Source organism: Hordeum vulgare, chromosome 3H (assembly GCF_904849725.1).
Source record: "Hordeum vulgare subsp. vulgare chromosome 3H, MorexV3_pseudomolecules_assembly, whole genome shotgun sequence".
NCBI lineage: Eukaryota > Viridiplantae > Streptophyta > Magnoliopsida > Poales > Poaceae > Hordeum > Hordeum vulgare.
In genome coordinates this window covers 488,030,863-488,102,784 of record NC_058520.1, presented here as the reverse complement: position 1 = coordinate 488,102,784, position 71,922 = coordinate 488,030,863, and the positions used below count along the sequence as shown (strand labels likewise).

The following is a 71,922-nucleotide window of genomic DNA, read 5'->3' as shown; positions in this document are numbered from 1 at the left end:
TTCCAGTAAAATCATAGAAATTGTGCACTGGACGTAAACGCTTTTGTTTTTGCACAAGGTCAATTCCACTATCATCCAAATCATAAAGGGTTTACTTGGCATGTAAACTAACTAAAACATAATAATTACAGTAGAAATAACCATGTCAACATAGTAAAAAATAAATTAAAACAAAAATAAGATAACTATTGAGTTGCCTCCCAACAAGCGCTATTATTTTATGCCCCTAGCTAGGCATAATGCATGTTATCGAGTGTTGTCATCTTTCATGTTTAGTACATACGTGGCCCTCATGATTGATTCATAAGGTGGTTTAATTATCTTTCTAGGTAAGTATTCCATCCTTTCTAATGGGAATTGGAGCCTTGTGTTTTCTTCCTTCATATCAATAATGGCACCCATAGTTCGTAAGAAAGTCCTACCAAGTATTATTGGACAAGACGGATTGCATACAATAACAAGAAATTTGAAATCTACACACACATAATTTCTATTATCAAGAATAAGCACATCATTCATTCTACCAAAAGGTTTCTTAATAGTGTAATCCGCAAGATGTAAGTTAAGGAAACATTCATGTATATCGGTGAGACCTAGCACATCACATGGAGATTTAGGAATAGTAGAAACACTAGCACCAAGGTCACACAAAGCATTACATTCATAATCTTTAAGCTTAATTTGAATAGTATATTCCCATTCATCATGCAATTTTCTAGCTATTGAAACCTCTAGTTCAAGTTTCTCCTCACGAGCTTTTACTATAGCTTCTACGATATGTTTAGTAAAACCCTTATTTTGTTCATAAAAATTGGTTGAGCTAATTATTGATTGCAACAATGAAATACATTCAACTAAAGAACAAATTTCATAATTAAAGTCCTGGTAATCCAAAATAGTGGGCACATCACTAGCTAAAGTTTTGACCTCTCCAAACCCACTTTTTTCATTTTTATCATTAAGATCATCACCCTCCGAATAAAAGGGACGCCTTCTAGCAAAAGTTGACTCATCTAGAGTCCCTTTATCATCAATTTTCAGATTAGTAAACAAATATTTAATAGAATAAATTCCAATCATTTTAAGATCTTCATCATGATTATGGTAAAACCCGGGTGGAAGAGCTTTTTCTAAGAATTCTCGCTTAGCACTCAATCTAGCGGTCCTATACTTACTTTCATTAATAGATATTTGAATTTATTTCATTTACTAACTAATATCATGTTTACGTGGAAAAACTTTACTTTTAAGAGTATCCACATCAAGTGTAATCATATCCATGTTTCTAGCAATATCGTCAACTTTATGTAGTTTTTCCTCTATCATAGTGTTGAAAATCTTTTGAGAACTAATAAATTATTTAATGGTGTTCTCAACATCAGAGGGTATCCTATTATTATTATAAAAAGAATTTCCATAGGAATGACCATAATTATTAGAGGAATTACCGGGATACGGTATAACATTGAAATTCCCCCTATAAGCATTGTTGTTGATATTATCTCGTGAGATAAAGTTCACATCAATAGCATCAGTATTTTGCTAAAGCAAAGTAGATAGTGGAAAATCATTGGGATCAACATGACCATTATTATTTGTAACCATATTCATAGGATCATCCATCTTATCACTCAAAGTATCAATTTATTCGACATAATTTACCTTATTACCAGTTGGAACTCTCTCGGTGTGTCATTTAGCATAATTTGTCATGATATTATACAGAAGTTCAGTAGATTCTCCCAATGTAACTTCCATGAATGTACCACTCGTAACAGAATCTAGAACATTTCTACACAAAATTTAGTCCCACATAGAAACTTTTTACTATCATCCATAAGCTTAGGCCATGAGTGGGGCAATTTCTAATCATCAAGTTCATTATCTCCCATGGTTGCGCAACATGTTCTTGCTCATGTTGTTTAAAATTCATAATTTGATTTTGGAGAGAAATAATCTTAGCAGGGGGGAAATATTTAGCAATAAAAGCATCCTTACACTTATCCCATGTTCCAATACTATTGCAAGGTAAGGATGATAACCATGCTTTAGCTTCATATCTTAGTCAGAAAGGGCATAATTTCAACTTAACCACATAATTATCCATATCATTTTTATTTTGCATATCACATAGTTCAACAAAGGTATTCATATGTAAAGGAGGATCCTCATTAGGACTTCCAGAAAATTCTTCTTTCATAACAACATTTAGCAATGCAACATTAATATCATAAAACTCCACATTAGTAGTGGGTGGTATAGGAGTACTATTAAAATCATTATTACCAGTATTTGAGAAATCGGAGAGTTTGGTATTTTCTTGAGACATAGCGACAAAGCAAGCAAACTAACAAGCAAACGAGGTAAACTAACAAAGATTTTTTTTGTGTTTTTTGAGATTTTTAAGCAAGCAAATATGAAGGCAAATAAAAAGTAGAACAAGCGAATGATAAATCGTGTGAAGAAACCTCATAAGGATTTGATGCTACTCCTCGACAACGGCGCCAGAAATTCTTTCTACTACTTGTAAACTGCGTTGGAATTTTCCTCGGAGAGGAGGGGACATGCAACATAGTACAGATATGTATTTCCCTCACTCAGAACCATGGTTATTGAACCGATAGGAGAATCACGCAAACCTTCTTTAGCAGCACCTACACACATAGAACCAAACACTTGCAGCCAACGTGGGTGTCGTGGTTTTTTCACGGTAGATGTCCTCGTGAAAGGACTTAGAGATGGAGCCATCACACCTTGGTGGCGACTCGAAGGGGGTGAGCGAAACCAAGACTCAGATTTACCCAGGTTCGGCCCCTCGTGAGGAGGTAAAATCCTACGTCCTGCTTTGTGTAGATTAATGGTGGTTTCGATTACAAGGGGGGCGTAACTCGCCTGACCTAGCTCTCGATTCTCTCTAACCCGCCTGACCTTTCCCTAGGACTCGCCTTTATATACAGGTCGAGGCCCTAGGGTTTACAAAGTCTTGCCATGCTATTCTTTGTGGCTTTCCTTATCTCTAAGTCACCGTGTCCTCCACGATCACGAGCTTTCTTGGTAATCCATCATCCGCACGACCTCTTGAACCGCCATCCAGCTTCTGGGCCAAGGGACGCACGTTGAATGGTAAGTCGCCCCTTTGGTGACCCGACCCACTAAGGGCGGGTTATCCGCACGTAATATCCCCAACATTAGGCCCCAGATTGTCTTAAATTCATTCACGTCAATAAACCTCCACCAATTTGGGGCGACTCTTACCATTTCTATCCTTCGACGAACGATAAGTCGCTACTTGTTGTAATTTGATCTGACCCGACGTGTAATCTTTGATGACATCACCTCATCCCCTTAATTTCGGGGCTTTCAGCACTGCAACCATCAACGGATCTTTTGTTCCATAATCACTTATCCCCAAAATCTAGGCGCCATCATCGCAATCTCTGACTTGTCGCCTAGATCTCCGCCTTGACAGCCTCGATTTCCGTTCCTGCCCTTTAAATAACAAGAGGAGAAATTGGGGCAGGAACCCCGTCAGCTACCTCCATCTCTTCCTCATCTTCCTCGCGCTCTTCCCCTTCGAGCACCAGCGCCCCGGCGTCGTCACCGGCTCCTGGAGCTCCTCCATCGACGGTGGTCTTCCGGGCGCCAAGAAGCACGAAGTACTGCGCTTTCGTCACCAGCACCGATCTCCTTTTCCCAGGTACACACATTCCCTTATTAGGGTTAAGCCGAGAATACCATGACCATCGCTTCCTGCGAGCTAGCTTCCGTGACGCGATGAACGTCTTTACCTGCCTTAGATCCATTTCATATTTTCACAATAGACTTTAGGCAGTAGAAAACTACGACCATTTTATCGCGTCTTTTTGTTAACTTAAGCCTTTATGTCGTAGATCCAATGTTGTCGCTGCTTTATGCTCATAACTTCCCACCATTATTTCGAATAATATCCCTTTATTTTGATCCATTCGTAGATCCATAGCTTACTGCATGTTTTTAGAAACATGTTTGCTCGTCTCTCGAGAATATCCCTAAGGAAAAAAGCACCCCTGAGAGTCGCTGTTTAGATCCAGCTTCATCACCATAGCTATGACCCCTCTATTTCCAATTTGAAGGGCGAGTTAAAATACTTCAAAGATACCTCCATGAATCCCCGAATAGCGGGTTATGATGTATGTCACCCATTATGTGAGTCCCCAAATCCTTTTCGAACATACCGTAGACCCATACCGGCGAGTTAGAATACTTCCTAGTTGTTACTGAATCGCCTTGTTCCCCTCTCTTTTGTAGTCATGGCCATTTCGAAGTGCAACTGGTTACTGACAAAAATCGATGGTGGCACCCTCGAGAAATTTGTTAAGGCGGGTCTTCTCGACAATAAGGAAACCATCGGTTGGAGAACCGCCCCGGGCGAGTTGACTCCCAACCCCGCCGCAGGAGAAGTAGTCATCTTTACCGATTATCTCGAACAAGGTTTTAAGCCGCCCGGGTCAAACTTCTTTCGAGACGTCCTGCATTTCCTTAATGTTCATCCTCAAGATCTGGGACCCAACTCCATCAGCAACCTGTGTCAGTTCCAAGTCTTTTGTGAGGTATACTTGCAGAGAGAGCCCATAGTTCCTTTATTTTGGAACTTATTCCATTTGAATCGCCAGACCGAGTTTACCAACGGTCCCAACCACGAGCTCGGAGGAGTCAACATTCAAAGACGCCGCGAACGTGGATTCCCATCAGTTCTTCTGCCCAGCCATCCTAAGGGCTTTGCCGAGTCATGGTTTTATTGCCGAGGCACCTCTCCACCCGGCGAAAACCCGCTTCCGAGTTTCAGAGCAGATCGCCTGCCAATGGACTTCAAACTTCCCGAGAAGCTCACAGAAGAAGAAGAGTCGGAGTTTATCCCCATTTTCTCCGAGTTAAAATCTTTGACCAACAACGGGCTCATCGGGATTGATCTATTCCGCTGCTAGATAGAGTGGAACATCCTTCCCTTGAGTCGCCGAGACGGGCTGATGTATGAATATGATGGTACGGTAGACCATCCGTAGTGCTTCAAACGCAAAAGACTCTCGGAGAGTGAAATTGTCAGAATCATCAAGAAACTAACCGGTGAGGCCTTGGAAGAATGTGCCAAGGTTGGGCTCAAGGCCTTCTGCCGCTCCAACCCGGTGCCGCTGATACGTCACCAACGTATCTATAATTTTTTATGGTTTCATGCTATTATCCTGTCAAACTTTGGATGTTTTGTATGCCTTTTATATCTTTTTGGGACTAACTTATTAACTCAGTGCCAAGTGCCAGTTCCTGTTTTTTTCGTGTTTTTCACCCCTTTCAAAGGAGGATTTTAAACGGAGTTCAAATGGAACGAAACCTCCAAAAAGATTTTTTCCGAAACAGAAGAAGATCGGGAAGCTTGAGAACCAAGGCAGGGGGCCACCAGGGACCCCACAAGCCCCCTAGCCGCGGCCAGGGGCGCCCGCACCTCCCAGGCTTGTGGGCTCCCCGGGCCACCTCTGCCCTAGGTCTTTCGCCTATATATTCCCTAAAACCCCAAAAAAATCAGGAGATCATCGAAAGTACTTTTCGGCCGCCGCAAGCTTCTGTCTCAGCAAGATCCCATCTGGGGCACGTTCTGGTGCCCTGCCGGAGGGGGGATTCGGATACGGAAGGCTTCTTCATTGATACGTCCATTTTGCATCATGTTTTCACGTTGATATTTATCGCTTCTTTGGCTGTTATTTCACTTCATGGTACAATTCTTATGTCTTTTCTCTCTTATTTTGCAAGGTTTACATGAAGAAGGAGAATGCCGGCAACTGGAATTCTGGCCTGAAAGTGGAGCAAAGTTGAGATACCTATTCTGCGCACTCCAAACGCCGTAAAAATCAATGAGGATTTTTTTCCAGATTTATAAAAAATATTGGGCCGAAGACGTGCCAGAGGGGCGCCACGGGTTGGCCACAAGCCTGCACGGCGCGGCCACCCCCCAGGCCGCTCCATGAGGGCTTGTGGGCAGCCTGCTGGCCCACTGGCCCCCCTCTTCTTCTATATGAAGGGTTTCGTCTGGAAAAAAATCAGGGAGGAGCTTTTTCGTGGTTTCGCCGCCGCCACGAGGCGGAACTTGAGCAGAACCAATCAAGAGCTCCGGCAGGACGATCCTGCCGGGGAAACTTCCCTCCCGGAGGGGGAAATCATCGCCATCGTCATCACCAACACTCCTCTCATCGGAGGGGACTCGTCACCATCAACATCTTCATCAGCACCATCTCATCTCCAAACCCTAGTTCATCACTTGTAACCAATCTCCGTCTCGCGACTCCAATTGGTACTTGTAAGGTTGCTAGTAGTGTTGATTACTCTTTGTAGTTGATGATAGTTGGATTATTTGGTGGAAGAGTTTATGTTCAGATCCTTGATGCTACTCATTACCTCTCTGGTCATGGATATGATTATGCTTTGTGAGTGGTTACTTTTGTTCCTGGGGACATGGGATAAGTCATGCTAATAGTAGTCATGTGAATTTGGTATTCGTCCGGTAATTTGATATGTTGTATGTTGTTTTTCCTCTGGTGGTGTTATGTGAATGTCGACTACATAACACGTCACCATTATTTGGGCCTAGAGGAAGGCATTGGGAAGTAGTAAGTAGATGATGGGTTGCTAGAGTGACAGAAGCTTAATCCCTAGTTTATGCGTTGCTTCGTAAGGGGCTGATTTGGATCCACTAGTTTAATGCTATGGTTAGACTTTGTCTTAATTCTTCTTTCGTAGTTGCGGATGCTTGCGAGGGGGGTTAATCATAAGTGGGATGCTTGTCCAAGTAAGGGCAGTACCCAAGCGCCGGTCCACCCACATATCAAACTATCAAAGTAACGAACGCGAATCATATGAACATGATGAAAACTAGCATGACAGAAATTCCCGTGTGTCCTCGGGAGCGTTTTTCCTCCTATAAGACTTTGTCCAAGCTTGTCCCTTGCTACAAAAGTGATTGGGCCACTTTGCTGCACCATTGCTACTTTTTTTACTTGTTGCTTGCTACGAATCATCTCACCACACAATCACTTGTTACCGACAATTTCAGTGCATGCAGATTTTAACTTGCTGAAAACCACTTGTCAGATCCTTCTGCTCCTCGTTGGGTTCGACACTCTTACTTATGGAAAGGACTACGATTGACCCCCTATACTTGTGGGTCATCAAGACTCTTTTCTGGCGCCGTTGCCGGGGAGTGAAGCGCCTTTGGTAAGTGGAACTTGGTAAGGAAACATTCATATAGTGTGCTGAAATTTTTTGTCACTTGTCACTATGGATACTAATCCTTTGAGGGGCTTGTTCGGGGTATCTTCACCACGAACGGAAGCACAAAGAGTTGCTCCTCAACCTTCTGCACCTACTGAAAATATTTGCTTTGAATTTCCTTCGGGTATGCTTGAGAAAATGGTGGCTAATCCTTTTACAGGAGATGGAACATCACATCCAGACTTGCATCTAATCTATGTAGATGAAGTTTGTGGTTTATTTAGGCTTGCAGGTTTGCCCAAGGATGAGGTCAAGAAGAGGGTCTTTCCTTTATCTTTGAAGGATAAGGTGTTGACATGGTATAGGCTATGTGATGACACTGGATCATGGGACTACAATCGGTTGAAATTGGAATTTCATCAAAAGTTTTATCCTATGCATTTAGTACATCGTGATCAGAATTATATTTATAATTTTTGGCCTCATGACAGAGAAAGCATCGCTCAAGCTTGGGGGAGGCTTAAATCAATGTTATATTTATGCCCCAATCATGAGCTCTCGAGAGAAATTATCATTCAGAACTTCTATGCTCGGCTTTCTCATGATGATCGCACCATGCTTGACACTTCTTGTACCGGTTCTTTTATGAAGAGAGATATTGACTTCAAATGGAATTTATTGGAGAGAATTAAACGCAACTCTGAAGATTGGGAGCTTGAATAAGGTAAGGAGTCAGGTATGAATTTCACGTTTGATTGTGTTAAATCCTTTGTTGAGACAAATACCTTTAGTGATTTTAGCGCTAAGTATGGACTTGACTCTGAGATAGTAGCTTCATTGTGTGAATCCTTTGCTGCTCATATTGATCTCCCCAAAGAGAAGTGGTTTAAATATCATCCTCCTTTAGAAGTCAATGTAGTTAAACCCACTCCAGTTGAAGAGAAAGTCATTGCCTATAATGATCATATCGTTCCCAGTGCTTACATTGAGAAACCACCTTTCCCTGTTAGGATAAAGGATCATTCTAAAGCTTCAACTGTTATACATCGAGGCTATATTGGAACACCTACACCCCGTGAGCAAATTAGAGTTGAACCTAGCATTGTTATTATCAAAGATCTTCTGTCTGACAATGTTGAGGGACATAATATTCACTTCTGTGAAGATGCTGCTAGAATTGCTAAACCTCACGTTAGAGACAAACATAGGCCTGTTGTTAGCATGCCTGTGGTTTCTGTTAAGATAGGAGATCATTGTTATCATGGCTTATGTGACGTGGGTGCTAGTGTTAGTGCAATACCTCAATCCTTATATGATGAAATCAAAGACGAGATTGCACCTGTTGAGATAGAACCTATTGATGTCACTATTCAGCTTGCCAATAGAGATATTATCTGCCCTGTGGGAATTGTTAGGGATGTTGAAGTCTTGTGTGGTAAAACGAAGTATCCTACTGATTTCCTTGTTCTTGCTACTGCACAAGATAGCTTTTGTCCCATCATATTTGGCAGACCCTTCCTCAATACTGTCAATGCTCATATTGATTGTGAGAAGAAAACTATCATTGTTGGCTTTGAAGGTGTGTCACATGAATTCAATTTCTCTAAGTTTGGTAGACAACCTCATGAAAAGGAGTTGCCTAGTAGGTATGAAATTATTGCCTTAGCCTCTATTGTCGTGCCTCCTACTGATCGCTTAGAGCAATACTTGCTTGAGCATGAAAATGATATGCATATGGATGAAAGGGATGAGATAGATAGAGTTGTCTTAGAACAATATCCTATCCTTAAGAATAACTTGCGTGTTGAACTGCTTGGGGATCCACCCCCACCAAAGGGTGATCCTGTGTTCGAGCTTAAACAGTTGCCTGATACTCTTAAGTATGCCTATCTTGATGAAAAGAGATATAACCTATTATAATTAGTGCTAGCCTCTCAGAGCATGAAGAAAAGAAGTTACTAAAAACTCTAAGGAAGCACTGTGCTGCTATTGGATATACTCTTGATGATCTTAAGGGCATTAGTCCTACTCTATGCCAGCACAAGATTAAAACTAATCCTGACTTCAAACCAGTTGCTGATCATCAAAGGAGACTAAATCCTAAGATGAAAGAAGTAGTGAGAAAAGAAATACTAAAGCTACTGGAAGTGGGTATCATCTATCATGTTGCTCATAGCGATTGGGTGAGTCCGGTGCATTGCGTCCCTAAGAAGGGAGGCACTACAGTTGTCCCTAATGATAAGGATGAATTGATCCCACAGAGGATTATTACTGGCTATAGGATGGTGATCGATTTTAGGAAATTGAATAAAGCCACTAGGAAAGATCATTACCCTTTGCCTTTGATCGACCAAATGCTAGAAAGGATGTCTAAACACACACACTTCTGCTTTCTGGACGGTTATTCTGGTTTCTCCCAAATACCAGTTGCACAATCTGATCAGGAGAAGAACACTTTCACCTCCTTTTTGGTACCTTTGCTTATAGACGTATGCCTTTTGGCCTATGTAATGCACCTGCCACCTTTCAAAGATGTATGATGGCTATATTCTCTGACTTTTGTGAAAAGATTGTCAAGGTTTTCATGGATGACTTCTCCGTTTACGTGTCTTCCTTTGACGATTGCCTAAGCAACCTTGATTGAGTCTTGCAGAGATGTAAAGACACCAATCTTGTCTTGAATTGGGAGAAGTGCCACTTTATGGTTAATGAAGGCATCATCTTAGGACATAAATTTTTTGAAAGAGGTATTGAAGTCGATAAGGCTAAAGTTGATGCAATCGAGAAAATGCCATACCCCAAAGATATCAAAGCTATAAGAAGTTTCCTTGGTCATGCTGGTTTCTATAGAAGATTCATTAAAGACTTCTCTAAGATTTCTAGGCCTCTTACCAATCTCTTGCAAAAGGATATTCCTTTTGTCTTTGACGATGATTGTGAGGAAGCCTTCGAAATACTTAAGAGGGCTTTGATAACTGCACCTATTGTTCAACCACCTGATTGGAACTTACCTTTTGAAATCATGTGTGATGCTAGTGATTATGTTGTTGGTGCTGTCCTAGGGCAAAGAGTTGATAAGAATTTGAATGTTATTCACTATGCTAGTAAAACTCTAGACAGTGCCCAAAGAAACTATGCCACTACGGAAAAGGAGTTTTTAGGAGTCGTGTTTGCATGTGAAAAGTTCAGGTCTTACATAGTTGATTCCAAAGTCACTATTCACACTGATCACGCTGCTATTAAGTACCTCATGGAGAAGAAATACGCTAAACCTAGACTTATCAGATGGGTTCTCTTGCTACAAGAATTTGATTTGCATGTTTTACGACAGAAAGGGTGCTGATAACCCAGTAGTAGATAACTTGTCTAGGTTGGAGAACGTTCTTGATGACCCACAATCTATTGATGACAGCATTCCCGATGAGCAATTGAATGTCATCAATGCTTCACGTAGTGCACCGTGGTACGCTGATTATGCAAACTATATCGTTGCCAAATATATACCACCTAGTTTCACGTACCAGCAAAAGAAGAAATTCTTCTTTGACTTGAGACACTACTTTTGGGATGATCCTCACCTTTATAAGGAAGGAGTAGATGGTGTTATTAGACGTTGTGTACCTGAACATGAACAGGGACAGATCCTACAGAAGTGTCACTCCGAGGCCTATGGAGGACACCATGCGGGAGATAGAACTGCACACAAGGTATTGCAATCAGGTTTCTATTGGCCCACTCTCTTCAAGGATGCCTGTAAGTTTGTCTTGTCTTGTGACGAATGTCAAAGAATAGGTAATATCAGTAAACGTCAAGAAATGCCTATGAACTATTCACTTGTCATTGAACCATTTGATGTCTGGGGCTTTGATTATATGGGACCTTTTCCAAAATCCAACGGGTATACTCATATCCTAGTTGGTGTTGATTACGTCACTAAGTGGGTAGAAGCTATCCCCACTAGTAGTGCTGAGCTTTCCGTAAAACGCTTACTAAGTACGATGTCAACCATAGAATTGTGTTTCCCTATCACCCTCAGTCCAGTGGTCAAGTAGAGCTAAGTAATAGAGAGATTAAACTGATTCTGCAAAAGACTGTCAATAGGTCTAGAAAGAATTGGTCTAAGAAGCTCGATGATGCATTATGGGCTTATAGAACTCCCAATAAGAATCCCATGGGCATGTCTCCGTACAAAATGGTGTATGGTAAAGCATGTCATTTACCTCTTGAGCTAGAGCATAAAGCTTATTGGGCAATCAAAGAGCTCAACTTTGATTTCAAACTTGCCGGTGAGAAGAGGTTATTTGATATTAGCTCGCTTGATGAGTGGAGAACTCAGGCATATGAGAATGCCAAGCTGTTCAAAGAAAAGGTTAAGAGTGAAAGTGCAGTCATGCCCTTAATCGTGTTTTGGTGTTGCTGACAACACACATATAGATAACTAATCACTAATCCCCTTTAAGCTGTTGTTAATGATCATGTGTTGATAAGGACAAGCTCATGTGCTAACAAGGACAAGATCAAGATAAGCATTCATGAGCACTACATGCTTGATTCTTGTGGATGTTCACATGGTTGACAAATGAAGATGAATACATAAGCTAGGCTTTCCACATTGTTTATGGAAGAGCTACTTGAAGACTTCATCATGTCTTGCTTTCAACTTGAGCCAAGAAGGAACAACAACATCAAGCTCAAGTGAAAGGGCTAACTCAAAGGTATCGGTTCCTTTGATGTTAGTGGTGCGGAGTGATGATCAGCGAATAAAAGCATACACTCAAGTATGGATCATCAGTACCCTTTTTATGATTTTTCAGTCTTTAGGGATCCCGCACTATTAAGAGGGGATCACAGGTTTTGCGATGAACTTGCTCAAACTACATCTCTACTTTTGTGCTCATACCACATCTCCACTGCTCGGCTTTGATCTCAAAAACAGAACCAATGCCTCAGACATCTGGCTTCCTCCGGATGTCCGAGGGCCGGACGCCCGACCACTTCGGAAATTCGGAACCTTATACCAGAGCCAAAGTCTCGGACTTCCGGCCTCCCCCTGTCGTCCGAGGGCGGGACGTCCGACCACTTTCGAAATCCGGTGCCCTTGAACAGAGCTGAACTCTCGGACATCCCACCTTCTCTTCGGTCGTCCGGTCCCTGTTCGTCTATACAGTGATTCCTGATATCTAGACAGTGGTTCCTGATATATATACATCCCTCGGACGACCAACCCCTGTCGGACGTCCGACCCCTTGTGGGCGTCCGGACATCCGAGAACTGCCGGACGTCCGACCACTGTCAGACTTAAGTGACCCCAACGGTCACTTTCCCCTCTCCACTATAAATACCCCCTTCCCACTTCGTGAGAGGGTGCCCAACACAGCCATATCCTCATAAGAACACATTTCTACCTCACACACATTGGCTCACACCAAATCTTAGATCCCAAGAGCATTTGTGAGCCCCTTTGAGAGTTGTTCCAATCAAAAGATAGGTCGTCTCCCTCTCCTCCTCTCAACCCAAGCTATTTGAGATTTGAGCAAGTTTTGAGCATTCCCCGTGATCTTGTTACTCTTGGAGGTTGTAGACTCCTAGGCGGTAGGTTGCATCATTGCATGAACATAATACTTTTTCCACTTTGTAATTTCCTGCATGTCCTTGTCGATCACACTGATGAAATGCTTAGTGTTGGTGTTCTCTTAGCACTTCATGGTCATATGAATGAGACAAATTTGTGCCATGGCCCTTGTGTCATGTACCTTGCTCTTATAATAGGATAACTTGTGCATGATCCTATGCACTCATGCGTTTGACCGTATTTTGGACCCACACTTATCATAGTAATCAAGTTAGAAGATTTACATCATACCATGTCCAAAATATGTTAGTTGAGAGGCCTTTGGTTGCTACACATGCGAGAATACTCCTTATCACCTCACCATCATGAGCAAGACAGAAAATGCTTAAGTGTCCCTGTCTCGAGGTAGCACTCGAACTTGGTGGTTAAACCCACCACACACTCCATTCTTCGAGCGTTGCGAAGGTATAGTCACTATATGAAATTCTGATTGGATGTTACCTCCGCTCTATTCACTTGAACCATCCTACCATCATGTTCAGCCCTGTCTGCCTCCCTCTCGGACGTTCGATCGTTGACAGATTCCGGACATCCGACGTCTGTCAATCGTCCGACCGCTGACGGCTTCCGGACGTCCGGCACCTATCGGTCGTCCGACGGCTGATGCTCTCCGGATGTCCGACGCCCGTCGGACGTTCGACACATCGGGAGCCTTTATAAATAGAGGGGTGCGGGCTGGGCCTTGCCCTAGCCCCCACGCACCCCCCTTTTTCACAGCCGCCTCCACAGCCAACGCCAGCTGCCTGAGGAGCTCGGCCCTGCGACCTCGCCGCCTCAGGGGCCCTGCCCTGCGATCTGCTTGTCCTTCTCCGCGGGATCCTTCTTACATCCCTCTCGATCTGCAGGTATCCTCTCGGTTTCCTTCGTGATTGGTTCCCCTCTCACTAGCTCATGTGTTCGTTCATATGGTCTTGACCAACGTTCCCCATTGGGTTTCCCATCATGTAGGCCTTTTTTTCATCATGCCCAAGATTAAGCACACTGCCCGGAAGAACTCTGTTGGCTCATCTGCTCGTGCCACTCCTGGCACAGGGTCGGATGACTCCGATGTACCACGCCGTCCCTTCAAACGGCTCGCCCGGCATCCTCCTCCACAGCCCCGCTCCTCGTCTGATGGCTCTGACTCCGAGGATGAGCTTGCAGCTGAGGAACGTGCTGAATACGTTGCCATTTGGAAGACTATGCCGAAGTCAGGAACTCGCAGGCCTCATATATGCCACCGCCTCCTCTTGAACAGCCCGAAGGTGATGCTCGTCGCATCTCCCTTGAACCTCCTCCTGCTTTAGGTCGTGAAGTCAAGGACTTCACCAAGGTTCCTAAGTCTTCCTACTTTACATTCCGCCGCGATGTTAACCAATTTTCTGTTGAACGTGACTCTATGGACTCACGTTTCCACACACACGTCCAAGCGGACATCTTTTCTACTGTCATCGTCCCTAAGGGTCTCTCAGTACATCATTATATTGATCTTGAGCATATTCGCACTCACCCGGCGAAATACCCGGGTGCCACTGAGCTCATTGAGTCATTGGGGCTCGCTGCCCCCTTTGCTTTTCGGTGCGATTTTAACAGTGCCGTTATTCATCAATTTTATGCCACGTGTTTCTTTGGCTCAAACAACACTGTTAGCTGGATGACTTCTGATGTTGAGTTCACAGCCTCTTATCCTGAGTTTGTTGCCGCACTCGGTTTCCCTGACTCCGGCACCAAAATCCATAAGGGTGATCCTAACCATGCACCTAAGCCCATTGAGGCGTGTGGCCTTCTCCTCAAACCACTTCGTGAACTTGATGCAGACGAACGGATGAAGGATCTTAACCAAGTATCCATCTGGCGCTCTCCCTTCTTTATCATATTTCAGTGTCTTATCTGCACCATCTATCCCAAGATGGGTGACGGGGGAACCTGCAGCGGCTACTGTATTGATATCATGTCACATTTACACGAGTTCCCCAAGCGCAAGATTAATGTGCCTCACTTTCTCTGGCATGAGATTCGGCTCGCTAGTCTTCAATACAAGCGAGCCTTCCCTCATGCCCCCTTCATCCAGACCTTTATTCACCATGTTGCTGAATTCACTGTTGTTCCCACTCACACACATCACAAGTGGGCCATTCCCAATCACATGGCGGATGACTATGCTCCTAAGAAAACCTCATCCACCCCACTCGCCGCACTGCTGCCCGGTCAGCAACCCCTTCATCCAGCTCAACTCCTCTCGGTCGCTTTGCCAAATTCATTGGCAAGGCACATTCTGCCATGATGAAGGCTTTCTCTTTCCAATGCGGTCAAACTCATGATGTGGTTTCTCGCCTCATCTCCTCCAATAATGCCTTCAAGGCTCGTCTGAGAGACTCGGGCGCCCTTGATGTGAGTGACGATGAGGATCTTCCTGCTGCTCCTCCTTCTGACTTTGGCTTCCCATCTGGCCCTGAGTGGGCTGACTTCCTTCACGAGGCTGGTGGCAGTGGCCTGCCTGATGATGATGATGTTGATGAGGGTGATATTTGAGTATGTGGTAGCATTGCCAGGTTCCTTCCTTTTTGGTCCTTGATGCCAAAGGGGGAGGACCTTATCTTATCTTAGCTTCGATTTTTGTTTCTCTCATAATGTATGGTATGATGTAGTATGTCGAACTTAATGATGTGTCATCATGTAACGATACTTATGGATGATGTGCTATGCCATCACTTATGGATGATGTATTGTTAAACTATTATGTAGTGATGAGATATCATGATATTATCGTTGTGTCATATGATGATGAGTTTTATGCTATCCTATTGATTCATATGATATGCTTTGATTCATATGATATGCTATGAATTATTGATTCATATGATATGCTATGTATTGTTGAACTATTATGGTGTAATGTTATATCATGCTATTATCTTCAAAGCACGCATTAAGGGGGAGCTCCCGCACTTACCTATTTTACTATGCATATAATCAGGGGGAGCTTCATAAGCATCGTAACAAATCTCTCCTAAGCCACACATGTTTATTACTATTTTTGAGAGCTATATGTATGTTGTCATCAACTACCAAAAAGGGGGAGATTGAAAGTGCAGTCATGCCCTTAATCGTGTTTTGGTGTTGCTGACAACACACATATAGATAACTAATCACTAATCACCTTTAAGTTGTTGTTAATGATCATGTGTTGATAAGGACAAGCTCATGTGCTAACAAGGACAAGATCAAGATAAGCATTCCTGAGCACTACATGCTTGATTCTTGTGCATGTTCACATGGTGGACAAATGAAGATGAATACATAAGATAGGCTTTCCACATTGTTTATGGAAGAGCTACTTGAAGACTTCATCATGTCTTGCTTTCAACTTGAGCCAAGAAGGAACAACAACATCAAGCTCAAGTGAAAGAGCTAACTCAAAGGTATCAGTTCCTTTGACGTTAGTGGTGCGGAGTGATGATCAGCGAATAAAAGTATACACTCAAGTATGGATCATCAGTACCTTTTTATGATTCTTGAGTCTTTAGGGATCCCGCACTATTAAGAGGGGATCACAGGTTTTGCGATGAACTTGCTCAAACTACATCTCTACTTTTGTGCTCATACCACATCTCCACTTCTCAGCTTTGATCTCAAAAACAGAACCAATGCCTCAGACATCCGCCTTCCTCCGGACGTCTGAGGGCCGGACGCCCGACCACTTAGGAAATCCGGAACCTTATACCAGAGCCAAAGTCTCGGACTTCTGGCCTCCCCCTGTCGTCCGAGGGCCGGACGTCCGACCACTTTCGGAATTCGGTGCCCTTGAACAGAGCTGAACTCTCGGACATCCGACCTTCTCTTCGGTCGTCCGGTCCCTGTTATTCTATACAGTGATTCCTGATATCTATACAGTGGTTCCTGATATATATACATCCCTCAGACGACCGACCCCTGTCGGACGTCCGACCCCTTGTGGGCGTCCGGACATCCGAGAACTGCCGGACGTCCGACCACTGTCAGACTTAAGTGACCCCAACGGTCACTTTCCCCTCTCCACTATAAATACCCCCTTCCCACTTCGTGAGAGGGTGCCCAACACAGCCATATCCTCATAAGAACACATTTCTACCTCACACACATTGGCTCACACCAAATCTTAGATCCCAAGAGCATTTGTGAGCCCCTTTGAGAGTTGTTCCAATCAAAAGATAGATCGTCTCCCTCTCCTCCTCTCAACCCAAGCTATTTGAGTTTTGAGCAAGTTTTGAGCATTCCCCGTGATCTTATTACTCTTGGAGGTTGGAGACTCCTAGGTGGTAGGAGTTCTTCCGAGAGGAATCAATCCGTGTGATTACCCCCGGAAAAGTTTGTGAGGGTTTGGAAGCCACCTCAAAGGCTTACCACTAGTGGTTGAGAAACGCCTTCGTGGTGTTATCTCAAAGGGAGAATAGGGTGAGCCTCCGTGGCGTTGGTGTGCCTTCGTGGTAACATCCACCTCTCTAACGGTGACTAGCTTCCCTCCAAGGAAGTGAACATCGGGATACATCTTTGTCTCAGTGACCTTGGTTATCCTTAACCCTAACTCCTTACTTGTGGTTTACTTGTGTTACTTGAGCATACATACATTGCATATTGTTTGTGCTCATTATATTGTGTTGGCTATTTCTTTGTACAAGATTAATCGTTCAAGCATACCATCTATATCCACATGTTCACACTTGCAGCTTTTGATATATCGTGTGCTATAGTGTGATCTAGTATCTTGTGTCGTTCACCTACTTGTCGTGTGATATAGCTCAAGTAAGTTTGTGTAACTTACTTGTGCTTGTTAGTAACCGTGTTGTGTCCATCTTGGTAGATCGTGTTGTTGGTGCACGTTGCGGTGCCTATTGCATTTAGGATTTGTGCTTGAAAAGTATCCTCTTAGTTTATTTCCGCATTAGGTTTAAGCCAAATCCGAAGAAGTTTTTAAATATCCTATTCACCCCCCCCCCTCTAGGCGTCATCGTGGTCCTTTCAAAGAGGTGGCATGATAAGAGGATACAAAAGCGTGAGTTCAATGTAGGTGATTATGTCTTGCTATATACCTCTCGTTTAAGATTCTTTGCATGCAAGCTTCTCTCTAAATGGGAAGGTCCCTATGTTGTTGAGGAAGTATATCGTTCCGGTGCTATCAAGATCAACAACACGGAAGGTAATTGTCCGAGAGTGGTAAATGGGCAGAGAATCAAGCATTATATCTCAGGTACTCCCATAAATGTTGAAAGCAATATTATCAATACCATAACTCTGGAAGAATACCTAAGGGATATTTATCAGCCTGTTTCAGACTCCGAAAACAAAGAGGTATGTGATTCGGTAACAAAACAGAGTCCAAAACTTTTCCAGTAGGAAATTTTCTCTGTTTTGGAATATTTGAAAAATACAAAAATTGGAAGTAGTTCAGAAAGTGCACGAGGAGGCGATAAGCCTGCACGGCGCGGGCCCACCCCCTAGCCGCGCCGTGAGGGCTTGTGGCCACCTCGTGCGCCTCCCGGACTCCGCTTTCGCGCGGAGTACTCCTTCTGGTCTCAAAAAAAATATTATATATACTCCCGTTTGGTCTGACCCCTGCATCACGCAGATTTCTTGTGTTTTTCGTTTCGAGCCTGATTTTGTTGCAGATCTAGATCGCTATGACTTCCCCAAAAGATCCGAAGGACAAGATCTTCGAGCAGGTCATCAATCCCTACCTCACGGGAGTGCTGCAACACCCTTAATCTATCGAGATGCGTGAGGGGATGTTGCACATCCGTGATGTTGAGGGGCCTAAGAAGACCGGAAGCGTGGAGACGAGGCTCGAAGCAATGGAGCAACAAGTCTTCAAGTGCCAAGGGATGGTGGAGCATGGACTCAACGCCAACCACATGATGATCACGAAGTTCACCAGCAAGCACAGGATTGATGCCAATGACATTGGGAAGCACCTCTCCAAGCTCTATGACAGGATTGATCAACTCCAGGCCCATATCTATGACCTGCAGAACCAAAACTGTGAGTATGAGTATAGATTTAAATCAATACGGTTGGCTGCAGATTTGAGGATTCTGGAAACTCGTTCATCTTTCCATGATGGAGCACCTATGCCTTCGAAGACGGAGGATCAAACTCATATTGCAACAACTCCACCTTCACCACCAAAGGAAGACAACTGAGCATTGGTATGGGCAATCCCCTTGGCTTGTGCCAAGCTTTGGGGAGTTGCCCCGGTATCGTATCACCATCACATCTTTTGCCTTTACCTTTGTTTTAGTTTGTTCCTTTTTTCAGTTTTCTCTTTCTCTAGTAGATTAAAAGTCTTAGTGTTTTAGTCTTGAGTTTTGCTTTGTGTCACCCCCGATGTATTCGAGCTCGTGAGCCATATAATAAAGAGTGTCTTAGTTGAAGGGCTTTGCCTCTTGCCATGATCAAAAGAGTGAGAATAGAACAAAAGCATGAAAGATCATGTAATGATCTTATGGGAAGTGATGGCTTCACATATAAAAAGAATGACGATTGAAACTTGTTGAGGGTAGGCAAACGTAGACCTTGGTCATTGTTGCAATTAATAGGAAGTGATAAAGAAGGAGAAGTTCACATATAAATATATCATCTCTGACACCATCTATGATTGTGAACACTCACTAAACTATTACATGCCTAGAAGTAGATGTTGGAAAAGAAGACAACGTAATGAATTGTGTTTGCTTGGCTTTGAACAATGTCATATAATTAGAGATCCCTTAGCATGTGACGATTGCTTCCACCTCATATTAGCCAAAACTCCCGCACCAAGTAGAGATACTACTTGTGCATCCATAAACCTTGAAACCAGTTTTGCCATGAGTGTCCACCATACCTACCTATGGATTGAATAAGATCCTTCAAGTAAGTTGTCATCGGTGCAAGCAATAAAAATTGCTCTCTAATATGTATGATCTATTAGTGTGTGGAAAATAAGATTTATACGAACCTGTGATGAGGAAGACATAAAAGTGACACACTACATAATAAATTTTTTATCACAGGAGGCAATATAAAGTGACGTTCCTCCGCACTAAGAGGACACGCATCCAAACCTCAAAAGCGCATGACAACCTCTGCTTTCCTCTGCGAAGGGCCTATCTTGTAACTTTACTTTTTGTCCCTGAAAGAGTCATGGCGATCTTCACCAATTCCTTATTTCGCCCTTATCTTGGCTAACATCATATGCTAGGGAAAGATCTATATTCATATGTCAACTTGGAGGTAAGCATTCATGAATTATTATTGTTGACATTACCCTTGAGGTAAGCAGTTGGGAGGCAAAACTGTAAGCCCCTATCTTTCTCTGTGTCCAGCTGAAACTTTGATCTCATGAGTACCACGTGAGTTGTAGCAATTGTAGAGAACGAAAGAATGATTGAGTATGTGGATTTTCTTTACAAGCTCTTATTTGACTCTTTCTGATGTTGTGATAAATTGCAATTGCTTCAATGACTAAAGGCTATCGGTTGTTACCTCTCGGTAAGGTTCTTGATCCATGCTTTACTTTGTGAAGGAGTTATCACTTTAGCATGAGAGATTATATGTTGGTATTGTTGTTCTGATCTTGATCATGATGCATGCATGTTCCTATCTTGTTTTGTCGACACCTCTCTCCCTAAACATGTGGACATATTTATTGAGCTAGGCTTTCGCTTGAGGACAAGCGAGGTCTAAGCTTGGGGGAGTTGATATGTCCATTTTGCATCATGTTTTCATGTTGATATTTATCGCTTCTTTGGCTGTTATTTCACTTCACGGTACAACTCTTATGTCTTTTCTCTCTTATCTTGCAAGGTTTACATGAAGAGGGAGAATGCCGACAACTGGAATTCTGGCCTGAAAGTGGAGCAAAGTTGAGATACCTATTCGGCGCAACTCCAAACACCGTAAAAATCAACGAGGTTTTTTTTCCGGATTTATAAAAAATACTGGGCCGAAGAAGTGCCAGAGGGGCGCCAGGGGTTGGCCACAAGCCTGCACGGCGTGGCCACCCCCCCAGGCCGCGCCATGAGGGCTTGTGGGCAGCCTGCTGGCCCACTGGCCCCCCTCTTCTTCTATATGAAGGGTTTCGTCTGAAAAAAATCAGGGAGGAGCTTTTTCATGGTTTCACCGCCGCCACGAGGCGGAACTTGAGCAGAACCAATCAAGAGCTCCGGCAGGACGATCCTGCCGGGAAAACTTCCCTCCCGGAGGGGGAAATCATCGCCATCGTCATCACCAACACTCCTCTCATCAAAGGGGACTCGTCACCATCAACATCTTCATCAGCACCATCTCATCTCCAAACCCTAGTGCATCACTTGTAACCAATCTCCGTCTCACGACTCCGATTGGTACTTGTAAGGTTGCTAGTAGTGTTGATTAATCTTTGTAGTTGATGCTAGTTGGATTATTTGGTGGAAGACTTTATGTTCAGATCCTTGATGCTACTCATTACCTCTCTGGTCATGGATATGATTATGCTTTGTGATTTGTTACTTTTGTTCCTGAGGACATGGGATAAGTCATGTTAATAGTAGTCATGTGAATTTGGTATTCGTTTGGTAATTTGATATGTTGTATGTTGTTTTCCTCTAGTGGTGTTATGTGAACGTCGACTACATAACATTTCACCATTATTTGGTCCTAGAGGAAGGCATTGGGAAGTAGTAAGTAGATGATGGGTTGCTAGAGTGACAGAAGCTTAAACCCTAGTTTATGCATTGCTTCGTAAGGGGCTGATTTGGATCCACTAGTTTAATGTTATGGTTAGACTTTGTCTTAATTCTTCTTTCGTAGTTGCGGATGCTTGCGAGAGGGGTTAATCATAAGTGGGATGCTTGTCCAAATAATGGCAGTACCCAAGCACCGGTCCACCCACATATCAAACTATCAAAGTAACGAACGCGAATCATATGAACATGATGAAAACTAGCATGATAGAAATTCCCATGTGTCCTCGGGAGCATTTTTCCTCCTATAAAAATTTGTCCAGGCTTGTCCCTTGCTACAAAAGGGATTGGGCCACTTTGCTGCACCTTTTCTACTTTTGTTACTTGTTGCTTGCTACGAATCATCTCACCACACAATCACTTGCTACCGACAATTTCAGTGCCTGCAAATTTTACCTTGCTGAAAACCACTTGTCAGATCATTCTACTCCTCATTGGGTTCGACACTCTTACTTATCAAAAGGACTACGATTCATCCCCTATACTTGTGGGTCATCATTCATCAACACCATGACCTCTCTGATGATGCGTGAGTAGTTCACCACAAACCTACGGGTCCATAGCTAGTAGCTAGATGGCTTCTTCTCTCTCTTGGATCTTCAATACAAAGTTATCCATGATCTTCATGGAGATCTATTCGATGTAATCTTCTTTTGCGGTGTGTTTGTCGAGATCCGATGAATTGTGGATTTATGATCAGATTATCTATGAATCTTATCTGAGTTTCTTCTGATCTCTCTTATGCATGATTTCATATCCTTGTAATTCTCTTCGAGTTGTGGGTTTTGTTTGGCCAGCTTGATCTATGATTCTTACAATGGGAGAAGTGCTTGGTTTTGGGTTCATACCGTGCGGTGACCTCACCCAGTGACAGAAAGGGTAGCGAGGCACGCATCGTGTTGTTGCCATCAAGGGTAAAAAGATGGGGTTTTCATCATTGGTTTGAGTTTATCCCTCTACATCATGTCATCTTGCTTAAGGCGTTACTCTGTTCGTCATGAACTCAATACACTAGATGCATGCTGGATAGCGGTCGATGTGTGGAGTAATAGTAGTAGAGGCAGAAAGTATCGGTCTACTTGTCTCGGATGTGATGCCTATATGTATGATCATTGCCTTAGATATCGTCATGACTTTGCGCGGTTCTATCAATTGCTCGACAGTAATTTGTTCACCCACCGTATTATTTCCTATTTTGAGAGAAGCCTCTAGTGAACGCTATCGCCCTCGGGTCTACTTCACATCATATTTTCAGCCTTACACTTTTACTCTGTTGCACTTTTCGCCTTCAGATCTCACTTTGCAATCAATCTTGAAGGGATTGACAACCCCTTTATAGCGTTGGGTACAAGCTCTTTTGTGTTTGTGGAGGTACTCTGGACTTGACGAGATTCTCCTACTGGATTGATACCTTGGTTCTCAAACTGAGGGAAATACTTACTGCTCCTGTGCTGCATCACCCTTTCCTCTTCAAGGGAAAAACCAACGCAAGACAAGTCTCCGTCAACGTGCCAATTTCTGGCGTGTTGTCTATTCCCGTAGAAGAAGAATTTATGGCGCCGTTGCCGGGGAGGATCAAGTCAAGAACTCATCCAAGTAAGTGTCGCAAACTCATCTCTTGCATTTACCTTTTTTGCCTCTCGTTTTCCTCTCCCCCACTTCTGAAAAGCAAAAATTTACAAATTTTTTTTTGCCTTTTTCGTTTGCCTTCTTCATTTGCCCTTTTCTCTCGCTTGCTCTTTGTTCGCTTGTGTGCTTGCTTGCTTGCTGAAGTCACCATGATTGAAAACACAAAACTTTGTGACTTCTCGAATACTAATAATAATGACTTTATTAGTACTCCGATTACTCCCTCCACTAGTGCGGAATCATACGAAATCAATGCCGCTTTGCTGAATCTTGTTATGAAAGAGCAATTCTCCGGCCTTCCTAATGAAGATGTCACATCCCATCTTAATACCTTCATTGAGCTTTGCGATATGCAAAAGAAGAAAGATGTGGATAATGATGTGATTAAATTAAAGTTTTTTTCCTTTCTCATTGCAAGATCGAGCAAAAACTTGGTTTTTGTCTTTTCCTAAAAATAGTATTGATTCTTGGAATAAGTGCAAAGATGCTTACATATCCAAGTATTTTCCATCGGCTAAGATTATCTCTCTCCGTAATGATATCATGAATTTTAAGCAACTTGACCATGAACATGTTGCACAATCTTGGGAGAGGATGAAATTGATGATTAGAAATTGTCCCGCTCATGGCTTGAGTCTTTCGATGATTATACAAATCTTCTACGCTGGCTTGAATTTCGCTTCTAGAAACATCTTGGACTCCGCCTCAGGTGGAACGTTCATCGAAATCACGTTAGGAGAAGCCACAAAACTCCTAGATAATATCATGACAAACTACTCTCAGTGGCACACTGAAAGGTCACCTACTAGTAAGAAGGTACACGCTATAGAAGAAACTAACTCGTTGAGTGCTAAGATGGATGAGTTAATGAATTTGGTTGCTAGTAGAAGTGCTCCTTTAGATCCTAATGATATGCCCTTGTCTTCCTTGATTGAGAGTAGCAACGCTAGCTTGGACGTTAATTTTGTTGGTAGGAATAATTTTGGCAACAACAATGCTTTTAGAGGAAACTATGTTCCTAGGCCTTTTCCTAGTAACTCCTCTAATAACTTTGGCAAGCCCTACAACAATACTCATGGAAATTACAATAGATTACCCTCTGATCTAGAGAGTAATATCAAAGAGTTTATTAACTCTCAAAAGATTTTCAATGCGTCCATAGAGGAAAAACTACTCAAAATTGATGATTTGGCTAGGAGCGTTGATAGAATGTCTAGTGATATTGATGCTTTGAAAGTTAGATGTGCTCCTCCCAATATCAATACGGATGAAACTTTGAAAGCTATGCGTGTTTCAGTGAGTGAGAGCAAAGAAAGAACCGCCCAAATTCGTGCTAGACATGAATGGCTTAAAAAGGCGTGTTCTCGTGATAAGAATCACGAAGATCTTAAAGTGCTTGGTGTGACTCCCATTGAATCTTCGTTTTCTTGTGTCAAACCTAATTATGATGGGGATGTATATGAATCCACCTTGGTTGAAAAATGCCCCAATGATTCGGAGTCCATCTATCTTGATGCTAAAAGCATTGTAAGTGGAGTAGAAGATATTAAAACTTTGAGTAGTAATGAAATTAATACTTTGGATTTCAAGGAATTCAATTATGATAGTTGCTCCTTGATTGAATGCATTTCCTTGATGCAATCCATGCTAAACTCTCCACACGCTTATAGCCAAAACAAGGCCTTTACCAATCATATCGTTGAAGCTTTGATAAAATCTCTTGAAGAGAAACTTGAATTGGAAGTCTCTATCCCTAGAAAGCTTCACGATGAGTGGGAACCAAGGTTCGGGCCATCATTTGAAAGATGGGCCAGGTCTTGAAAAAATCTTCGACCTATAGCCCCCAAGGGTCGGGTCATTTTTTGAAAGATGAGCCGGGTCTTGAAAAAATCTTCAACCTGTAGCCCCCAAGGGTCGGGTCATCTTTTGAAAGATGAGTCGAGTGTTGAAAAAATCTTCAACCTGTAGCCCCCAAGGGCCGGGTCATCTTTTGAAAGATGAGCTGGGTCTTGAATATGGTATGATTTTGAAGAAAAACATACATTAGTCCCCAAGTATCAGGAGTATTGCTTACAATAATGCTGAAACTTGTCTCCCCAAATTTGATGTCCAGGAGTCTGTGACCGAGACTGAGTCGGCTTTAGCTGACTTAAGGAAAAAAATGTGGCTGAACAACAAGATTCCCAGTCCGAGTTGGAAAGGATATATCGCTTAATTCAGGCTGAGCTAGAGAAGATGAAAGTTGACCAGCAAAAACTTGAGAAGAAAGCCAAAGCTGACCAAGCCGCCATTCTGAAGCGTGCTGAGCAAGCTGAGGAAAAATTGGAAGCCGCCCAGCAAGAGCTTTCCGGCTTAAAGAAACATATTTCCAATATGACTGTAGCTGTGTATGGTAAGCGTTTAACCCTTGACTATTGAATAATTAACCTGGTATAAAAAATTGGCAAATATTGATGTGCCCTTTGCAGGTGCACGAGCCGCCAATCTTCCAGACGACTGCATGTTGAAGTTAAAAGCTATATATACCTTCGCTGAGCAGCAATACACCACGGGCGTGCTGACGATTAAGGCGGTGATGGGCAGCAAGGAGCCAGTCAGAACCATCAAGCACATGCTTGGCTTTCTGTCCACATTGCCTCCTCAAATAGAGGGACTGAAAAGGTCAGCCGCCCGGAAGGGGATCCTGAACACCCTGAGTCGGTGCTTAGCCTATGCCCCGGAGCTCAAACCAGAAGAAATAGCGGCCGGCTACCCCGAGCTGAAGGATGACGGGTCAGAATTCACCGAGGTGGACTATCACCGAGTTATCATAGAATCTCGCTATGCGGTGACTCAACTGGCAGCCAGCTTGGATTTGAGCAAATACCAAGCCGCCTATGATGAGAAGAAAAAGAAGGTGACGCCTCCCTCATATGAAACCGCTAGCTTGGTTCCTCGCCGACCCAAGAATCCTTTTGATCTTGACATGGACCTATCTCTCTTCCTTGATGATGAAGACGAGTTCGTTGCCCTGTCCAAGTGTAATTGGAAACTGGGCGACTTATGAATCGAAGGCGGGGAGAGCTCAAGGCAAGGTGACTCGGCGGCGGCCTGATTCGTCCATGGATCCTTTCTTCACTAGGGGATGACACCCATTTTGACCATGCGAGCCATGTAATAGATTTGTTAGTGTTTGTGGAAAAACAATCAGTCAGTAGTACCTTTTGATGGAACCACTTTTATTCCTTGAATATATGCATGACTCGCCTGCAATTTTGATGAACCAGGGAATATCATAATTTGACAAACAAGTTTTCACCTTATGTGTAAGGAAAAAACATCAGCCGACTTAGTGAGTGCATGGCAAAGAATAGACCAACCCCTTGGATTATGTCAAAAAATAGATCAGCCCCCGGGTTACGGCAAATAATGGTTAAAAAGTGAGCCGGGGCGAGTTATAATCAAAAGCCGACTCAAATATATTATGGAACCTTATGGTCTTGCCATCAAGAAAGAAATTTTTATCGACTCAGTGAGTTACAATAGGATAAGACGAGTTTGCAAAACTCTAGTGTTACCCTTACAAAGCTTTTTACGAAAAGCCTTGTTGTTTTAGACCGGCTAATCAGGCGCGAGTCAAGCTTCCGTGAAGCAGGTTCAATGAACCAATGGTTTCTCTATTTCCCATGTGTGAGTCTGGCCGATACCTTTTATGTTTTAACCAAGGCGAGTTCAGGGTCCAAATAACGGATTGACTCGCCCTAAGTACATAGGTCCATGTGGCGACTTGTTCAACACATAGTCTAGTATAACCATTTGTAATGCGGTAATTTTTCGCTAGCCAAGAGGGTATTCAGGCTGAACTCAATGAGTGGAAGCCCCCAAGTGACCTATGATTCAGGAAGAAACCAGGCATAGGATCACATAAGCGTATACGCTCTTACTGCGAAACGACTTGGGGACTAGTAGACCCCAAGTAAGCCGGCTTAATTCTCAAAACCACATAAGGCGCCTATGTTTGAACTGTGCAACGTGGCAACTTTGGTCCTCTTTGGCTTTATCAAAGCCCAGTTTTGAAGTAAATGCAGCATGGCGACTTACGCTCTTTGACTTTGATAGTGTCCATGTTTGGGAGACTTATAGAACAATAAAGACTCATGCTTTCAAAAGATGAAACGGCAAGGGACCCCGAAATTCGTGGGTGCCGGCTTTATTGCTTTCATAATTCATGGATTACAATTTTCCGAAAACTGGTAAAGAAAAAAGGGGGGAGCTCATGGCTCTAAGTGTAGTAAGGGTGCAGATGGGCTATGTTCCAGGGGCGAGTTGTCTCAACCTGTGTAGTCGACCGATCTGGGCGAAGATCCACCAAGTAGTATGAGCCATTCCGAAGATTCTTACTGATGACAAATGGTCCTTCCCACTGAGGTGATAGCTTGTGCATACCAGTATGATCTTGAATCAAACGGAGCACCAAGTCGCCTTCTTGGAAAGCCCGGCTCTTGACCCGGCGACTATGGTAACATCGCAAGTCCTGTTGGTAAATCACCGATCGTGATGCGGCCAAGTCATGTTCCTCCTCCAAGGCGTCCAGCGAGTCTTGTCACGCCATCTCGTTGTCCTGTTGCACGTAGGCAGCAACTCGTGGGGAATCGTGTTTGATTCACTTGGTAACACCGCTTCTGCTCCGTAGACCAGAAAGAAAGGAGTAAAACATGTGGAGTGGTTTGGAGTTGTCCTGATACTCCATAGTATTGACGGCAACTCCTCCACCCAACATCCTGGAGTGCGCTCCAAAGGTACCATGAGCCGAGGCTTAATCCTCCGCAATATTTCCTGATTCACCCTCTCCGCCTGTCCATTAGATTGGGGATGTGCAACCACGGAAACATCAAGCCGGATATGCTCTTGTGAACAAAACTCTTGCATTTCACCTTTGGATAAATTAGTACCATTGTCATTAATGATACTATGAGGATATCCGAATCTGAAAATCAGCTTCTTCAAGAATTTGACGGTCGTATCTGCATCACAACTGCTAACAAGTTCCGCCTCCACCCACTTGGTAAATTTGTCAACTGCCACCAATAGGTGAGTCTTTTTATTGGAAGACATTTTGAAAGGGCCAACCATATCAAGCCCCCAGACTGCGAACGGCCAAGTGATAGGTATCATCCGCAATTCCTGAGCCGGCACGTGCATCTGGCGTCCAAATTTTTGACAGCCATCACATCGGCGAACGATCTCCTCTGCGTCTGCATGAGACGTAAGCCAATAGAGATAATGTCTGAAGGCCTTAGAAACCAAGGATCGGGGCCCATCATGATGACCGCAGTCGCCCGCGTGAATCTCATTGAGGATCATACATCCTTCTTCAGAAGAGACGCATCTTTGAAATACCCCTGAGGTGCTTTGTTTGCGTAACTCGCCATTGTGTATGACCATGGATTTACACCGATGAACGATTTGGCGAGCTAACAACTCGTCGGCAGGTAACTCGCCTTTGGTGAGATATGCCATGTAAGGAGTCGCCTAATCTGGAGTAGCGTGAAGAGCCGCCACGAGTTGAGACTCGGGATCCGGTACCGCTAAATCTTCCTCTGAAGGCAGTTTTACCGAGGGGTTATGCAATACATCCAAAAAGACAATGGGAGGAACTGGCTTACATGTGAACCAAGACGGGAAAGAGCGTCCGCTGCTTTGTTAAGACGCCGGTCGATGTGATCCACTTGATAACCATTGAAGTGACCTGCTACATCTGACACAGCTCGTCTGTAAGCCGCCATCAAAGGGTCTCGTGAATCCCGGGTGCTAGAAACCTGCTGCGCCACCATATCTGAATCGCCCAGACACCTGACTCGCATGAGATTCATCTCTTTGGCGAGTCGCAAACCATGGAGCAAGGCTTCATATTCTGCTGCATTGTTGGTACATGGGAACATGAGCCGAAGGACATAGCAAAACTTGTCACCTTGAGGCGAAGTTATCACCACACCAGCCCCCGAGCCTTCCAACTGTCTAGACCCGTCGAAATAGATGGTCCAATAAGTAAGATCGGGTCTTTCCTCCGGGATTTGTAACTCGGTCCAATCATTGATGAAATCCACGAGTGCTTGAGATTTAATGGTCATCCGAGGCGTATACCGTACATGATGAGATTCGAGCTCAATGCCCACTTAGCAATCCGTCCAGTGGCCTCTCGATTCTGTATGATGTCGCCGAGAGGGGCAGAACTGATGACCGTGATCGGGTGTTCCTGGAAGTAATGCTTCAGCTTTCGACTCGCCATGAACACCCCAAAAACCAGCTTTTGCCAATGTGGGTAACGTTGCTTGGAGAGGGTGAGGACCTCGCTGATGAAATACACCGGTCTCTGGACCGGATACTCCTTACCTTCTTCCTTCCGCTCAACAACTACTGCCATGCTGACTGTCTTGGAATTGGCTGCAATGTAGAGGAGCATAGGTTCCTTGTCTACCGGAGCCACCAACACTGGCGGGTTAGCTAATTGCCACTTCAAGGCTTCAAAAGCTTCATTGGCTTCGTCCGTCCATACGAAACGATCAGTTTTCTTGAGCAACTGGTAGTGAGGGATGGCCTTCTCCCCAAGGCGACTTATAAAGCGGCTCAAAGCTGCGATTCGACCCGCCATACGCTGGACCTGGTTAACATTGGCTAGTTTCCCTAGTGAGGTAATTGCCTCAATCTTGTCCGGTTGGCCTCGATGCCACGCTCCGACACCAAAAAACTCAATAACTTCCCCACACGGACACCAAAGACGCACTTGGTGGGGTTAAGCCTCATCTGGTAAACATGCGGGTTGTCAAAGGTTTCCTTGAGATCCTCCAAGAGCGACTCTTTTCGGTGAGACCTTACCACGATGTCATCCACATAAGCGTGGACGTTACGGCCTATATGGTTGTGCAAGCAATTTTGGATGCAACGCTGATAGGTTGCCCCCGCACTCTTGAGCCCAAACGACATAGACACGTAACAGAAGGCCCCGAATGGGGTTATGAGGGATGTCTTTTCCTGATCCGCCACCGCCATCTTGATCTGATTGTATCCCGAATAAGCATCCAAAAAACATAAACGTTCGCTACCCGCCGTCGAATCAATAATTTGATCAATGCGGGGAAGGGCGAAGGGATCCTTCGGGCGGGCTCTATTGAGGTCGGTGTAGTCGATGCACATGCGGAAGGTGTCGTTCTTTTTGAGCACCAGGACCGGGTTAGCCAGCCATTCAGGATGGAAAACCTCGATGATAAACCCGGCGGCCAGAAGTCGGGCTACTTCCTCTCCGATCGCTTTACGACGCTCCTCATTGAACCTGCGAAGGTACTGTCGAACTGGCTTAACTTTAGGTCAGTGTTAAGATAGTGCTCAGCGAATTCTCTCAGTACACCCGGCATGTCAGAAGATTTCCATGCAAAGATGTCCCGATTCTCATGGATGAATTCGATGAGCGCGCTTTCCTATTTGGGGTCGAGACTCACCCCGATAGTGAACTGCTTCATGGAGCACCAGGTGTGAAGTCTATAACCTTGGTGTCGTCCGTCGGTTTAAACTTGAGGGGCGGCTCTGAATCGATGGTTGGCCTTTTGAGCGGCGTCATGTCTGCCGGGTCAATGTTAGCTTGGTGAAATTTGAGCTCCTCAGCCGCGCAAGCCGACTCGGCATAAGCCGCGTCCCCTTCTTCACATTCTTGAACTATCTTCCTATCTCCGCTAACGGTAGTGGGACCCTTAGGGTCGGGCATCTTGAGTTTGATATAAACATAGCATGGGCGGGCCATGAATCTGGTGTATGCCGGCCGTCCAAACAACGCATGATAGGGTCTCTTGATCTTGACCACTTCGAACAGGAGAGACTCGCTCCTGTAATTTGACTCTATGCCAAAAGCCACGTTAAGTTTACTCCATCCAATTGGATACGCCAACTTACCAGGGACAATGTCGTGGAAGATCGTGGATGATGGCATCAGGTCTTTCTCCAAGAGGTTAATCCGTCGGAAAGTATCAAAGTATAAGATGTTGATGATGTTGCCTCCATCCATGAGGACCTTGGAAAGGGTGTACCCTCCGACTTGAGGAGCCACAACCAAAGCCAAGTCGCCAGGGTTGTCAACTCGGGGGGGGGGGTGGTCTTCCCTGCTCCAGGTTATAGGCTGTTCAGACCAATGGAGGTATCGAGGGAGCGCCGGCTCAGCTATGCCGAAGGTTCTATGCTTCACCTTATGATTCCGCTTGCAGGTGCTGGTGGTGAACACGTGATACTGCCCGCTGCTCAATTGTTTGGGGTTGTTCTGAAACCCGCCACGATCTTCCTGTCGCTGGGGATCCCCTTGCGCGAGGGGGGAGGGTTGCTGGAACACTCCCGGCGGGTGATACTACTAGTTGTGAACTTGGTACTGGCCAGCGTTGGGCTGTGACCCGCCTTGTGGTCCGGGGTTAGGAAAATCACCGAACGTGACCTGGTGTGACGCGGATGTGCCGGGTTGTTCCTATTCGCCACCTTGACCTCTCCTGAGCGCCTCGGCCTAAAATTCCTGCATCACATAGCAATCCTCCCATGAGTGAGTCACCGGTCCTTCCGCCGTGGCATGCTGCGGACAAGGACCTTTGAGCATCTCGTGATAATTGCGTGGTTTTTTCCCGCTAAAGCCCCACTTCTTTTGACGCGGGTTTCCGTTGCCGGTATTAGTATTAGCAACAAATTCCGCAGGACCTTCCTATTGTCTCTTTTTGTCATGCACACCATGGTGGTGGTTGCCCCGACCTTGAAACTGAGGATGGCCCTTGTGTAACTTGCCTTTCCTGGCGGTACTAATTTTGTCGTCATCCTCTCCAGGATCCTTGGTGTCGTCTGACTCAGCATATTTGGTAAGGGTATCCATTAACTCGCCCATGTCCTGTACTTTTCGCTTAAGTCACCCTAGCTTTAGTACGAGATGTTCGTAATGGCAGTTCTTCTCTAGGATCAACACCGCCTGAGCCGCCGAGATGCCTTCTGATGAATGAATAACTTCCGCGACTCGCCGGGTCCAATGGTGGGCCAACTCATCCGGCCGCTGGACGCAGTGCTGTAGGTCGACAATGGTCATCGGGCGCTTGCAAGTCCCTCTGAAATTCTTGATGAAACGTTCTTTTAGCTCCGCCCAGGTGTTGATGGAGTTGGGTGGTAAGTTTTTCAACCACGCATATGTCGTCCCTTCGAGCATCATAGTGAAGTACTTACGCAAACCGCCGCATTTACGTCGAGCATATCCATCGCCAGCTCGTAACTCTCGATCCACGATCCTGGTTCGAGATCTGGTGAGTAATTAGGGACCTTCCGGGGCCCTTTGAAGTCCTTCGGCATTCGCTCGTTGCGCAAAACCGGTGCAAGACACGATACCCCGATGTGCTTGCCCCCGGCGTCCAGGGGCGCGGGAGGTGATAGCATGTAAGCCGGGTAAACCTGACCCGCCGCGGCTGTTGGCTCTACTTGACGCACGGCTCGCGCTGCATCCACGATATCTTGGGCTCGCGTGTCGGGCATCCCGAGCGGGTCGTGTTGAGGGAATCGTCGCGGCCCACTGGTTACTGCGGGCAAGTCCTCATGACGAATTCTGGTGTGACTCGCCTGAGGCATGGAGTGCAGCCGATCGAGGCTATGAGAATATTGCGCGTGCTGGACCACGGCCGTCTTCAGCATCTCGATGGCGTTTCTGGCCTCTATCTCGGCCGGGGAGTTTCCGTAGATCGAAAGGGACTCCAGGTGGCGGGTTGCCGCCAGCACATTGTCTACGGGATTTGAGAAGTGACCCCGTGGTGTCTGGAACCGAGTTGCTTGGGCATCCATTGGCTAAGGTCGCGGCGGATTGGGCGGTGGAACCGTTCCTCCCCTCGGGGCAGTTTGTAAAGGCCGATCAGGACCCGCCCCAGGGGTGCGCGGAGTGTCGAAAAGGCGAGTTGGATGTAAGTCGGCCGGGATGCGCCCGTGGTGCCTCCTTTGGTGAACGGCGTCGGACGCATGTTGTCGTCTCTCGAGCCGCCATCCCTCATTGTTCAACCGCTCCGTCTATGCTATGATCGCAGCCTGCTGTGTCTCCGCCCTGGCGGCTTCTGCTTCCATGTCCCGCTGTGCCTTGGCCATTGCCTCCCGCAACTTGGCTAGCTCGGCGTCGACAGACTCCTGATTCTCGGTCGTGACTGTGGTTGCCATGAGGCTGCCGACCTCCGCCGCTAGCTCCGTCATGGTTTGTGCTGGGGGTTTGGACGTTCCACCGGTATCATTGTTGCTAGTTGGATTTTGCTGAGGCTGCGCTGACCCCGCCATGTAGATGGCAATTTGCCGACGGGACCTCTCGAAGACTTCGGGGTCCATTGCCAATGACAGCCCTCCGAGTTGTCCTTCCTGGAGAGGGTGGATTGAATCTGTCTCACCCATGGATGACTCGCCGTCGGAATTGACCGGGGTGATCTCCTGGACCGCCACTTCGTCCTGTACGTTGTTTCCCTGCGTAAAACCGACGAAGGCGTGGCATCTCCTGTCTTGCCGTGTGATGGGGAGGACGTACTTGGCCGGCTCGACGATGTCGGTGGAGGTGTCTGACTCAGTCACGGGCGTCCCAATCATGCCGATGAAGATGTTGATTTTGCTGAAGGGGACTCGGTAGCAAGATTCGACTGAATAGGCTTCCGGATCCCACAGCGATTTGTCGATGTAGTACCTCCCGCGGCGGCTCTTCGTCATGATGCCGACCGCGTAGCTTTCTAACCCCAGTAGGGCTCCCTTCGAGAACTCAACTCCACCGTGCGCAAGCCCCACGGTGGGCGCCAACTATCGTGGTTTTGTCATGGCAGATGTCCTCGTGAAAGGACTTAGAGATGGAGCCATCGCACCTTGGTGGCGACTCGAAGGGGGTGAGCGAAAGCAAGACTCAGATTTACCCAGGTTCAGCCCCTCGTGAGGAGGTAAAAGCCTACGTCCTGCTTTGTGTAGATTAATGGTGGTTTCGATTACAAGGGGGCGTAACTCGCCTGACCTAGCTCTCGATTCTCTCTAACCTGCCTGACCTTTCCCTGGGACTCTCCTTTATATACAGGTCGAGGCCCTAGGGTTTACAAAGTCCTGCCATGCTACTCTTTGTGGCTTTCCTTATCTCTAAGTCGCTGTGTCCTCCACGATCAGGAGCTTTCTTGGTAATCCATCATCCGCATGACCTCTTGAACCGCCATCCAGGTTCCGGGCCACGAGACGCGCGTTGAATGGTAAGTCGCCCCTTTGGTGACCCAGCCCACTAAGGGTGGATTATCCGCAGGTAATATCCCCAACAGCGGGCGAGAGGGTTAGCAAGCCCCTTGTACTCGTTACTTGCAAGGATTAAATATTGATAGATAGGTACGATAAATATAAAACTAAATAACATAAAATAAATGGCAGCAATATTTTTGTACTTTTAGCAATATAATCTGAGTAGACCCCGGGGGGCATAGTTTTCGCTAGAGGCTTCTCTCTTGAAAATAGCATACGGTGGGTGAACAAATTACTGTTGGGCTATTGACAAAATAGCACATAGTTATGACATCTTATTCAAGGCAATGATCATGTATATAGGCATCACGTCCATAAACAAGTAGACCGACTCCTTTCTTCATCTACTACTATTACTCCACTCATCGACCGCTATCCATCATGCATCTAGAGTATTAAGTATGAAATAGAGTAATGCTTGGAGCAAGATGACATGATGTTCACAAAGTAAACTCAAGCAATATGAATAAGCCCCATCGTTTTATCCTTAATGGCAGCAGTACAATACGTGGCTTGTCCCTTTCTGTCACTGGGATTAAGCACCGCGAGATTGAACCCATCACGATGCACCACTCCTCTGAAGATAAATCAATTTAGTTGGCCAAACCAAACCGGTAGATCAGAGAGAAATAAGAAGCTATAAAAATCATGCATAAAATAATTCACAAAAGACCCAATTAATATACATGAATAATTTATCATAAACCCACAATTCATCGGATCCCAACAAACACACTGCAAAGAAGATTACATCGAATAGATCTCCACGGGAATCGTGGTGAACTTTGTATTGAAGATCAGAGAAAGAGAAGAAGTCGTCTAGGTACTAGCTATGGACTTGCAGGTTTGTGGTGAACTGCCCACACAACATCATGGAGACATCAAGATTGACGTAGATGGCCTCCGTGATCGATTCCCCCTCCGACAGGGCACCAGAAATGGTCTCCAAATGGCCTGCCATCATAATAGAGACTTGCGGCGACGAAAAAAGTATTTCAGATGGCTCTTTGTTGGTTTCCCAATATATGAGAATTTATAGGGGTGGAATTAGGTTAGACGGAGCCAAGAAGGGCCCACAAGGCAAGGGGGCACGCCTACCTCCTAGGCGTGCCCTCTTAACTTGCCATATCCTCGTGTGTTGTCTGGTCCCTCTCCGAAGCTTCTAGGTCGTATTTTGGTCCCAAAAAATCATCAAAAAGTTTCATAGCATTTGGACTCCATTTGGTACTGGTTTCGTGAAAAGCTAAAAACACGCAGAAAACAACAACTAACACTTAGCATTGGGATAATAGGTTAGTTCCCAAAAATGATATGAAATAGCATATAATTGCATATAAAATATCCTAGATTGATAATATAATATCATGGAATATTCAATAATTATTTATACGTTGGAGACATATCATGTACTACCTTGTTGATGATATCTACTATTAATGGGCATCGTTTGTGAAGACTATATCCGAGCAGTGAGGTATGAAACAATGTCTCTTTGCATAAATGGAACAAGGTGCTAGGGAGGATGTGGAGAGGGCATTCGGAGTGGTTGAATCTCATTGTGGTATTGTTCATGGAGCTGCAATGATGTGAAAACCAGAGATATTGTGCTAGCTCATGACATGTTTCGTAATCTTGCAAGACATGACTATGGATGATGTGGGTGAAGGGATAGCCCAAACGCATGATTTTGTTAAGTCCACGGTAGTACATGTGTGCATCACGGAAGAAGATGTAGAGCATGTCGCGAACCTTTTAGAGATGTACCAACAATTTCAAGATCGATGGATGCACATGCAACTACTTAATGATCTTGTGAAGCATATGTGGACCCACACTAGAAATCAATGAATTTTACGTTTGAGTTATGCACTCCAAATAAATCTTGTGTTTGAACTGTGTATTTTTATATGAATAAACTTATTTGCATGTGATATTCATTATTACGTGTATTTGTATTATCAAATGATCAATGTGCATGTGTTTGTATGGATTTGAGGCTTCAGAACTATGGGTCGTGGTTGCAAATGAGGACATTTGAGGGCGGTTTGGCATATCCATGGACACACCCGTGGACGTCGAGGGGGTAGATTTGGCTACTCCAGTTGTACATGCTCTAATGTATTTTTGTGTGGTGCTACCTTGATACTTTGATAGATGCATGCCTGACATTTTGATACATTTATATGTTTATGCTTATCCATTTAACTATGGCTGAGCTTGATTGGAATTCTAGGAGGGGCTATAGGGCATTCAATACAAAGATTGGGCAAAACTCCATCATTGTTGTCTAATTAAATGGTAATGATATGACAAAATTAAAATAGCGGGCGCGGGGAGGGGGGGCTAGGTGGGCCCTAGGGAAGCTACATCACTACCTTTAAATGGTATCACATGTTTGTTGCATTTAGTGTGTGTGTGTACATTTTTTCTAGATTCTTGTACACAAATAATTCACCCCTACTAAATGTGTCATATGCTTGATGCTCCCATACTACTTAGTGGTATGTGTACTTTCCTTCAAAATAAAAATCTCTTATCATTCTATGTTATATTTTATTATGTTATCATCAATTGCCAAAAAGGGGACTCTGAAAGTGCATTTGGCTCCCTCGTGGGTTTAGTGATTAACGATAAGAAAATAAGAGGATTAATAGTCTACAAAAATAATTCAGGAAGTTTGTCCATTATGTTAAGTGAAATATTAATGGTTGACAAAAAATATATTTCTCAAACTTGGTCCATTATGTTATGTGAAAACATTAATGGTGATCCCTTCCATTTGTGCTTACAAGTGATAGTGATTGTCCCTTCAGGCTTGTAGTTTGTAATTTCAAGGATTTTAGTGGATACGATATCCATATTGAGTTTAATGAAAATTATACTACAAAAATTGGGGCACATGCAAAATAGCTAGGGATGAACTTCAATTAAAGATCCTCAACCAAATCCCTATGATTTCCACTCCACCACTCATTTACTACTTTTTCCAACTTTTTGGGTAGCCCACAAAATTTGATATTTGGCACCACCAAAAGTGTGAGGTGACTCCTAGAGGAGTGAGTTTTCGACTAAAGAAACTTTTTTTCACCAAGTGTTCTCCATTTTTCTCGAGCTTTTTATCTCGTACCATCGAGCTTTGTCCTACCAAGATCATGTCTATTAGACTTCATACCTTCGAGCATAATATTTCCAACATTTTAGGGCACCTCATAGTTTCCTTCAATCCCGAATCGTAATTTAGTATCGCTACTATCTATCATATTCGACATTTCGAGCTGAGACTGAACCTTTTCTAGACCATTCCACTCCAAGGCTTGCTCATTTGACCATGGTACTTATGGGTTCTATCCCCGATACTACCGAGCGAATTACTCCTTCACGTAGGAACACATTGATGTATTGTCATGTACCTTCGAGCTTCTTTGCATCTGGTATCTTTGTGTATTTAGATTTGGTGAAAACTCTGGCACTCCAAGTGCCTAACACTTCCGAGAAAAGCTACAACTTTTTAGAAAAGGAGGATATATCCCTCGCCTCTCCATCTGGATGATGCATGCAGCCATTTTCTTAATTATTCATAAAGACCTTACAAAGTAATACATGAGTATGTCTGAAGCCACCATCTAGGCAACACAACTATCGCTGCTAATATCCCATTGATGAAGGCGTACCAAATGTCCGAGACTAATACCAAACAGACATTGCACCAAAACCAAACATCTAAAGCCGGATGCGCTAGCCAAGCCACAATGCCGGAACTAGGTCACAAACCGGCCAGGCACACTCTGAGAGGTCGCGGCCGCCGTCTTCCACTAATCCATCTCCACAACAGGTACCAGTGCACCAACCTTGCGAGGATAGTCATCGACGCCACCACGGCGTCAGACAACACCACCATCTTGCACGTATCCATCCACACACGCCTGTCGCCGTAACTCCGCGGTGCCATGGTGTCGGGTTCCGTTGTCGGTCTTGCGGTAGATGTAACACTGCTCCTCCTCTTGTCCCATCCAGCAAACATGTGCTTCAAAACGATGCCCACAAGAGGGAAAGAGACACTAAAACGTCGTCATCATCCGATCCGGGGGGACCTGGATCTAGGGTTTTCCCCGGAGCATCCCGAGCATGATGAGGCAAACTGCAACGACGATGCCTCGACAAGGGAACGACATCAGAAACGCTGCCATCGTCTGCCATGACCATAGTCGACACGATTTTCATCGGCAGTTGCGCCACCAGGTGTGCGTCGTCGGTGTCGCTGGTCCCTTCAACCACAGCAAACTCCAGAAACGATGCCCTCAAGAGGGGCTACGACACAAAAGCACCACCATCGCTCGATCCCAAGGAGATCTAGGCTTTCCCTCGGAGTTGCCCACGCTGCCAAGGACCATACAAGAGTAGAAGAAAGATCCGCCCAGCTGCCGACGTGTCGCACCCACCAACGCACGACCGTAACCTGGTGACCAAGGCTCGCGTGTGGGCCTAGATCCGGCCGCGCCGCCATCAACCGATCTGGTCGCGGCGTCGCCGTCCATGGCAACCGCGACGAACCAGACTACGTAGCCGCTGGTCGCTGAGGAGAAGAAGCGTCGGAGCGCCGCCACCACCTTTCGTGACGCCCGGCCCAACGCCACACTCTGACCCGGGGGCGTCGGCCAGCACCAGCCCCGCTCGAGCAGGAGGACCCAAAGTCCCCCCTGTTGTCGGAGATAGCAAGGCCTTGCCTGGTCGCGCCCTTGGGCGGCGGCGAGGGAGGAGGAGGAGTAGAGAGGAGGCCGGACGACGGGATTTGTGGCTGCCTCCCGGTCGCCACGCGGGGGGCTACTCGAGAGGTCTAGGGTGACTCGAGCCCTCTGAGTGCTCCGACAGAGAAAAGCTACATTGTATCACTCATTTTACAATACTACTAGGTTTTTTCCATTTTTTTAATGAGTACAATACTATAAGTAGAACCCCATACCCGTTGACTGGATGATCATCTTAGAGTAATTTTGAGAAATATTGAGAGGTTTTTGAAGGGACATTTCCATTTCTTCTTGGACCCTTTCTCTAGTGCTCCATATGTGCTCTTGATAGTTGATCAAAAATCTTTTATGGAGTTCTTTCAAGTGACTTTGCTTTGTTTGTAATGTTTGGAGGATGTGTGTATCCTAGATGATTAGGAATCAGTTGAGATCATTCATGGCTTGGAGGAGTTAAGAAAGAGTTTATACGAGGTTTGATGATTGTCTTCTTGGTGAAGATCAACCTTGAGTTAGCATTTGACCTTTGTGGTGTTGAGCCATGGCGTCATAGATGGGCAATATGCTTTGCAGGACTGTAGTAGTCAACCTTGCCAAGACCTTATTGTCCTTACGACTTTATCTTTGAACAATCACTAATGATGATTATGATTAAGCCAACAATCCGAACCATCAGGAAAACATCTCCGTGTTTGTCGTGTCCTGTTTGCGATTCTTTCTTCCTATATTTACTTAGTTAGACTTGCATTGATTCGTTTGCTCTAGATAACTAGAAGTAAAAAAAGTTAAAACGTACTCCCTTGTCCCTATTTGCATTGCGCTTTTTGAGGTTCAGTTTTATCAATTAATTTGAACAGCAAGGCATGGATTACATGCCATACAAATTACATCATTCAACTGTAGTGCAAGGACGCCATGTAAACAAAAACAGATGAAATATCATCTAAATGGGCTTAACTTTTTTTCGTTCCTACACCGTGGCAATGCACCATGCCATGGTAGTTGACCAATCGGTGTGGAGATCCATGTAGTCGTGTATGGCAACCTACTACTAGAGACGGAGCTAGCATTCATATATAGAGGGAACACGTTTGTTTATGAAGGAGGTAAAGTTCATATAAAATGAAAATTTTCGGCTGCAACAACTACAATCAAAATAAAAGAATCAATTTGTTAGTGGGTCTAGCCCGCTCGCCCCCCGAATTCGTCCCTGCATGCTACATGACATTGTTGTTGTATTGGCGGCCATGACCGCGAATCGTGAAAGGTCTGCAAAGAGGCTCCTAAAGTACTCACTTACGTCTTCATGTACCATAAACTTTATTTATCATATTACTCCCTCCCGCTAAAGAAAGAAGGCTAATAACTTTTGACTCAACTGAAGTGATATGAAGTTCTGATCAGTTTTATATAGAAAATTGTCAACAACTATAAACCAAATTAGTATTATTAGATTTGTCTTTCTAAAGTTGCCTGAAGGACAACATACTTTCATATTCACTTCGTGTTGACTAAACAAGTCCATGAGAAAAATATTTTCATGTCCACTTTGTTGTAACCCATTGGCCGTGGACGAATCTCCAGTTCAACTACCCAGCTCGATTTTTTCGTAAAAACTGAATCAATACATGATTTTTTTAATGATGTGTACAGTATTTAATAAAAGAAGACGCTACGAAACTATCCAACTTAGAGCATCTCTAGTAAAACCCTCAAACCCTTAAATCTAAAACCACTTTTAAGGGTTGAGAATTTGCCATTTTTGACACTTTTAAGGGTTGAAAAACAGGGGCAAAGACTAGAACCCTCAAACCCAACCCTTATAACGGAATCAACCCTTATAACGGAATATTCCGTTATAAGGGTTGGGTTTGAGGGTTCTAGTCTTTGTCCCAACCCCAACCCTTAAAACTGTCATTTGGCATTGCACAATTTTCACTAGAAAAACATAATAAACCTTCAAACAAACACGGAAATAAAGATCATTGATGCATGGTTTAATAGTTTTTACATCACACAATCATCATCTTCCCCCTCTCATCGGCACCATCACCAAAAAGTTGCACTTGACGCCATTTCCTAGACCACTTCCACGTCCATCAAGCACCTCGATTGTCGCCGGTGGTGGCGTCTTCCACACCACTCATCGGAGTGTCACCTCGAAGAGTAGAGGACGCACCACAAAATATCCTCTTCCTCTCTGCGATTTCCTCCTTGTAGTCCTTCCACCATTGCAATTGTTCTTGATCCATGTCCTTCTTGGACATCATCATGTGCCCATTCTCTTCCACCATGAGTTCTTTCCATACCTTTGCCTCTTTCACCTTGATCATCCTCTCCTCTTCCACCAGGAGGTTCGGCGACGGCGGCGGTCGGGGCCGCGGGCTTCTTCAGCGCCGCGACCTTCTTCCGCTTCGGGGACGCGCCGGCGGCCTTGGAGGAAGCCCCTCGCGGCCCACGGGAGGACACCTTCGGCCGGCTCTTCTTGACGGTGGCCGGGGCGGGCGCGGCGGCGGCCGGGGCGGGAGGAGGCGGTGCAAGGCCCGCTCGCCGCCGCTTGGCCTCGACGTGGGTCGCCGCCACCACGTCGGCCCCGGTCGGCTGCAGGACGGGGCCGGGGGCGGGGGCGGGCGCGGCGGCGGCCGGGGCCTCCATGGCGGCGAGGACGCGGGACGAGCTGGGGAGGCGGAGCAGTTTTTTCCTCCCGCGCGATGTGTGAAGTGGAGTGCGGGTTGGGGGGAGTTTTCCCTCCCAACCTTCACTTCTACAGGCTGAGAAGGGGTTTGAGGGTTGGACCTCTAATTTTTTTTACGGGTTTAAGGGTTCTAGTCTACGCCGTTTTTCTGATAAAAACTGTAGAAAAAACGGTTATTTTTAAGGGTTTGAGGGCTGTACGAAAGATGCTCTTAGTAGTCAAGCCCCCGGTACCAAACACGTCTCAGATCACACCTACCCCAAAGGCCCTAGGCTCCTAGCTTACCAACCCACTCCCCTAACCCTTCTTCTTCCCTCCCACACCAATGGCCCCTTCACCAACCCCAATTGAGCACCCGCCTCACCTCGCGAGCTGGTACGCGTCAAAGAAATCTGCAGCTCCAGATTCGCCATGGCTCAACAACAACCCAATCCCGACGAGGTAACGACCCCAGCACGATTCTTTGCTTCTCTTCTTCGCCGCGATCTCACCAGCTCACCGGAGGAGATGACGCGGGAATCCGACTCTCTGCGCAGGTCGTGCTCGGTCAGGAGATCAACGGCGCGAGGGTGGTCACCCTCAACCGCCCGCGCCAGCTCAACGGCATCAACGACAGAGTGGTGCGCCCTCTCGCTCTTGGCTCGGGGGATGCTGGATCAGAAGTGTGTGTTTTTTTGCAGTGGAATGCTAATAAGCCGGCTCGCGACTGCTTATTTGTCTTTGCTTCTAGGTATATCTCCTAGCGCAGCTCTTGGAGAAATGGGAGAAAGATGACGATGCCAAGCTGGTCATCTTCAAGGTGCGTCCTATTCATCGGCAAATGCCGCAACATGTTTAAGCTGCTATACTGCTTAGGATGGTAACCAGGGCTGGTGTTTAAGAGCATCATGTTTTCCCATAGTTGGCCAACTCTCAGGAAATAAGAGCATCATGTTTTCCCATAGTTGGCCAAGTCTCAGGAAATTAACGCAACACAGAAACTGATTGCATTTAACCCAGTGTACAGCATATATTCGCTAATCCAAAGGAAATGCCAAATGTCATGTTCAACAAGTTTTAATGTTCGGCAATAACATTACGTGGTACTGAAATTCGGTGTCCTGCACAATTTTTTGTTTGTTTGGAAGCTGTTGTGGTATTCAGCAATTGTCAGTTGTCACAAGTGATATGAATGTGAGGTTTGATGATCAACAGGGAGCAGGACGAGCATTTTCTGCTGGCGGGGACCTAAAGATGTTCTACGAAGGGAGATCATCAGGTGGGATTCTCAGAGTCGCCGTGCTGTGATGTTTGATTTACATCATCAGTGATTTATATTTTCAGACTGTTTGTAGATATTGATTGATATGACTTCTTTGTAGATGATTCCTGCCTCGAGGTCGTGTATAGGATGTACTGGCTCTGCTATCACATCCATACATACAAGAAAACCACGGTGATGCCCTTGTAACATATTCAAGGAAAATTCCCTATACTGGAGATGTTTTATCCTGAAAATATACGCTTGTGCATTCATACAGGTGGCTCTTGTTAATGGACTTGTCATGGGTGGAGGTGCGGCCATGGTTGCTCCGCTGAAATTTGCAGTTGTCACAGAGAAAACGGTACGGATCAATTTATGCCACACTTATGTCCTGTTAGTGATACATTCGTTTGTAGATTTCCCAAATGTTTGCGCATCACTTTCTTAATAGTCCAGTTATCATATATCAAAGTAACTAAGTAAGTATCTATGCCTTTTCTATTGATGTTCTATCCGTTTGAACATTTGGTAAAAAGAATAATTCTTGTACAAATTTTTAAATGAGACCCAATCGTACTTGAATACTAGATTCCAGTGTAGTTATATGTATATCTCTTCAGAGTTTCTCATAAGGATAATTTCTATTTGTATAGGTTTTTGCCACTCCCGAGGCAAGCGTTGGACTACACACAGATTGTAGCTTTTCTTATATCCATTCTCGGCTCCCTGGATATTTAGGTAGGCATTGAGTTTAATTTTCCATTCTCACATCCTAGAGAATTATCTGAATGGCTAACTTAAGAGGAGTATTGTCCTTTTGGGACAAACTGTGAATAAATTTAGACATGAGAAAATTGATCATGGCTAATTAAATATAAATAGGAATTTCAGTTTCGATCTCTGCTCTTATTTTATTCTTTCTTAACTTTTAGGGGAGTACCTGGCTTTGACTGGTGCTAGACTGAATGCAAAAGAAATGATCGCTGCCGGTCTTGCTACTCATTTTGTCCTTTCTGAAGTAAGTCGCCCAACAGTTTGCATTTCTTGATGTACTGTTTGTTTGCAGTATTTGTTGCCTGACTCCAAGCACAAAAAGCACATATTGTCAACCTGTAGCTTGACTAATCAACATACTTGCTGATATTGGTTTACTTGTAGCTTGACTAATTTGTAATATGTATGGCAGAAATTGGAAGAGCTCGAAAAACAATTACTGAATTTAAACGCAGGCGACGAGTCTGCAGTCCGAGCTGTCATTGAGGAATTCTCAACGGATGTTCAGCTTGATCAAGAGAGTATTTTAAACAAGTTAAGGATTATTTCTTGATAAATATCACAATTCCATTATTTGTTAAAAGGATTTCGTGTTTACTAATTTAAGGAAAATGGTTTCCTTGAGTAATATGCTGGTAATTATTCTAGGTATTTATTGGAAACAAACTGACATTGGCATGTCGATGTTTGATAGGCTTCCAACTATCGACAAATGTTTCTCAGCCGAGACTGTTGAGGAGATCTTGAAAGCACTTGTAAGGCTTCAGCACTTATGATGGAAAATCTCACAGTGTTTCTTCTCTCTAATTAACTTAGGCCCTGTTTGGAACCACCCAGATTATATAATCTGGTTTTTATAATCTATTGTATTTCCAAACAGGACAGTTTATATTGTAGATTTTATAAACTAAATCTGCTCTACCCCAGCTAAAATGAGATTATGAATTACAAATGACGTGTTACCCTTGTAAACTTCAAGAGAATTACGCAGTGCCACCGCCACTTTCCTAAATTTCCTTGTAAACAGAGGGCAAACATGTCATTGTACAATTTAAAAGCTGGTTTACAGTTTATATAATCTGGCCTCCAAACATGTCCACCTGGATTATTTTTATAAACCAGATTATATAATCTATATTCATAATCCAGATTATCATAATCTATTATGGTTCCAAACAGGGCCTTAATCTGTTTTTCAGTAACTAAACCAATCAGCTTTTGCTAGTTCTACACTCAGCTGCTTCACATCTTCATATGATACTGAAAGTTCTATAAAATATATGATAAATTGATTTATGAACTAACCACCTAAAATTATGTCGCATCGGATCTTCAGCTTAGGAGAATGTTATAATTGGTTTATCATGCTGGTTCTATGGTTCATTTACATGGCAGGAAGGCAGAAATGATACACTTACTAATCTTCATTCTTTTAAGGCCAAATCATCTACCGGACACCCTCATAAAATAAAGTATCTATGAACAGCACAACTTCCATGCCGTATAATGAGACGAACAATTTTCCTCTCTTTATATGATAAATTGCCTTGCTTGGATGTAGGATTCAGAAGTGAGCATTGATGGAAACCAATGGATAGCTCCAGTCCTGAAGAGTATGAGAAGATCATCTCCTACTGGATTGAAGATCACACTGCGATCGGTGGGAACTCTCGCATCATCCAATATCTGTGGACAATTTTGTTGCTGTGTGGGCTTCATATTTGGTTCTTGTGTAAATATGTACTTACACTTGCCATTAATAGCCACACTAGTCATTCTTTTAGTCAGATATATGGCTTTATTACTGCAAAAAACAATGTATACTTTGGAATCTATTTATGGAGTGCCGTGTAGGCTGGGATTCTTTTGTTTGCATAAGGTAAGCCATTAAATTAAGTCTGCTGTTTTTGACAATTTATTTTCAACTTTCAGGTTAGAGAAGGTCGGAAGCAGAGTCTGCAGGAATGTTTAAAGAAGGAATTTGGACTAACAATGAACATCCTCCGATCCGTCGTTACTGGCGATGTCTATGAGGTATCGCAAAAACCGCACAGCGGATAAAACGAGTCTTTTGGTTGCAATCTTGCTGATTTTTATTTGGTTTGATGACAGGGTATTAGAGCTCTGAGTATCGACAAAGACAATGCACCTAAGGTCTCTCTTCTCTCTCCCTCCCTCACTCCCAATACATATTTTTATGGCACATTTGTTCTTCTAAATGGGCTTACAATCTCAACAGTGGAGTCCCGCAACCATTGAAGAGGTGAAGAATGAAGACATTGACCGTGTTTTCGAACCATTCAGCTCAGAACATGAGCTCCAGGTCCCATCTGATGATTCCAACAGGTGACTGAGTCCATCAAAACTTTCTCACTGTTTGAATTTCAGACACCTAGCATAGATAGTTTCTTCTTCCAATGTTATGAATTTCAGACACATAGCATAGACAGTTTACTCATCCTATGTTACCAACGTGCAGGTGGAGCGGCAAATACGAGCACACGGTCTATGCGAAATCTTCGCAGTGATCACCACATAGCCCAGGCTGTGTAGCATTAGCCCTTTCTGGTGACGACATATTGGTTTTGCCATGTGACATGCATGTTTGAGTGCAAATGTATAACTGTGTGCAACAGTATACCAGCTGTTGAGAAATACTATAAACTAAGCAATAAAGCAACTGAGATTTCATGACGACACGAACTCATCTCTTCTTCCTATGCAATCCATTACACATTCTCCCAGGAATTCTCATATATTATCTGTGGCGTACCTGTTCTAACTTCACCTATACTAGCTATGTAAAGACTGCAACCACTCAAGATTGCAACCATGCCATGTCCACAAGTCGAGGACAAAATTCTACCAAACGGAAGTATGTGCAGGGAAACCGTAAACATGTGGTGTATGCTTGTCAAGTAAACTATCAGGGATACTCCAACTGTAGGTAAGGCTTGCTGAACAGATTAGATCTTTTTTCAATTGGGGCCGGCCTCACTGATAAAGCCCACTTCACAACAGTTTCTTCGCTCTCTTGAAACTGCACCCCAATCTTCCTCAGCTTATCGGTTCGGTTTAATAGGAAAACAAGGAGGTCCTTCAGATATTCTTCAGAGTTGAACCCAAGAAACTTGATCTGCGCCAGGCTCTTAGTTAGGCATGATGCCTTTGTAAGCATCTTCTTGTGATCAGCAAAACTAAAGCCCGTGTCTATCTTCTTATTTTCAGCAGCCTAGCATAAAGTAAGGTGTGTTATAATAATACTCTCTCGATGAATTGAAATCCATATAGATGATAAGATGCATACCGAAACAGTCAACTGCTGTAGGCCAGGACAGCTCTCAAGCAGCTTCACCAGCAAAACAGCTTCTGATTCACGCGAGAAATCCAAGCTCACTGACAATATCCTTAACCCTTGAAATGTAACTGGCAACTTTGCAATATCTTTATATTCATCAGCTAGCAACTGCAAATGAATAAGATACAAATGTACAAATGAGATAAAAGGTCAATCTGCAGATGGGATAATTAAGCTATGCATGTTTATTTCTTCAGGTTAACCCAAACCCACGTCAAAATAGAAGTGCTAAGTAGTTTGCGACTTCAACCACTTTGTTATGTTCTGACTCAAACAACTCCATGTTTTCCTGGAATATACAAATTGCTACATAACACAAATAGGAGTACTTAACTTGTCTTTCTCATATTTATAAAAGAGAATCAGTGACACATCTTTATCGGCATCATGCATTGCGACACACATAAAGAATCAATGCACCATACAAAGTATTATAAGTAATTTCATTGTCGCTACAAAATTATCAGATATGATAATCCTACTAAGTTAGGGTCATACTACTCTGTCCTTCCTAAAATCAAGTTTTCATGGATCAAACCCAGGGAGGTCCTTCCTAAGGTTATACTCCCTCCATCCGGAATTACTTGTCCACAAATGGAAGTATCTAGGACTAATATAAATTTAAATACATCCACTCTTGTGACAAGTATTTCCGGACGGAGGGAGTACCTACTAATTAATACAGTAGTATTCACTTAGTTTTGCAGTTTGAACTACATGAATCATTGCCTTGTGACAAGGCAAACACACTGTAATACTACCAAAAGACCGCGTAGCCTGTTGAGGCTTCCATTCATCGGTTGCCAACTTGCCATCTAAAGAGTACGCATACTCTTCCACATATCATGACCAGTATTGTATCATAAACAATTGAACAGCAACCTACTCCAGATCTAGACAAATTAACACTGAAGTAATAAATAAATCGTACTCCCTCCGCTCCTAAATATAAGACCTTTAAAAAATTGCATTATTGTATGCATACGGATGTATATAGACATATTTTAAAGTGTAGATTCATTAGTTTTGATTCGTATGTAGTGTATAGTACTCCCTCTGTCTCAAAATTCTTGTCTTAGGCTTATCTAAAAATGAATATATCTAAATAATAAAACGTAACTAGATACATTCATATCTAAACAAATATAAGATAAGAATTTTGAGACGGAGGGAGCACTAGGGATGCGAGAGAGCTCACCTTCATAGCAAAGCCTCTTAGCGTGAGGGAAGCTAGCACTGTTGCAGCATCCAAGAACGGCCGCATCCTGAAGAAAAGCATTTCCATGGACTTGGCGACGTGCAGGTACGCCTTCCTGACATCCGGCGAAGGCTCCAGGTGCACCTTCCGCGTCTTGGGTCGCGTGTGAAGCGTGATTGCCCTCAGCTCCGTCGCTCTCAGCGTGACCTCCCGCTGCTCCGTGCCGGGCTTAAACGAGAAGCTCCTCACGGACAACGACTCCACCGTGCATCCGGCGTCCAAGCCCGTGCAGAATACCATCTCCAGCGTCTGGAGCCCGGTCGCCGCGGAGAGGATGGCGTTGAGGGCCTCCTGCTTGATGTAGACGCGGTGGAGCTTGAGCGTCCGGAGGCGGGCGCAGGCGACGGTGGAGAGGGGCGGCACGCCGCAGGTGTCGAGGGACAGCACGGTCAGGGAGCGGATGAAGAAGGCGCTCTTGGGCAGGCAGACGCGGCGGTGCAGGCGGACGGAGAGCTCGGAGAGGCCGTGGTCAGCGGCGGCGGCGATGACATGGCGGATGGCGGAGGGCTTGATGCGTTTGGGCGGGACGATGTCGAGGCGGCGGAGGAGCTTCGGCTGGGTGGCGTGCAGCGGGACCGGGGAGGCGGCGGAGGAGAACCTGAGGGAGTCGAGGTGGGCGTAGAGGGAGGGGAGGTGGCGGAAGCGGCGGGAGAGGACGGAGAGCGTGACGGCGAGGCGGGTCGGGAGGCGGTTGGCGATGGCGAGCACGATGTCGTCGGGGAGGTTGGAGAAGCAGTCGGGCGAGTCGGCGGCCGCGCCCTTGCCGGCCTTGGGGCGGCGGCGGCGCTTGCGCTTGGGCTTGGGGATCGCGGCGGCGGCGGCGGCGGCCGGCGGGCGGGTCATCTCGGTGCGGGTTGGATCGGAGGGGACGAACGAGTTGTGGATGGATCCGGGTTGGGGCGGTGGCTTTTGGGAGAGCTCAGGCCTCGGGCTCAATCGTGTGCTCCTCCGTCGGTTGACTTGATTCGAGAGATTCGACGCAAGTACGGCGTATTTGAGCCCATGACTTGAGTCAAGTTGGGCTGGGCTCGACTCGCCCCACCATCTCCTTCCAAGTTCCATCATGATTTTTTGTCTCAAAAGAACGTTCCATCGTGATTGAAGGCTACCGGTTTCTCAAAATCCCCTAAAAAAAAAGGTTTCTCAAAAATAAATTGAAGGCTACCCCTAAAAAAAATCGTTATCTCACAAAATCATGATTGAAGGCTATTCATTTCATCCTAAAAAAAATCACGACTGAATGTTGGGGATGCAAATTTAGAACATAAAGGTACACTCCCTTTGAAATTTTTAGTTCATTTCGTTGACCTAAATAATACTCTCTCTGTCTCAAAATATAACATTTTAGTACATTCATTATATACATCTTACAGGTTTAAAATCGGCATCCTTAGTTTTAAACATAGTCTAATTAAAGTCATTCACATACACGAACATACAATCACTCATATGAGGACATGTCCAATGTGCCACCCTCGATAGATCCCTCATGGGCTCCACGTCGCAAACGAGACAATGTGGACATGTTTGACCAAAGAAAAAATAGTAGCTTGCACAATCAAGATACATCCTGCTGAGGAGTCAGTAGCTTCATAGAAAGAGGGTGGCCCCTTAGGCTGGTTGTAATGGGGAGTATCATATAGTAGTATCATGCATATGATACTAGTGTATGATACTCCCGCCGTCCAAGTGCATAGGGCGAGTTTTGGAAAGCTCGGCGATTTAGGCGGGAAAGATTGGACGAGATCGCGCGTAGTTTTAGCTAAAAAAAGCGAAACAGTTTTGGCAATAATTTCCGTCATTAGTGCTGTCGTTTCAGCTAACCTGCATGCACCTCAAGAAAGCGCGCGTGCATTGAAAGCAAACATGCATGCATTGGGTCATCTTCCTCCTCCCGTTTTCGCTCCAGTCTACTCCAGGCTTCGCGCATTTTCTTCTCTACTGGCTTTCTCTTTGGCGCCGAATCAAGCTCGTGAATTGTTCTATATCAGAGAGTTTACTGACTGCTGTTTCTCCAAGGGAGCAGGCTTTGGGGAGCTTGCTGTCTGCTCTTTCTCCTCGCATATCAAGTCCTGATCTTCCTCGGCAATTTGTGCATAGTAAGAAAGCTCGGCATCCTCTAACATCTCGAGGTACTCCAGATATTCTGCCGCTTCATAGTTCTCAAGCTCATGTACCAGATCATCCGCCATGTCCAAATCTTCCGCAAATTGCTCCAAATCTGTGTCACTCCACACACCGGACATGGCAAGCTTTTCTTCCTCCTGGCTGTAGCAACACAACCATGAATACGGTAGTCCAGTGTCTTCTCCTTCACCGTCACATGTCTCCTCCTCCCTGTCAATGGTCTCATCACTGCCAAACGCATCCTCGCCCAGCCGAGCATGGACGTCGCCGTCCTTGTCCGCAACACCAACCTCCTTGCCGTATCCAGACTCCATACTCTACAGGTCACACAGCTGAGAGAGAAAAGAGAAGGGATGGATTGATGTTGACAGATAGGTGCTCATTTTATAGGAGAAGGAGCGCCCAAGGAAACCTGATGCATGCATAGTTCTTTCACACGGAGAAGAGAAAAGGATTGACATGCTTTCACAGAGGAGGTGGACCGGTGGGGAACTACTCCTGCATGCATGAGCGGTTGAGTACAGAGGTGTTTGAGATAAACGAGGAGCAGTTAATTGCATTACGCCTAATAGTTTTGGAATTCCTGGATTCTAAAACTTGCCCTATGCACTTGGACGGAGGGAGTACTACATCCGTAATGCATAGTATCATGTGCTAGTATCATGGAATAGTTTATTTATTGCCATGCATGACACATAGTAGCACAACATTTAATATGATACGATATCATAATATGATACTCAACCCTCTCTTTCCTCATTTAATTTCATGACACCTCATCAAATATGCCTAGTTGGCATGCATGATACTACTTATGATACTCCCATTACGACCAGCTTTAGAAAATTGAAGAGGGAGAAGGATAGTGCATGTTCCCAATTTTCTATAATGTATTTTGTTTGAAGCTTTTTTTACCTTAGCCTGATACCACGTGACATCACCTGCGTTGAATGATTTTTTTGTGTGATATAGCCTGAACTGATTAGCATCCTTATTAAAGCCACCATGCCAAACCATTTGTTCCACCACAACCGCTTTGTTTATCTGCAGATCGTAGCAAACAATCCAGTTTGCTCATCAAAGTAATTAATCTTTTTGAAAGAAAATGCACGTCTCTAGTATTGCATTTATCAACGTTACTTCTTGAATCATCTCCCTTTTTATAGCCGCTTTAATTTACACGATTCTTAATCACATGGAACAAGGAAAAATGGAGTGTCAAGTGGATACATCTGGACGCGGTCCTTGATATGTAGGGGTAGGATTAGCTGCACCCCCTTGAAGATGCCCTCACACCCACCATTGGATGATACACTCTCAAAGACAACCTCCCAGTTTCAAATCAATGATGTTACTCTCAAAAGTCTCAAGTGAACATTTAAACTTGCTTTTTCAGTAAACAATCTGGCTATATTGATAAATTAACAAAAATATAGCACGTTGAAGAAAAAAGACACACACAAACAACAACAATACTTGATAAAACAAAAAAGTTATGCGTAAGATCATTGAAGTTGTCCTCTTAACTCCACCTTTTGATGATCCTGCAAAACTCCAAGAGAAAATTCATAGAAGACCAAACATGTATAAGAACATCTCCAGACGTTAGGCGGCCCACGGGCCGAAATAGCTCCGCATGTGGGCCAACCGGCGAAAAAAAAATTAGGAGGACTCGTCCTCACCCCAGTCGGCCACTGAGGAGAGAGATAGAGAGAGAGGGAGGATTTTCTTTTTGCATGCACATGGCGAGCCTAGCAAAAAAGGGAGGAGAGAGAGGAGAGAGGTCGATCGATGGGGTTTGTGCATGTAAAAATAGCGTCGGACGCCCCCAAGCGCCCCCCTGGGGGGCGGCCTGGGACCGCTGGGGCTAGTTTTGGCCAAAGCCGGCGCAAAACGACATCTTGGGGCACGACTGGACGATTTTTTTTAGTGACGGCGATTAAAAAGGCGCTTGGGAGGGCATTCTGGAGGCGCGGTTTGAGATGCTCTAAGGACGGGAGAACGCAACTAGTGGGGCTGCTTAACAATGCTTTGTGGTTGTTTCCCTGGGGTGGCCCTTCCCCGGATCTGGGCGAGGTGTATGGGGCGTCTCCATGCCCTTGGCCTTCTGGTTGTGCTCTATTTTGCACTCGTAGTCGTATTGGGACTTCGTGGCCGCAATTAGGGTCTCACTAGATTCCATCTTCGGGCCGGCATCGGCGGATGGCCTTGCTGCTCTTGGCCTTGTTGCTTGCTGGCCTTTTGTGGTTGTTGTTGTGGCAATGTTGCTCGTTCCCCTGTGGTGGCTACTTTTGGCGATGCAACTTTGAAAGGACGTGGATGTCGCCTAGAGGGGGGGGTGAATAGGTGTTTTAAAATAATTACGGTTTAGGCTTGAACAAATGCGGAATAAAACTAACGTTTAATTTGTCAAGCAAAAAAACTAAAACAACCAAGCTCACCTATGTGCACCAACAACTTGTGCTAAGCAAGATAAACAACTAAGTGATAGCAAGATATATAACAAGACACAATATGGCTATCACAAAGTAAAGTGCATAAGTAAAAGGCTCGGTAAAAGATAACTGAGGCACACAGAGACGACGATATATCCCGAAGTTCACACCCTTGAGGATGCTAATCTCCGTTTGGAGCGGTATGGACGCACAATGCTCCCCAAAGATGTCACTGAGGCCACCGTAATCTCCTTACGCCCTCGCACAATGCAAGATGTCGTGATTCCACTAAGGGACCCTTGAGGATGGTCACCAAATCCGTACAAACAAGGTTCGGGCAATCTGCACAACTTAATTGGAGGCTCCCAGCAACACCATGAAGCTTCGCCACAATGGACTGTAGCTCCGAGATGACCAAAATGCTCGGGCAATCTCCACATCCTAATTGGTGACCCCGACGCCTGCCTGAAGCTTTACACGACAATGATTGAGCTCCGAGGCACCACCAAGTTCTAGGACGCCAAAGCATCCACGAAGAACAATTTCTAGGGTACCAAGCACCCAAGGGTAATAAGCTTCTCAAACTTTTCACTTCCACGTATGGCCGTGGAGAACTCAAACCGATGCAACTAATGTAATGGCAAGAACACACGAAGTGGTCAAGTCCCTCACACTCAAATCCCTCCACAACACCAAAAGCTATGGAGGAATATGAGAGGAAGAACAAGGAGCTCACAAAGAACTCCAAGATCAAGATTCAAGGGGTTCCCCTCACATAGAGGAGAAGGTGATTGGTGGAAATGTGGATCTAGATCTCCTCTCTCTTTTCCCTTAAGAACTAGCAAGAATCATTGGAGGGATTAAGAGTTACCAAGCTCAAAGAAGGTCAACAATGGAGGGGAAATACAAGCTCAACAGATAGAAAACCATTGGGGAAGACGACCCCCTTTTATAGGCCTCTGCAAATCCAACTATTATGTGCAGACGTCGTGCACAAGCGGTACTACCGCTGGAGCGGGACTACCGCTCCAACCCAAGCGGTACTTCCGCTTAAAACGGGCAACAACTCATCGGAAGCCAGAGAGAAAACACAAGCGGAAGTAGGGACGAAAGGGGAGGGCGGTAGTATCGCTGGAGGGGTACTACCGCTCCCCCCAAGCGATACTTCCGCTCAAAGTGGAAAAAACGCACCGATGAAGCAAGAGAGAAATTATAAGCGGAAGAGAGGCCGACAGGGGAGGGCGGCAGTACCGCCATAGTGGTACTACCGCTCAGCCCCAACGGTACTACCTCAGCCCAGCGGTACTTCCACTTGAGAGAGAAAACCTGCCCAGAAATGCCATAACTTTCACATATGAGCTTCGAATTGAGCAAACTCAAGCTTGTTGGATAGCACACGACAAGTACTATCAAAATAGTGAGTGGTTATCTTAAGAACATGCAATTATGAAAAAGACAATGACATAGATATGTGAAACCTCTATGAATGAAGAACCGACAGAAACTCCAACATCGAAAACATCATAGAAGATACACATGAACTCCGTTTTCAATGAACTCTAGCTTGTCATAAAGATGACCATAAGCTCTAAAACTCATGAAGAGAAACGCCAAACAAGAACCAAGAAATATGATGCAAGGATGTAAATGGTTTGAGCTCTCAACGAACGATACGATCAAGATACTCACTTGACAAATCCCCCTTGATAGTACGACAATCTATCCTAAATAGAAAAACCTATCAAGGGCGAACCTGTACCTTGCACATAGTACACTTGATCTAGATGATGACGATCTTGACTTCCTCAAGATGGACCACCTTTTTTGATTGTGTTGGCTTGATGAGGACTATTTGATTGCTCCCCCATACTCACTATGGGTGAGCCACTCTTCAGCACATCTTTACAAGTTCATTGCCACCACAACGGACGACAAGCTTCAAGTTGATATCTTTGTGATGCTTCATTTGAACTTGCACACCGCAATCTTGATGATGATCATCATTTGATGTCATCCTTGATGTGTTGAATGAGATCTTCCTCTTGACGCAAGCCCATGGAAACACACCATACTATGGGATCACTTGATCCCTCTCGGTACATCTTGTATGTTTTTTTGTGTTGATCAACTTGATTTACTCTTTGTCTTAGTTTTGATCAACCTTGTGTCTTTATGATCATTCTTTGGATAATACCTTTAATACCACCTTGGTCATTATATAAACTCCTTGAAACCAATAGATGGACTTCAAGAAGTGCCTATGGACAAATCCTTCGAATATAACTTAAGACAACCATTAGTCCACAAAGATTGTCATCAATAAACAAAACTACATATGGAGAAATATGCCCTAACAATCTTTAACGACACCGCTACGACCACGAAGGTCTTTGAACATCTCGGGTTGCGGCGATGAGCTGGCCTTCTGCGTGTGCAATGCGGGTCGTTGATGGTGCGATTCTTGATTGGTGGTGGTGATATAGATCGGATTGGCCAAATTGTGATGACCGATGAATGTTCTGGAGTGACTTCCTATGGATCCACAACACAATGAGGTTATCGAAAAGGCTACGGGAGGTTTTATCTCTTGATCCGGTGGATTCTTTATGCGGCGTGTTACAAACTATGGACAATGACTTGATGCATAAGGGTGTTTTTTGGAGTGGCGGAGGTCAAACTATAGTTGTTGGGATTGTGAAAATATGGTGCCGACAACACATGCGTGGCTTTGATGATGGTTCTGCGAGCACCTCGTCTCAAGCTTCCGGGCGAAAGCCTAGGTCAGATCTGAGTGGTCATACCTAGCAATGGCGATGTTTTTTTATGTCGTTACCTTGTTGGAGGCATTGCTTGGATATGTTCAGACTATTTCCTCATCATGAAAACTTTGATTTTGGCCTTTGTGGTTGGATCCCGCGACGGTGACGCTTGAGTGTAGCTTCCTTCCTGAATGTGTTGTTGTTGAAGATCCTCGTCCTTCATGTGATGTCAAATGGTTGGTGTGGATATGGTCTCAACTGTAGTTTGTCGACCGCTGAGTTGATCGCTTTGGGACTCTTTTTTTTTCTTTTTTTTTCTTTTTTCACACCTACACATAGCTTTAGTCTTATGACCTTGCTAGTTGTTGGTGTGTTTTCTCATATGTGTGTTGGGTTGGGTATGTGCATCCTAGTTATGCAGAGATTGGGTGCATGTCCATGTTGTATCCCCCCGATGCTTCATTTGAGCCAATAAAATCTACCCTTTGTCGAAAATGTACAAGCTCAACTAACCTTAAAGGTTTTGAAGAGCCATTGAGTCGCTCACACCGTCAGAGAGGGGGCTCCTGATTGTTGAACACATTGTGATTGAGACTTGCCGCTTGCAAGACAGACTGTCATGCCACTGTTTCATCGTCGTACCGTCGCGGAAGAAGTTTGCGTGCACAAAAAATCAAGGCAAGATGATTATTGATCAAATCGAACTCGATAACACCTATCGAGAACAGACTATCTGTTGAACCAAAACAATGGATGCTCCCCAATGTCAAACACGTTGGCCACAACGACAACACAAGAAAGGGGATAAAGTCGTGATACCTTTATTCACATGTGCAACACAATTTTCACTGTTGAAAAGTCACCACCATGGACACAAAAATCTAGCATCGTGAAAATTTAGAGTGCATTGTGAACGAAGATCTACGATTCTCTAGTCCTCTGGTGCGAGATCAGTTGTCTCCGAAGACTAGGGGAACAAATGAAAATGCCTGAAGTACGTTCGCCAGGTTCACCTCGTGGCCACCCGCAATCTCACATAGAAAAGGTTCAAAAGAAAAGGAAAATGGTTCTTAGGGGATGGTACAAATTGTGGTTGGCTCACAACGCTGCAAAAAGAGTTAAAATGGATCGAGGACCCTATAAGCATTCACGATCGAGTCTTGTACCTACCTGATGAATGGAAGACCATCCACGAGATTGTCGTTCGCCACATGAAGGTGGTGACGCACGAACGGTGGAAGAAGCCGGAAGAGGGGTGGGTTAAAGCAAATATCAATTGAGCTTTGTCAAAGATGAAAGGTCCCCGAGGGGGAGGAGCTATCCTTAGGGGCAACCATGGTGAATTCTTGGGGGGATGCTGTCATTTTTTCCTTCCACTAATGACGCTGAAGTGAGTGAGCTTTTGGCCTGCTGGAGGGATCCTCAATGGGCTAATGAACTTAATGTTCACAGAATTATTCTCGAGACCAATTCACATGTGGCAATGAGTAAACTACTAAATGAGCATGAGAACTTCTTGTCGAATGGGCAATTGGTCAAGGAAATAAAAGGCGTGATTGGTTCTTTTGTAAGTTTTAGTGTTGCTTGAGTGCGACAAAGTCCTATATGTCTTTTTTTGACGGAAAAGCTTATTTTATTAATCAAAGGATAGATACATTGTCAGTCAATTAAATTATGGAAAATGCTTATCTTCAACCGACGGATCGCACACAAGCAATCCGCCACTTCCTTTTTGCGACCCACGTATGCATGTCTTTACGTCTCTCTTTCTGCAACATTTTGTGTGTTGCAAAATTGCCCATCGCAACAACACTTGTGTTGCGGAAAATAAAAAGCAAAAAAAACAGCAAATATTTTTTGCAACATTGTGTGTGTTGCAAATTTTTTTCCGAAGCAACACCCATGTTGCAAAAATATATATTCGCAACACAAGCAGTGTTTCAAAAAAATTCCGCAACACAACCTATGTTGCATAAAAATTCTGCAATACAATCTCTATCATAAATGTTTCTGAAACAAGGCATTTGTTGCAAAGTAGAAATAATGTTCATCCTGCTAGATCCAACGTCGCACGAGGTGGTGGATCTTTTAAAAAGATCCACCGACCAACGCGTAGCAGTCCCCTTAAATTAAAATAAAAATTCGGCGGAGCATTGCATACATCTTAGCTAGGGAGAGTTGCTTGACATCTTTTTTTAAAACTTTGCTTCAGGTGTTTTCTAAGTGTACTAGCAAAAGGGTCCGTGCGTTGCAACACAAGAAAAAAATGTACACGCTCTTAATTTATAAAAAATAATATATAATCTGAGAATTTTTAGTTACGACACAAACAAAGATGAACTTACCCTACAAAAGTGCAATTCAAGTTTTCCACTGGCCAAATGCCGCATGGGAGCATAAAATATATTCAAAATCCAGCAACCACTTTGTATGCATATCTGGCTGATGTTGCGTACGCCGGGAGCCGCTTTTCTCGCGTGCATACTATCGTACATGAGTGAAAGAAATCAAGATAAACTAAGGCCCAGTTCTTTTGCCAGAATCTGAGGATTCTTCCAGAATCCGACCCCTCCCCAGCTTCTCCCAGAATCTGTGACCCCCATTTGTTTTACAATCCTAGCTAATTAGACCCTAACTAGATAGGATTGTAAAATAAATGAGGCTCCAAGATTCTGGAAGAAGCTGGGGAGGGGTCAGATTCTGGGAGAATCCCCAGATTCTGCCAAAAGAACTGGGCCTAATCCAGAGGCAATTGGGGCAAAAAAATAATTGTTCGCGGTCTAGTTAGTGGTATATAATCTGACAACCAATCATAGATAGTTGGCCTTTTGTACAAATAGTCCATTTCATCTTCTCCTAATTCCTATCGCTTGATTTGAATTAGCCTGATAGAAAAAAAAAGATAAACAAAAATGGAAAAACAATTAAAAAAAATCGCTTTGATTTGAATCAGTCTGATAGAAGAAAAAAAGAAAAGGTAAACAAAAAAGGAAAAAAACGAAAATTGCTCAATTTGAATCAGCCTGATAGAAGAAAAGAAGAAAAGGTAAAAAAAAGAAAAAAAATGCTAGGACAATATTCGAACCCGGGCTTCGCAAGGAAGAAGGAGCGCCCTCGAGCGAGTATGCTAGGACAGCTTAGTTGCTAAAGTGTGGTTCAACATCTTATAAACCAATACATGACGGAGCGATTTGTGATAAACAACGAAGCGTTTCCTTTTGACTTATGGGTGACATAGTGGGTAATTTTAAACAACTTTAGGAATAATGTTTATGACGTACAACATAAACATTATTTGCTTTATTAGTAGGTAAAGATAAAGATTAGCTTAAAAATTGCATCTGACGGGCCTTGAACAATGAATAAAGTGTCAATGATTCCCCTTGAGAGAGAAAAATCACACACGGAATGTGTTCTTAAAAGAAAAACTAAAATCTGGATAATAAAAAAATAAAAGTAAATCCCACCCGAACTCTCCTCCGCAAGGGCCAAGGAGGAAGAAGGCGAGCAAGGAAGGCATACTCGTTTCCCCACTTGGCCAAGCCACGCCCCCATCATTAAACCCCCCAGTTGCTGCTCCCCTTCCAAACATGACCGTTGGGCGCTGCCCCCCGCCGAGATCCCAGCAGATATACCTCTTCTCCCACGCCACCAGGAAGGCGACGCTCCCACACCTCCCGGTCCCCACGAACCCCCGCCCCTACCCCTCGACGACATTCTCGTCCACCCCCGTGCTCACGCGCTCCACGCTTGCCCCCGCGCGCCGACCGGAGCGGCAGGGAGGTTTCGTCTGGCCCGCCATGGCGATGGACTTGGTGCCGCCCGCGCCCGCGGTGGCAGGGGAGGCGGATCCGGAGGCGGTTAAGGGGGAGGAGGAGGAGGAGGAGGATGTGGTGATGGTGGTGGGGGAGGTCGGGGGACGGTGCGGCGGCGACGCCGTGGTGGTGGCCCCGGCGGACGCGGAGGTCGAGGGGCACCCCTACGCCTTCCACGTCTCCGGCCCGCGCAACCTGCCGCCGCCCAACTGGAGGGAGATCATCAGATCGAGTTGGTAAAAAAATTCGCTCTCGCCCTTTATTTCCATATATATCTTGCGGTTTCCTTGTGCTATGGGGTTTGGATTATCGGGTCTGGTATATGGGTTTCGCATGTGCTGTGGATTCGATGAGCCCGCAGGGTCTGCCGATCTCCAGAACGAGGCCTTGGTCTGTTGTTCAGACGGGGAAAGGAATTAGTAGTTTAGCAGAAAGTGCCGTCCGATTGCGAAATTGCAATGCTCATCCTGGGAACTGAAATATGGGGAGTTTATTGATCGAGTTGAAATCTGCTGGCTTTGGTTGATTATAAATTATGGGAGCAAGTTTTACTTGTTTCTCGGGAGTAATTATTGTTTGCAGTACCCCGTGGTGTGTTGTACTACAAATTAGGCTGCTCTACTTTTCCTCTGGCTTTGGTTGATTATAAATTATGGGAGCAAGTTTTACTTGTTTCTCGGGAGTAATTATTGTTTGCAGTACCCCGTGGCGTGTTGTACTACAAATTAGGCTGCTCTACCTTTCCTCCAAGCATAGGTTATGACATGACTAGAAACAAAGGATTGCCCTCCATTTTGTTTTCTGTTTCGTGGGCTACGGACGTGCACATGCTCCTCCTACCTTTCCTTAGGGACCCTGTTTCGTCCTTTGAGTACAAATTAGAAAGAATCAATTCAACCAGTTAAGTTTCCTTTAACCTGTGCGCCCCCCCCCCCCCCCCCCCCCCCCCTGCGCAGACTATAAACGAGTACACCGCTTTGTTTGTGTAGCTGTATGGTCTGGTTTCATGTCAATTCAGGAAGCTTGAAGGCTTTGCTTCAACTTAAGCTTGCTTCGTCGCTAATAAATAAATAAATAAGTTTTCTGGTTAACTCTGATGAGCCTGATCTTAGTATGTAAATGCAAGGTAAAACAGCTCAATAAAATGGGAGAAGTTTGCATCATGTGATTCCTGTTGGTAATATTGTCGCTATCGATAATACAAATAAATGAGGGGAATGGCCATACAAATGGACTATTCTGGATTATGAACTTAAAAAACAGGGGACAGGAGGGGTGTCATAATCATGTAAAATTATAAGCAACGTAAATTCTCATCTCAATTTCCTGCCAAGAGTATGTTGGCATGGAGGGAACACCAGCTTGCAGAACTTTTTGGGGCAAACTATATCAAATATGAACAAATCTGAAGCCTGTAGGGAATAGAAGCCACATCATCATTGCAAAACTGTAACTTATAGCTAAACCTGAATGCCTGATACCGATGTGGATGTGTCCATTTCAAACAGGATTTATGCTCCTTTTCTCGTAATTTTAGTTAACTGTTATACTTCAACAAATGAGGTTCTTGACTCTGAAACGCCAACTTTACTTTAACATCTTCTTCTAATGTCTGATTTGCAGGAAGGATCCAAATTACAAAAGGATGGTAATGGCATGCTTCATTCAGGCAGTCTACCTTCTTGAAATAGACAGGCAAGATGAGAAAGGAGAGGAGGATGGCCTTGCTCCAAAATGGTGGAAGCCCTTCAAGTACAAGGTCACACAGACACTAGTTGATGAGAGAGATGGCTCCATATACGGCGCCGTCCTTGAGTGGGACCGGTCTTCTGCTTTGTCTGATCTTATCCTCCTAAGACCAAGTGGCGCGCCGAGGGCCGTATTAGCTCTCCGGGGAACATTGCTGCAGAAACCTACAATCAAGAGAGACCTACAAGACGATCTGCGTTTCCTGGTTTGGGAGAGCTTGAAGGGTTCGGTGAGATACGTTGGCGCTTTAGAAGCACTGAAGGCTGCAGTTGAGAGGTTTGGGAGCGCGAATGTTTGCGTGGCGGGGCACTCGTTGGGAGCTGGTTTCGCCCTCCAGGTATGCAAAGATCTTGCCAAGCAAGGAATCTTCGTGGACTGCCATCTGTTCAACCCGCCTTCTGTTTCACTTGCCATGAGCCTAAGAAGCATGAGCGAGAAGGCCAGCCACTTGTGGCAGAAAGTGAAGGGAAGTCTGCCATTGAAGGAAGAAGCAGCGCTTGACAGTGCAAAAGAGGAGGGCAGCATCAAGAAGAAACTGCGCGCGGATAAGAAATGGGTGCCACACTTGTATGTGAACAACAGTGACTACATCTGCTGCCACTACAATGCCCCCTCTTCCTCTTCCTCCGGACCCGACGGCGGCCCGGATGAGCAGCAGCAGCATCGCAAGGCGAGCGAGATTGCCGGCGACGTGGTCGCGAAGCTCTTCGTCACATCGTCGAAAGGCCCGCAGAAATTCATGGAGGCGCACGGGCTGGAGCAATGGTGGTCGGATGGGATGGAGCTGCTGGCCGTGTCTGACAGCAAGCTTATACATAGGCAGCTGAAGTCTCTGTACTCATCCACAGCAGTACCACCTCCTGCAAAGTCATAGGGAGATGGCTGTTTCAAGGGTAGTTAGAAATGCTCTTTCTAATCGGTTTATACCTCAACTGAACCCCTCGACATGTTTCATTATGGCCATGGTCGGATTATTCGTATAGGTGATCGAACGGATATGTAAGAATACTGTGGGCTAATAATTATTTCATTCAAGTAATTTTCTAGGTAATACTTAAGATTGTTACTATTAGTGATCTGTTGTCAGGATAATATCCATGTTTGCATGCTCCGCCCCGGGAAAACCCAAGTTTTTTACTCACTCCAATCCATAATAAATTAATAAGTGTCGTGGTTTTAGTTCAGCTGGCTTGGAGTGAGTAACTTTTACTCTGTACCAAGTAGCATGACAAGTGTACAGAGAGCAAGGCCCCAAAACGCTAAATTTTGCAGGTAGCTGACAAAGAACATATGCATAAGTACAGTCCCCTGTTTAGTAATACTAGCAAAAGGGCCCATGCATTGCAACGGGAGAAAAAATACCACACGCTCTTAATTTATAAAAAATGATCTATAATCTGAGAATTTGTAGTTACGACACAAATAAAGATGATCTTATCCTACAAAAATGCAGTTCAAAATTTCACAGGTCTTCTATTTTAACACGGCTTGCATGTAGATTTAATATGTATAAAGAATCAGTCAAGTGACCTTCAGTTTCATCTCTAATCCTGATTTTGTTGACGTGTTCATCCCCAACCCGGATGAGTACCGGTATGAAAGAAAGACGAATAACGATTTATTTATTAAGATTGCACCCTAGATATTATTTTTATTAAACGTTTAACAGATAAAATAATATCATATTTAATTTCTACATATTTTTCTAATCAAATTCTATATATAATATGTCAAATTTAGAGTTACGGTTTAAAAGATATGAGTATTTTTAAAAAACATTTAATATATACTACGAGTTTAATGTCATAAACAGTAAGGTTTTTTTTATAAAATCACATCGGTGGGTTTTTCGACGGAAGCGATAGCCTCTTTATTATTAGGTAAAGATATGACTGATTTATTGTTTTTTGTTAAGCAGATTTTACCTGCCCTTCGCAAAAAAATGGGTAGAATATACCTGCCCCCTTTTTTAATGGGATTTAAAAATAATTACAGCAAAAAAATGGAAACACGACTCCGCTGGGGATCGAACCCAGAATCTCTGGTTTCGTAGACCAGCGCCTTATCCATTGGGCCACGGAGTCTTTTGTGTGAGAATTTATTCATTAGCTTATCCATTCACAGACTGATTCGCTCCCTATTTCCTTCCATTACTTTTTCTTGCTAGGGCTTAAGTAAAATTTACCTCTCCCACTAAGAAAAGCAGAAATTACCTCTCCCCTTTAAAAAGGAGAAGTTACCTCTCCCTTTAAAAAAAGTACACCCAAGATGTTTTGAGAGTCTAAAAACAAAGGTAGTAGAATTTACCTCTCTTTTATAATGGGATTCATTTACTAGAAAGGACAAATGAAAAAAACATATGAGGATGACCCGCGTTGGGGTTTTCAAATGAAAAACGCGATCAGAGAGCTGCCTTATTAAAAAATATGCGTCGAAAGTACTACATGGGGCAATGTGTCTTTTGGAGCTAACAAGCACCTACCAACAACAAATATTTGTCTGATACATTCATTCCACGGTCAAAGACATCCAACAGAGCGTGTTCTCGTGCCCATGAGATCATGAGGTGGACTCGTGTGAAATGGTAACCATGGAGTATTGCGACATCATCATATGAATTAAGGACAACAAACCTTGCATCTGTAGCACCTTAGTCTCTACTCCTATAGGAGGAGTCTGCGGTGGTGATTGTCGGGTGGTATGTCGTTCGTTCGTCGCCTCTCCCCCATTCGCTCCCTCTCGCACACATGTACGTGGCCCAGAAAATCTTCTCGCGCGATCCTCTCAATAACTTCAAAATATCCTTCCTCAATTCTCGCTTTCCTTCCCTAAAGACCGTGGTCCCTTCACCCCTCCTCCCTTCCGTAGCTCCCCCGGGTTTTCTTCCACCACACCTCTCCTCTTACGGCCTCTACCTAGGGTCCTCAGCTTCGTGCCCCTAGGAATTAGAGGCGACGACACCGAGGGTGGTCACGTCGAGGGGTTGCACTTGGTAGAAGTGGGATATTCCCGCAAGAAAAAACCCTGGATCTCTCTTGCACACGTCGATGGTCGGTGGACATTGGTGAGAGGCGGGTAGGATTGGCTTCGGAGTTGAGGTTCACCGTCTCATAGGTCATCTTTTGACATGGAGAATCTTATACGCTGTAGTTGTGACATACTTATCCTTGTCGCACCTTATTTTGCTGTCTTTTTCTTGGTTGTGATCCAGCGGTGACGGAATGTGCGACGAGTGGCGGGATCAAGAGGATGGATCTCGAGGACGGACATGTGGCGCTCGTCATGGGAAGAGGGGCATGTACCTCATGGAGTCAAAGCCGTTGTGGGATTTGTTGAATCTGGCAATGCTCGACCGCGGCGGGGAGATGGAGGACGCACGAACGCATGTGCCGGACTGCCTGCTTGTAGGGTACCGCGACATTGACGGATTGGGGTTTGATTTGCTCCACTTCCTGGCACGCCCATTCGTGTTTGACGACCACAAAGGTGCACCGATACTGGAAACACCTTCGAATCTTTTCACACGTTGAGCCTTTTGATCTAAAGGTATGTGGCTTCTGTGTCCTTGCGCAGGTCTGACACTACACTCGCACGAGAGGCTGCACTTTTTCTTTAGCAAAGAGGAAAATTCTGCTAATTAATGATACGGGAGATGAATAATGCGGCTATGAAGAGGCGTTGGAATGTGCTTTTCAGCAGTAAATGTTTTTAGAGATTAGATGGGGTGTTCCAAATACAAGCAACTAATCTCGTTCGTGGGATTGTTGCGCAGATTCACACAACATGCTCTTCTGTGGTAAGGAGCTTGTGGCTCTCTCAAGTCTCAAGTCTCACCTCATCAGAAGGTAAATAAGGTTTTTGTGAGGTTTTTTTGAATTGAATTGGATGGAGAACTGATTATTTCCTTCGTTTGGAATTACTTGTCGCTCAAATGGATGTCATTTGAGCAGGAAGTAATTTCGAATGAAGGGAGTACTTAACATCAAACATTAGCAGCTAAACGGTGTGGCGTGCGAACTAAATATCTGTATGTTATTTTCATAGTTTTTTAGATATTCAAAGTTTTGCCCTTCATTGAACTCTTGAGTTGGCGGTAATATGTGACATGTATTATTGTCGTGCAAGTCATGTGGAAGCATTCCTTGACAACTGCATCATCAAGAATTTCATGCAAATTATGAGACTCTCGGAGGTAAAAGTTGGTATTGTAAATTTGTAATATAGCATAGCAAATATGTTAGGATTTTGTTAACTTTATAGCCGAGCCATAATATTAAGATGTAGGTGGAGGAGTACCATAGTTGGATATTTCAGAACGTGACTACTAGCATGATGATGAAAATAAATGCTAATGATCAAACATACAACACAAAAGGAGGCACAACATCGAAAACATATGGTCCACTGATTTATGATTTATCGTGTATATATTAGACAAGGATGTAGTTGATCAACTTATGTAGTAATGGGGTTCTACAGGTTATGTATAAGGAAGAGATGGTTCTTTGGCCCCTGATTTTGCCTAATAAGATAAGGATGTAGTTGGTCAACTTAGGCAACAGTAGTGGATTTCTATATGCGTGAGATTCAAATATTTCACTAAGCACGCTTTATAGGTTTCTATATTTTTTCAAATAGATTATTCAGAAGTCCAATAAGCATGTGGGGCACCTTTAAAAAAAATATTATAGTCAACAATGCAATAAACATGTAATAGCTTTCTTAAAATTGCATGACAAAACTATTTTTTTCATGTGCGTGTACTATTTCTACATATAATTCAAGAAAAATATTACTTGTCATGTAGATCCATCTTTGTGCTTATTACTACATCTTTCTCCCGAACTGAGACCTACATTTATCTTGCTAACATTAACTTTTCCCAATTGCATTTAATCTATTAAGAATTTTATGAATATATGCCATCCTTCTAGGTGAAATATTCTAGGTCAAAGGCCTCCCCCAAAACTAGAAAACAATGAGTTTTTTTTCATAAAAGGAGCACTGGGGTGTGTGCATTAGATGATTCACATACCATAATACATTGAATTCTTGGTAGAATCTAGAGATCTTGTTCACCTCGCCATTTGATTATTCTCTAAGAGTTTATTTGGAATACTGTATAAAGTTTCTTGGGTACTAAACATGATTTATGATACAAATTTTCATGCAACGAGCTTCGTTTTAGCATAAAATTTTATGATTATATTATCTTTTTTGTTTGTTGTTGGCTAACCATTGTGAGCGGCTAAGTTTGCAAAAGAAACCTTTTGAGCATAGCACCTCTATGTTTGTCCATTTTTTCCTTGCAATGGTGACTTTATGTCTAAACTTAATTAGCTTAGAGTTCTTTAGCAAACTCACTCAAAGCTTTTGTGCTTTTCCAAATAAAAAGAGCATAAAACAAGAACCTAGACCAACTTTAACTAAAGGCCTTATGTTGAACTTTAATTGAGGAACATTGTCAATTTATTTATTCAAAATAGCACGAAACTGATCTTACATATATATTCTTAAAATGAAGACACACGTGATACCATTATTTAGCTATAGACAAGTGTCAAGGCCAATATTAGTATTGGTAGTTCCATCTGCTAAGTTAGTAGCTGTTAGGGCATATTTCTCCTTAAGTGGTTTTGGTGATTGATGATTGCGTGTGCGGACTAATCGTGTGCATTGAGCATTTCTAGATAATTCATGACTAGGCACAAGACGATTCGGTGCCCCTCGGAGTCTTTCAAAAGACGGTTGCTTTCTACGTTTCTCTTTGGTGGATTTGAGTCGTAGGAAAGTCATACTATTAATAGGGGGTCCGCGTCGAAAAGGTTTGGGTGGAATCAACACGTACACATTTCTATTGCTCCACCTTTCCTTTGCTTCAAATGGAGCTCCAACCATGTTTTCCTTGTATCTGCAAAAGGCCAACCGGTAGTACCGCTAGCACAACAGTAGTACCGCCCTCGGGGCGGTAGTAGTTTTTTACTACCGCTCTGTGGGTGGAAGTACCGCTCTCTGGGCGGTAGTAGTTTTTTACTACCGCTCCGTCGGACTTTTTGCGCATCCTTTTGCCTCGGCAGTGGTAGGCACGGTAGTATTTTCTTACTACCGTGATTGGTGAGCTGTCGTGCGGTAGTATCGCTCCTAGCAGCGGTAGTACCGCTTGACTAGTGTAGTAAGTGCGGGGTAACGGTTGGATTGTTCCCCCACTATATAAAGGTGCCTTCTTCCCTGAGAAGGTTACCTCTTACCTCCCCAAGCTCCATTGTTGCTCCTGTTAGGGCATATTTATGCCTAAGTAATTTTGGTGATTGATGACAGTACCGCAAAGGACTAATCGTGTGCATTAAGATTTCACATAACACATGTCAACGGCACAAGACGACTCGACCCCCTCCATGGAACAGAAGCACAGTGTCCTCTACGATTCTCTTTCTTTGAGTCATAGGAACGCCGTACTATTAAGACGGGACCCGTAGTGGAAAGGTTTGGGTGGAATCAATTTTGCACGCACACACTTTATCTCCTTTCCCTTTCCCTGCAACTTTGGAGTGGTTCCCCCCTCTGGTTTATCTCCTCTAAGCAAAAAGGTCTCTCAGCGGTAGTACCGCTAAGGATGGCGGTAGTACTGCTAGCCCTAGCGGTAGTACCGCTAGTGCTGGCGGTAGTACCGCTGTGCTGGCGGTAGTACCGCCCCTGGTTAGCGGTAGTACCGCTCCAGGGACTTAGTACCGCCTTCCTAGCGGTTCTACTTCGTCGGACTTTTTGCGAAGACTTTCTTGGCGGTGGTTGGCCCGGTAGTGCATCTGCACTACCATGGGCCCAGCGGTAGTACCACAGCAGCTAGCGGTAGTGCCGCTGGAGTGCCAGCGGTAGTACCGCTAGGCTCGAGCTGTGAGTGGGAAACGGTTGGATCCCCCCCCCACTATATAAGGGGTTCTTCTTGCTCTAGAACCCTACCCTTGACCCTCCCAAGCTCCATTGTTGCTCCCTAAGCTCAAAAGTGCCCGATCTCTCTCCCTAGCCAATCAAACTTGTTGATTTTCTAGGGATTAGTTGAGAAGGCCTAGATCTACACTTCCACCAAGAGAAAATTGATTCCCCCCACCAATCCCTTGCGGATCTTGTTACTCTTGGGTGTTTGAGCACCCTAGACGGTTGAGGTCACCTCGGAGCCACATTCCATTGTGGTGAAGCTTCGTGCTCTTGTTGGGAGCCTCCAAGCTTTGTGTGGAGTTTGCCCCAACCTTTTTTGTAAAGGTTCGGTTGCCGCCTTCAAGGGCACCTATAGTGGAATCACGGTACCTTGCATTGTGTGAGGGCGTGAGGAGAATACGGTGGCCCTAGTGGCTTATTGGGAAGCATTGTGCCTCCACACCGCTCCAACGGAGACGTACTTCCTGTCAAATGGAAGGAACTTCGGTAACACATCCTCGTCTTCATTGGTTCCACTTGCGGTTATCTCTAACCTTTACATTGTGTATGCTTATGTTGTTGTTTATCTCTTACTTGTCTTAGTTATCCTTGTTGGTAGCATCATATAGGTTCACCTCCTTGTTGACATTTTAGAGAACCCTTATGTTGCTAACCCTAACTTGCTAAGATTAATTTAAAAGTGGCCGTTGCCTATTCACCCCCCCACTAGTCAACCATATCGATCCTTTCAATTGGTATCAGAGCCACGTCTCTTTATTAAGGGTTTTACCACCCGAAGAGTATGGAAGATGCTGAGGGAGTTCCCCGTGCGCAAACCGAGGCCATGGACTTGACTTAGGTCACAAGGGACGACTTGAATACGGCTATGTCCGCACTCAAGACGTCCTTGACGAACGAGGTCAAGACCATGCTTAAAGAGTTAATTGAGGGAATTAAAAGTTCTCCCGAACCGGCATTGGTGGTTAGACCCACCAACACAGATTCGGAGGCCAATTCCTCTAAGGAAACGACTAAAGGTATGCAACCTTCCCCTCCTCTCGAAAATGATGGGAATGGGACTTATGCATCTGTTCCACCACCCATGGTCTATGGAGGACCGGTTCCCACACCGCGTCTTAATCCTGTTGGTCCTCCTCTTAAGCTTGTAAAAGGTGATTTTGCTAACTGGGTATTTTCTATTAAGTCTCACTTGAATCACAGCTCAACAAATTTGTGGAGAATCATCGAGCAAGGCTACTATCCTCATGACCCAAGCAACCTCACTCCAAGAGAAGAAGCGGACAATCAATATAATCACTCCGCATTGTTTATTCTCTAGTCTACAGTACCACCTGAAGATCTTCCTCACTTGCGTCCCTTCACTCTCGCCAAGGACTGTTGGGAGCACATTATGGTGTTGTACAAGGGAAGCTCAAGCATTCAACGGTCCAACTATGAAGTGGTACTTGATAAGGCCGATGAGTTTGTGATGAAGGAAGATGAGGACCCTCGTGATCTCAATCGAAGGGTGACTGCTATTGCTGTGGCTCTCAAGGACCATGGGAGCAAGGATGTGGATGATACATGGGTCAAGCGCAAGTTTCTCAAGGCCATCATGCCTTTCAATAAAGCCATGTCATCTGTCATTCGCCAACGACCAGATTTCCACTCCTTGTCTTCCAGTGAGGTGTTGGATGAATTCATTGCAATGTCAATCATGAACGAGATAGCTGACAATGCACTTGCTCGAGTTCGCTCAAAGACAGCTTCACCCAACCTTGCATTGAAGGCAAAAGCGGCTTTTGAAGAAGAAGAAGAGGATGAGGAAGAGGAGAGCTGCCCTGAAGACATGAAGTTTGCTTATCATGAGCACATGGCTCTTGCATCAAGGCAATTCTGGGGCAACAAGAGAAACTCAAGACCCACCTTCGCCAAGAACAACTCAGGTGGGGTTCAAACCCAAGCAACGAGTGAGGACATGCTATAACTGTGGGAATGTGAGTCACTTCGTGGACGAATGTCCCTATGAGAAAAGGGAAGACAACGGGGGCAAGCTCATTCGCAAAGACAAAACCAAGTCATTCCCAAACAAGAACAACTTTGTGAAGAAACCCCACCCAAAGGGTGTGGTGGCCCTTGAAGAGTACCCCTCCGATGATGATGACGATGACGATATGGTGGCAACTGCAACTATTGCCATTGCCACCCCTTCTCCCAAGAAGGTGTCTCTCTTCAACGCCCCCAACGAGAACCACATCGCCAAGTGCCTCATGACCAAAGGTATCGATCAGGTAATCCCCATCATTAAGACCAACATCGCTACTACTCCTTCATTGCTGAATTGTGTTGATGATAGTGATGTTGGGGAACTTAATGAGCATGATCTTGACAAATTTCTGTGCACTATCAAGGGAGAACCCAAGAAGCACTTTGTTGCTCTCTTGGAACAACTGGGTGAGGCTAATGACCTCATCGAGTCTCATGAGGAGACCATCTCCGAGCTTCAAAGACATAGTCGTGACTATGCCGATGAGATTGTTGAACTATCTATTGCATTAGAAAAGGAGCGCACTCTTCGTTTGGCTCTTGAGCAGCCATACAATGATGACTGCGCTAAAATGCAAAAGAAACTAGATCATGCTACTGTTCTTACTCGTATGCTTAAGTCTGAAAAGGATGCTCTTGGGGTTGGCCATGACAGACTCAAAGTGGAGTTTGACACACTTGACAAGGCTCACAAGGTCTTGAAAGGTGTTCATTTCTCTCTGAAAGAGTCTCATGATCAACTCCAAGTAAAGCTTACCAAGGAAATCTCTGCTTGTCCTCCCTTTGTGTTAATTGATAATGCTTGTACAACTAACCCTTGTTGTGAGCATTTACATCTTGTGGAGGAAAATGCCAAGTTAAAGGAGAGACTTGAGAAGGGCCTTGTGTCATGCATACAAGGCGAGAAGATCCTGAACGACCTCTTGAGCAATCAAAAGGGTGTGGTAGGAAAGGAAGGACTTGGACTTACATCCAAGTCAAAAAGAAAAAGGAGGAACAGGAACAAACGATCCCCTACCCTCAAGGACATCTTTGTCAAAGAGGGCGAAGGGACTCAGGAGGTGAACAGGAACAAGGTGGAAGATGGTAACGTCAAGAAGGGCAAAACCATTCCTACTAACACAGCCGGCAAACTCAATCCTTCCTATGTTTTATGTCGTGCTGGTGATGGGCATGTTTATGCCAGATTTGTTGGTTCTTACTATGAGTCCATTGAATGGGCTATTTGGGTTCTTAAGACCCTTGTATCTAACATTAAAGGATCCATTCAAAAAAGGGTACCTAAAACCAAGCCTTGATCTATTGCAGGAGTTTGCTTCCGGTGGGGTGTCATGGTTGCTCGATAGTAGAGCAACAAATCATATGACCGGAAGCAAGGACTTAGAGGTGGATATGCATCCTTCTCCATCTATGCCCACCCATGTCCAATTCGCTGATGCATCCTCGTCAAAGGTATTGGGATTTGGTAAGGTGGTCATCTCTCAAGAGTTATCTATTGAGAAGGTCATGCTTGTTGAG

The 71,922-nt window shown here is 44.6% G+C and overlaps 3 protein-coding genes and 1 non-coding gene across 4 annotated transcripts; 2 read left to right on the top strand and 2 right to left on the bottom strand.

The window, feature by feature from the left end:
* The first annotated feature begins 42,235 nt into the window (after positions 1–42,235).
* Positions 42,236–46,642, top strand: LOC123444422 (3-hydroxyisobutyryl-CoA hydrolase-like protein 5). The gene is made up of 15 exons (XM_045121126.1): positions 42,236–42,369; positions 42,465–42,548; positions 42,659–42,727; positions 43,123–43,186; positions 43,290–43,363; positions 43,449–43,532; positions 43,825–43,909; positions 44,104–44,189; positions 44,358–44,479; positions 44,640–44,700; positions 45,507–45,605; positions 45,878–45,979; positions 46,058–46,099; positions 46,185–46,291; positions 46,425–46,642. The coding sequence occupies exons 1-15, from the start codon at positions 42,340–42,342 to the stop codon at positions 46,471–46,473; spliced, it is 1,158 nt and encodes a 385-aa protein (XP_044977061.1). The 5' UTR covers positions 42,236–42,339; the 3' UTR covers positions 46,474–46,642.
* LOC123441909 (FBD-associated F-box protein At4g10400-like) lies at positions 46,632–49,404 on the bottom strand. Its single transcript, XM_045118084.1, has 3 exons — positions 48,502–49,404; positions 47,253–47,411; positions 46,632–47,177 (listed from the first exon to the last, which is right to left on the bottom strand). Exons 1-3 carry the CDS (start codon positions 49,402–49,404, stop codon positions 46,872–46,874), a joined length of 1,368 nt encoding a protein of 455 aa, XP_044974019.1. The 3' UTR covers positions 46,632–46,871.
* Positions 49,405–59,457: 10,053 nt separating this feature from the next.
* LOC123444421 (GDSL esterase/lipase At4g10955-like) lies at positions 59,458–62,497 on the top strand. The gene is made up of 2 exons (XM_045121124.1): positions 59,458–59,933; positions 61,321–62,497. The coding sequence occupies exons 1-2, from the start codon at positions 59,473–59,475 to the stop codon at positions 62,318–62,320; spliced, it is 1,461 nt and encodes a 486-aa protein (XP_044977059.1). The 5' UTR covers positions 59,458–59,472; the 3' UTR covers positions 62,321–62,497.
* A 960-nt stretch (positions 62,498–63,457) lies between these two features.
* Positions 63,458–63,530, bottom strand: TRNAR-ACG. Its single transcript has one exon. It is a non-coding gene; the product is annotated as a tRNA-Arg (tRNA).
* Between the last annotated feature and the right edge of the window lie 8,392 nt (positions 63,531–71,922).

Bases quoted from the DNA above. Each gene is read 5' to 3' on its own strand.
- LOC123444421 (XM_045121124.1), top strand. From the start codon at position 59,473: ATGACCGTTGGGCGCTGCCCCCCGCCGAGATCCCAGCAGATATACCTC. The intron at 59,934-61,320 runs GTAAAAAAATTC...TCTGATTTGCAG, and splicing joins GAGATCATCAGATCGAGTTG to GAAGGATCCAAATTACAAAA.
- LOC123441909 (XM_045118084.1), bottom strand. From the start codon at position 49,404: ATGACCCGCCCGCCGGCCGCCGCCGCCGCCGCCGCGATCCCCAAGCCC. The intron at 47,412-48,501 runs GTGAGCTCTCTC...ATTCATTTGCAG, and splicing joins TAAGAGGCTTTGCTATGAAG to TTGCTAGCTGATGAATATAA. The intron at 47,178-47,252 runs GTATGCATCTTA...ACTTTATGCTAG, and splicing joins TACAGCAGTTGACTGTTTCG to GCTGCTGAAAATAAGAAGAT.
- LOC123444422 (XM_045121126.1), top strand. From the start codon at position 42,340: ATGGCTCAACAACAACCCAATCCCGACGAG. The intron at 42,370-42,464 runs GTAACGACCCCA...CTCTCTGCGCAG, and splicing joins AACAACCCAATCCCGACGAG to GTCGTGCTCGGTCAGGAGAT. The intron at 44,701-45,506 runs GTAAGGCTTCAG...GCTTGGATGTAG, and splicing joins AGGAGATCTTGAAAGCACTT to GATTCAGAAGTGAGCATTGA.